At 38.1% G+C, this 72,089-nt stretch overlaps 1 pseudogene; it reads right to left on the bottom strand.

The window, feature by feature from the left end:
* Positions 1 to 22,214: 22,214 nt before the first annotated feature.
* Positions 22,215 to 65,150, bottom strand: LOC139127403 (large ribosomal subunit protein mL37-like; annotated as a pseudogene).
* Between the last annotated feature and the right edge of the window lie 6,939 nt (positions 65,151 to 72,089).

Below are 72,089 nucleotides of genomic sequence, written 5' to 3'. Positions count from 1 at the left end.
TATGTTGTAAAGATATTAATTGTAATAATTCCAATCATGTTGATTGTATCTTGAAGTTTTATGACAATATTATTGATAGTTTATATGTTGCTGGCACTAAAATTACACCATCCACCAAAAGTACGAATTCTAATATTCCAGGTGGAATGACAATGTGAGACAAATTCATTCTATTGCACGTGATTCGTTTAAGCTCTGGCGTGATTCTGGTAAACCCAGGACAGGTCCATTGTATGACCTTAAACGCCGCACGCATGCGCAGTTTAAGTATGCTCTGCGTCTGTGTCGCCGTAATGAGGAACAGATGAAAGCCGATGCTATGGCGAAAAATCTGTCTTCTAGCAATTATGACAAATTTTGGAAGTCTGTTAACAATACTAAAAATTTGAGTAGGCCAAATAATGTTAATGGATGTACAGGTGATGCAAATATTGTTGAAATGTGGCGTAACCATTATCATGATATTTATAATTCTGTAAACAATAATAGGGATCAGGAATTTGTTTTAGATGCTATGAACAGTTGTTCACTGCAAGACAATTTCACTGTATTACCAGGTGACATAAGTGATGCAATTAGTAAGCTACAGACTGGAAAAACGTCTGGTTCAGATTATCTTGCCGCTGAGCACTTTATATTTGCCAGTCAGAAAGTTTCTGTTTTGCTAAGTATGTGCTTAACAGCTATGCTTGTCCATGTAGTTTGCCCTAGACGACTTTCTAACACTATCCTTGTTCCAATTATCAAAGACAAAAATAGTGATATTACAGATAAAAACAATTATCGTCCTGTTGCACTTTCCACTATTGCTTCTAAAATAATTGAACTTGTTTTATTGCGTCACATTGATTCTTATCTGGGAACGACTGATAACCAATTTGGTTTTAAGTCAGGACATTCCACTGATATGTGCGTCTTTATTTTGAAGGAAATTATCAATTATTATAGACAACATGGTAGTAATGTATTTATTACATTTATGGACGCCTCTAAGGCTTTTGACAGAGTGAACCATTGGACGCTTTTCAAGAAATTAATTCAACGTAAAATTCCCATTTACCTTGTCAGATTTCTTGTCAAATGGTATCGAACTCAAATTATTATTATTCGTTGGGGTACATGTTTATCTGAGGGTTTTACTGTCACAAACGGTGTAAAGCAAGGTGGTATTTTATCACCAAAGCTCTTTAATATCTATATTGATAATTTGAGTGTTCTCTTATCAAACTTGAATACTGGCTGTAATATTGGTGGCATTTTTGTTAATCACTTAATGTACGCGGATGATATCTGCTTGATTAGTCCTTCTGTCAAAGGTACACAAAAGTTAATAGATCTCTGTACTCATTATAGTGATATTCACGACATCATTTTCAACAGTAAAAAGACTAACTGTATGTGCGTGTTTGCGAATCACAGTAAGATTCGGCGCATTCCATGTGTGTATCTGAACGGGGTTAAATTAACCTTTGTTGTTAAGAAAAAACATCTAGGGTTCGTGTTAACTGACCATTTCAGAGATGATGATGACATTGAGCGGCAGACGAGATATTTTTACGTAGTAGCGAATATGCTAATGAGAAAATTCCACATGTGTACTTTTCATGTTAAATGCATTCTATTTAAAGCGTATTGTTATCAGTTGTATGGGGGACCAATATGGAATAGCTATTATGCAAATGTCTTGAGGAAATTGAAAGTTGCTTACAATAATGCTGCACGACTGTTATTGGGTTATGAGAAACGGAGCTACAAGTAATGCTGCACGACTGTTATTGGGTATGAGAAAACGGAGCAGCGCGAGTCTAATGTTTGTATCTAACAGAATAATAAGCAACTTTGATGCTCTTCTGAGAAATCAGATAACAGCCTGAGACAAAGACTTTTGAAAAGTAGCAATGCAATTGTACGAAATGTATGTAATCATTGTATTTCAACTCAGAGATGGTAAAACACTGGAATAAGTTACTCTATGTTTAAATGTCTGTTTAAAAAGAAACCCATTAGATTATGTATGTAGATATAATCAATTTTTCTATCTTTTCAACCATAATTTAATTTTGTAACTGAATTTTCATACTATTGCCTTATTTGACTATTATATGGACGCTCAAGTCCGAAATAAAGATATAATTAATCAGAAAATTGAAAATATGTCAGTATACAGGCAGTTAATTTATTGGGGTTGCAGATTTTTTGGTTGGGAGGCCACAGTTTGTCAAGGTAAATTCAATACGATCGCATGTGCGATTGACAAATACCGGCTCGCCTCAAGGCTCGGTTATATCACCGTCATTATTTACCATATTTACATCTGATTGTACCCCCATACATGCGGACAGTAATGATGACGACAAGTCTTTGGCCTCATTACAGCAGATCAGGACACAATCTATAAGCAAGAAGTGGACAGATTGGTTACATGGTGTGATGATAATAAATTAAGCTTGGTTTTGAATGTAAAGAAAACAAAAGAAATGATAATTGATTTCAGGAAAAACAAAATCAGTCCACCTCCGTTAAAAATCAAAGGTGAGGAGGTTGGAAGGGTAAATAGTTATAGATATCTTGGGATCCTTCTTACAAACATGGTTTCTTGGGATGACCATGTGAATATGTTAAACCGTAAATGTCAGCAAAGATTGTATTTTCTGCGTAAGTTGCATAGATTTGGTGTATCCGGGAACATTTTGCATATGTTTTACAGATCAACGGTTGAGTCAATCATCTGTTATTGTATTTCTTGCTGGGGCGGTAGTATTTCCTCTTCTAATAAAGTTCAGATAAATCGTATCATCAAAGCTGCTAGGAATATTCTAGGCGTACAATTGTATAGTTTTGATGACTTGTATATGAAATCAGTGAAAAACAAATCTACAACTATATTGTCTGACAAAACGCATCAACTGAATAGTAATTTCACTAAAATGAGGTCTGGTACCAGATACTATTCAGTAAAGGTGCCGCACAAACAGGTTTAGAAATACTTTTGTACCCTCAGCAGTGAGAATTCTAAACCAATTTTCTAACAGGTGAAAAAAACAAAAAAACAAACTCATTAATGGCTACTGTTAGAATTATTTAAATTGTATTGTTGTTGATCGACAAGTGCTTTGTCTGTTATTTGGAACTGTGCTTTTTAATCTGTGTGATCTCTTTGTATTTTATATATTGTGGAATATTTCTTTTTAGACTGTGTACACCGCGACACATTTCAATTTTTTATATTGGATTAATAAAGGATATAATAATAATAAGTGGTCCTTCATTTGAAATTTAGTAAGAAGTTAGGGTGTTGGTTCAGTTCAAGTTCAGAAACATTATGGAGGTCAAATGTATGAACTGTGGAGAAGTCTTTGAGGAGAGAGCAAAAGGTTACAGACAAGTCTCCATTGGAAGGCATTCATAAAACAGAAAATGTGAAAGATGTAAAGGAAAATAAGGGCAACTCCACACATCAGCTCTACCAAGTTTGTTTAATATTACGATATGGTAAATAAAAGGATCATTGCATTTATTTTGTGTCACATGTGATGGAGAACATCATGATCTATAATGTAAAATTTCTCTGGGGAATTTAACATAATTTGCATGATGGATAATAGTTGGAGAAGTTTAGTGTCATTCAACAATTTATTATATTTATAAACTTATTACATATTTTATTCACAATATTTTGAAGTTAAAAGTAATTTGCTTTCTATTCATTCACTTTTTACCACGCGAAAATTCGCATAACGTAGCCGACAATGCTGAGACAGCAATACTAGTCAGCGCACGTGTTGTTTGTTGATATCTGAATGCAAATGAAGTAGGAACGGGAACTTGCGAGACTTGCATGACGTCATGGGTCAAGCAGCTTTAAATTCAAGATGGCGGTTATGCAAGGCGATCGTCGGTCTTGCTGCGAAAAATCCATTTGGAGGAGAGAAAAATGACAAATACCGAGTAATTATTGAGCGGGTAGGTTATATGAACACCGGACACGGTCCTTTTGGAAAAGTTATGTCAAATTTGTGCCTTTGAAAATTTCTGGCCAAGGCCGTATCCTGTGCGATATTTGCGTATTACACATCGTAGCCCTACCACTCCAATGACCAACCTACCCGAGTGGTAGAGGCTACGGATTCGCAGCAATGCCAACCTATGTCTCAACCCGATGTAATTCTCGATCGGAACACTTTCTATGCATATCAGAATTGATGTCACATTGTTTCCAAGGTGTACAGATGACGAAAATGTGCTTGAAAAATAAGATTTGTTGAAATACGAATGGTGAGCAGGCTGGCTTCTCTCCCGATAATTGATATGATGAACCGTTGAAAACATGGCGCCTTCTGATTGCGCATGCGCATAAGGTCAACTCTCACAGTTGACCCGGAAATCGAAGCCAGTACAAGGTCATTTGCTCTGAAAGAGCAAGAGGTGGAGGCTGAAAGGTGGTGGGAGATCAGTCCATGCGCGAACTCTTCATGAAAATGCAAGAAAATACGTCGCTCAGGTGAAGAAATTACTTAAAGCAGTACTGGTAATTTAAAGTTGACTCGTGTTATGCATGTGTACTGAAATGCCATTGCCAAAATAACACTGTAACGTAGTCTTATCTGTTACGTGGCAATGATAACAATGTCAATACAATTATTTGTAAGTTGACCGAGAGATAGGGCCGTGGCTGCTGATTTTCACACGATTCAGAAGTGACTTAATGATACTCAGAAAGTTTTATACGAGGATAGTTTTGATTTTATTTTTTACAATTAAAAGCAGCTGGGATATCAAACAGGTTCGTTTGATTGTTTGTTGGATATGAAGCCGAGGAAATAAAGTTGCAGCATGGTTGCAGTTAACAAATAGCTCACTTGCATATTTATGAAGTAATCGTCACATAACTAAAAAAAAACAACTTATGAATTAGATCAGGGTCCGGCCCGTGGTTAGATGCTACTGTATTGACCAATCTGAAGAAAGTATCAATGAAAACATTGATTTTTTTTATTCTTTTTCTCGAGTACGTTAAGGCGAGGCTCGAGAAATTTCTTATGAATATGCAAATTTGCACTAATAAATATTCATTTACCTGAGCGCACGCGCTCAGCTTGATTCAACCGGGTTGCGGACATGTATGGTGTGCGAGTACTCGCGAGTGTAGCATCGAGGCTTCAGCTCATGTGGGCAAAAGACCCAAACGGGAGATTTGGAACGGCTATTTATGTCAGCCAACTTCACCGTTTCGGTCTTTGGCATATCAAGAGCATATCGAAATGAACGCATTTTGACGAAGGATATTGTGGCTACGCCATCATGGTTGCCGCCCGGGCGGTTGCCGCCATCAGCACATGTTGATCCCTGATGTGGCCCACCACTTGTTTTCGCCATCATTCATCAAGGACAGAGAGGAGTGTTTTGCAACTACTGGTTGTCACTACTCACGATATGTACAAAAAAACGTCAGAAACAAAAGCGAGGTTGAGTATTTTATCGATCTCCAGAACTGCTCTCGCACCGACGCGATCGCTGAATGCGTAAGGTGCTGAAATGGACGCGACCACCTCGTTACTAGGATACAGTCAGCTGTCTCTACCCATAAAGCATTGTATGTGGTCCCTGGATGGGCTTCCCCAGGGGCCTGCATAGGGATTCCCCGGCCGGCTAGAGTCCCAAATTACGACAAGAAAATTGCCAAAATCCAGCCGCTAAACTTGTTATATTTTTTAAATCGCTGATTTGAATATTATATTGACATGTTTGTCATTATCATGCTGGCAATTCTTTATCCCAGAAAGCAAGTGCAGGCACAGTTTGACCCCAATTACGCTCGTACTGGAGGTCGTCCGTCAAGGGTCAGCTGATATTTTGTGGCGAGTCATTAATACGGGGGCGAAATTTCTTACAGTATAGGTCGCACTAGTGATGGAAAGTGAGGTCAACGCGGACAGTGTGGTTATTTACAGGATATGGGGGAGTCGACCGGCTGGATTCTGTGCTCGAACAGACCATACCATCCTCGAACCAAAAATACCGTTATTTAGTGAAATAAAGTATTATTTCCGGGATTTTATCAACATAATACTATTTTGCGGAGTCGTTTTTTATAAAATACATATACAAGTTTGACTAATACGGAAGGATGTGCCGATTTAGCCAGTAAAACCGAAACGCACCGTCGATAGAGGGCGCCCTTGCGGGAGCCGTGCCTTAACATACTCGAGTTATTGTGATTCACTTTAAAGTCACTTTTTCAAAAAATAATTACTGGATAATCTTTACATTTTTAACTTTACCACAAAATTGTAGTTTGATCCCTGTGATATTTTGCATTTGTGTTTCACGAGTTAAACAGGAGTGCCTTAGGATGAAATGAAAATTAATTCACTAATTTCTTCTCTCTATTGTTGTACAGTATATATTCAAATGTAAGGTAAAATGTCTTGTCTTTTACTCATGCCTTCTCGCATGGAACCTGCAGTTTGCCAATCATAGAATTGGAAGAGATTGGATTGTTGGACATAGTATACAGCAAGAAACAATACATTAGATTAAATGTAGACAAGATGGTGATTTTTGAATTAGAAGTAGATGAGTCTTTGTTTGCCTAAGTGAATTTTGTAGATGAAACTCCCTTAGATTGGATGGTAGATCAGTGTAGATCAAGCGTAGACGAAGTTAGTGTGAAATGTAGACATAGTCATGTCTGGTGTGGACAATATCTGTAGACAAAGCTTCATGTAGACTAACTGCTGTGGCTGTTCATCTACAAAACCCTGATGTAGATCTACATAAAGTCTACTGCAGACGGTCCGTAGATCTACTCTCATCTACTGTGGACATGGGTTTTCCGTAAGGGTGATCTTCTTCAAGGGGAATATGTAGGAAACCTTCACGTACGTCAATGAGTGAAAAACACTTCGCATTACACAATTTGTGCAGTTGCTCATTAGGGTTGGCATTTGGTTAGCCCTGCGTACAGGTCTGTGTGTTCCCGGCGTTACACGGCCTCCACCACAGCCCTGCAACGGTCCATAGAGATAACTGGCGAGATTCAAAATGGCGGTCTCTGTGGGTAAACAACTTGTCGAGTACGTCATGTTTCAGAAAACGGGCGGTTTTGGACTTTAGGAGAAGTTAATCGCATCTTTTCTGGAGTCGATTAGGAGGTAAAGGTAGGCAGGGAAAGGATAGAGCAGAATTATGGCCAAAAGACCGTGTTTTCGTTGCGGTCCAGATCTGGACCGCAGGGTCGCCAGTCATCTCCATAGACCGTTGCAGGGCTGTGGTGGAGGCCGTGTAACGCCGGGAACACACAGACCTGTACGCAGGGCTAGCATTTGGTATATTGGTCTTAGGAAAGCTTGTTAACAGTTTGACTTGGGTCTATACACACCTGAATTTCCTTGGCGTTTCACGTATCAGCACGTTAGAGCAACAGTGTGTTTGTTTCGATTGCTTTATTCAGCCAACATCAACCACGCGGGTAAACCGCCATTACAGCTATAAGTAAGCTCAAAGCATGTTGGGAAAATCCAGAAGTAAACAATGTTCAATAGAGGGCGCTAGACCGCCAACAGTTGTACTGTGAAGGCTATGTGACCGCACTGGCTATTATACTAAAGCAGCCGAAAGAAATTGTTAGCATGGACCATAAAATATTATTTTTGTTTTGCGAATCTAACAGATTAGTTGACGAGTGCATGCGTTTGCTACAAAGTGCAGCTATCCTCTCTGCAATAACAGTGTGGCGTGACACTTTCAAAATTTAATAACGCTGCATTTGATCGATGATTTTCATTGAAATAATTGACTTAATTGCATAAGGAAATCATGCAAACACTGGTCCTTTATGCCGGCACCAGCTAATTTGTGGTTCACATTGCAGATCCTTATACCATAAGCTCAAAGAATTGAGTAAACAGTGTTGTCACACGTCTCTTGGACAACAACGAGATTATCCATACCAACTGAGATATGTTTAATCTATACCGAGTCACTCTAAAGAACTGAACTTTAAAATGGGTGATGCAAGTGTATACAAACCGTTACCATTTACAAGACGTTACACTAGTGCACATGAAAGCCAATGTTGCTACGTTCCCTGTTCATAACTTATTAACAATTTGCCAGTATTAGTCATTTCACCATTCATTGCATTGAAAATACTTACGTACGAAGGCTGACAGAACTTGGTGGAGAATCATTTAAATTCATACAAGCTGTTCAGCCTTTTCTGATGAAGTGTACCGACTAACTAGACACAACTCCTGATCAACGTGTCGCATGATCCGTTTGCAAAAATAAGCCACATTGATATCGATTCATAGTGATAAGATCTGTTTACAACTTCAAGCTTCTCTGCCAGAACAGTATCTGCTTTATATTCACTGAATCAATCATGCAAACTGTAGCCTGTACTAGTTGTGAATAAATACAAATAACTTACGGACAGGAAACAATGGACTTTTTTGAGTTCAATGACACTATTCAAAAGCAGAGTTCATTTCCGCAGCTACTAGACACAAATCAGCAGGTGTTTTAAACCTCGGAGGATGGTTCATGTAATATAGCCTTGGTAGAGAAACCTGAGCTGAGACAGTGTGACACACGAAATACTTCAACGTCTCGCCCTTTACATGACCTTTTGCATAAACAAAGTCCATACTTGACGACAGATCTATTACCAGTGATTCATAATCGTTTCGTGCGAAACTGACAAATTCTATGTTATTTAAGAGTATTTTGATTACGTTTTCCAAAAAGGTGTCAAATATTTTCGACATGTGTAGCGTTATTTCGGTAACTTGACATATCACCTTGTCGGACAACCTCTGGAGGACCATACGCATACTATACAGGAGAGAAAATCCAGAAACCTCCCGCCATAAGCTGAAGTTATGAAATGTTCTACAACTTTCAAACAAGGTGGCGTCCAGCACAGAGTGACGCTATCTCTTTGTATTTCACGGCATCCGCTTGCTTTGTTCTTTTTACAATCCCACGTCCTGCATCATACAATACCATCCCAGGTTAAACTTTGAATTTGAATCTGATCAAGGTTTAGACAATATTCCTAAGTTTTTAATCAAGCCACAACATCGTTTACCTTAAATACTATAGACCGGCAACAGATACTTTAAATGCACGCCAGTCAAAAATGAAAACTCATAAGATTTACCTGTTCCTTAATTTCAGTTATCTGATCGCCGGCAGTTGAAATGCTATGAGTAATGTCCACATTTGTATGTTCAATAAGGACTTAGATTAAACTGGACGTCTGATCTTTAAACTTATACAAACGCAGTGAACGAAAACCCTTCAACTGATAGATCTGTATCACAAGCGTGTAAACAAACGCTAGGTGTTCAGTAGTGTAACCTTGAAAACGTTTGTGAGGTCATAGGTTTACACAAAATTTAAAGTTTACGTTGAAAATCGGTTATTTAATTCAAGTGCGTGTGTCATTTTCTACACAAATTTTAGTATGTATACCATGATTATCGAGCCATATTCATAAACCTTGAAGGCTAAAATGGGAATTGAGATAATTTTTACCGACGGGACATCACACTTTATTGAGTATGCATGTCAACCATTCGTCCGATTGTTCGACGATTAACGATTGGCACTAGTCCCCTCATGAGAATCACTACAGCTTCCTAACTATTATGTAATGCTTAATAAGTCCATATCCAACAGCTTTGCCCTTTGAAGGCCTTGCTAAAGGAGTAAGATTGCTATAAGGACACTTTGTGATGTCCACAAAAGTACTGGACCTGTTGTAGATTGATTTTCTGGAAAATTTACAATGTAGACAGATTTAAACATCATTCAGGGAATTAGTCGAAATAATGAAAGTAAGGCCGTTTAATACGCTGTAGATTTGGTCTCGTACTAGCGAGGTAACATTGGAAAATACATCATATAAAATATTCACATTGCCTTCCCAAGCATACGCTGTAGGGTTGAAACCTCAAATGTTGCTTAGCATGGAGACAGTACTGTCCATAATTGTAGGCCAGTGATTATCAGTGTGTCAAAGTTGACGGTGTCAGGTATGTGGTTTCAGTTTTCTCATTCATTTGGTTCCAATTTAACAATCTGATAAAACTTGTTTACTTAATAGAAGAGTTGCACGTCGAAATCTCATTTTACAATTATTCATAGGTGTCATTCAGGTCGTTGGGAACGGTCCGAAAAAGAGAACTCGCCCCTTGACAGGTTAATCGGTGAGCGTTTCAACGTTTGTTTAAAGCCGTGTAAGATTCTGCAACTGAAGTGTACAGAACGTAATCTTAGAGGCAATCTCAAAAAAGATGCCCGGCCATGTTTTATGGCAGCAAATTACATGGTCTGCATAAAATATATGTGACCTCATGACAATATGTCAGTTCATTTTTCCAAACTGGATAATCTAGTAGTATTTATGACCTTAATATTGTATCCTATTCAACTAAAACACTCTGAATGCAACACATGTAGGCTATGACATCAAATAAGGAATCAGAAGCCTACCATAAGCGCTAGTGATATTGCCAACCATAGAGTCGTAATGTAAGGGAAGAATACATATCAATACTCAATAATCGTGCAAATATAAATAAATCGTAAGTTTACAATCTTGAAAAAAATAAATGGAGGGGTCAGGCGCACCGGTGGTGTTCAGAATATACCTGCGTTCTGTAACATAAGTGTTGATCGGTCGGTTGGCTCATTTGTCCACCACCACAGTGAAAAAGAATGTTTATGGGTGCATGCTTTTCAAAATTACTATAGAGGGCTTTGACCTATCACAGTGCTCTGAATAAATATAGCTTTAAACAAAATGTCGCTGTACCAAAACATTCAATAATGTGTAGTGTAAGAAGTGTTCCGTACAAACATAGCATCGTAGTATTCAAGCTTGGCTAACTTCATGAATCATGTCAATTGATATGTTTACTCAACATCATTCAGGGGTTGATTAATGGCTTTGGTGAGTGAACGTCGCAATCGGTACAGTATGCATTTTTGAATCGCATCCGCGCTAGGTTTCTCTCTATTTTCGTCATTTTTTTATATCTTACCCAGAATATTTTAAATGTTCTCGATATACTATGTTATTCATAGAGTAGACCTCGTCAATGACAGAGTAGCGTATTGATCAATATCGCATTGGCGTTTAAGACGCTTGTATTTGTTCTCACGAACGACAACTGCACCGGAAACTGCAATACAGCAATCAGTTATTTAATTGTATTATCGAAGACTTTCAGTATTTTTTATGCGTCTGTAGTGGTAAATGGAATTTTATTCAATGAATAAAATTTCAGAAGACAAATTTTAGATTTGTTAACTTTGCAAGGTAATTGTCTCAAGCCGCTGGCTATTAATGAATGCTTGCATAGTTGCTATATTTTCTCATTTATTGTATAGGAAAAGTTTCATGTAAGTGATGGTAGGTCTTGGCGGAGAATCCGTTTTAAGTGAAAGAGTCAAACCTTTGCTGCAACTTTCCCCAATGAAAGTTTTCAACCTTTCTGTTATGAAATCAAGAATAATGATCATTGTCACCAATTGTCACCGTGTAAAGTTTGGTACTAGGGGAAATTTAGCGATATTTGAATTTAAAATGGCGGCAACAGCTGTGTTATCTCTATGAGGAAAATGAACTTATGATTTTAGATAAACTAAGATGGTAAAAATTCCTTACTCCGAGAGCCCTATAATGGTTTCAACGAGTGCTGGATCAGAAAAGAAGAAATATGAGAGTCAGATACATGCACATCGATTGTGATGTTGCCTTACAACTGACGGCATATTATGCAGCCATGATCAGCGCCGGGGCGTGCTCTATTTTGGTCCCATTTTTATCACTCATGATCATTTTGCGACGATTACTCTTCCTGTTTCCCCTTTTTAACCGAACGATTAAACATAGAACGATATTCCCTTCTCACACTGAACTTCGTTGGTTCGCTACCCACTGCGGCTATCATGCAAATTGTAGTCCGTTCATGTTGAAATACAAATAAATACAGGAGGATTGGGCTTACAGTGATTTGGAAGTTTTGACACTTTATGAAAAGATAAATTCATTTTCGCAGCCACGTATGGGCAAATATTTCTGGTGTTGTAATCTTCGGATTTTTTGCTCATGGAATGCAGCATGAGAACTGATGATCAGACTTTGTGACACACGGTCATCCTTTAACGTCTCGCTCTTCACATTACCCTATTCACAAAGACATTCTCTAAATTCCAATCAAACTATCACCAGCAGTTCATTATTTAACAAGCTAACAGACAAATTCTATTTTTATTTTGATAACGTTTTCCATAATGTTGCTAATGATTTTCGACATGTGTGGCGTGATATCGGCAACGTGAGAGTTTTACATTCAGTTGGACAACGACTGAAGGAAAATCACCCATGCTATAGTGGTGAAAAATCCAGAAACTACCTCTCGAGTGGGCACATAGTCCATGTAGCCGACAATGAGATGCTAATGATATGCGTAGTGTAACTCCTCGACTAACTTTCAGCTGGTTGCTCACTTTCTACTATTTTTATAGTATTTTATACAAAGGCAAGACTTATTCTACCTGCAACTTAAAACTGATAGTGACTTTGTAGCCATTCTTTACTATTTTTCATAGTATTTGGTAGCCGGTATCAGACAGTTCGTGTTCGTGTCGGCTACATAATAGTGGCTAAAGTCATGACGTGAACAATAGCATTCAAACAAGCTGGCGTCCACCGTCGCCTTCAGCTACTCTCTTTGTATTTCTGATAATCACGACTTCTGCTGGCTGTACTCTGTTCTCACAACCAAGTCTTGTTACACATTAATACCATACAGGTAATTATTTGAGTCGATAACTTTTCTATGACAGTTAAGAATATTTAATCAAGCCACTGTAACATCTATTTTTAAAAAAATTATGTGCCAGGTATGACTTCTTTCAATACGGCAGCATCACAAATGAGAAATCATAATATTTACCTGTTCCTTCACCTTCCACAAATGTGATTGATTGCTGTTGAATCGCTATGAGTATTGTCCACTCTTGTATCCTGAATAAGGACTTTTGATATCCAGTCACGACAAATCAAACTAGACGTCTGGTCTTGAAACGTATAAACGCAGTGAACGAAAACACTTCAATATGTAGATGTGTATCACAACTGTGTAAACAAACGCGAGGTGTTCAGCATTACAACGATGAAACATTTATGAGGTCATTGGTTCACAAAAAAACTAAAACTTTGTCCCTTTAATTCCAGTGATTTTAATACCTAAGACATGTGTGGTTTTCTGAACAAAGTTTAGTATTTATTCCATGATTATCGAGCTAGATTTTAAATGATTGTGGCCCGAATCGGCAGTGAGATAATTTTACTGGATACGACACCACACTTCATTAAGTATGCGCGTCAACCAGTTGTCCAATTTTCCGACGGTTAAGTTAATGATTAACGATTGGTATCAGTCGTTAATGGTAACGCTGACATGCGTCTTATAACTTTTTATAGCTGCTCAAGTTTCACATGACATGGCTAGATGCCTTTTAAAATGGCAGTGTCGAACTTCTATTATAACTTGCTTGCAGATAGACGAGTCCATGAAATGAGACATACTGAAGTTTAATTTATACAGTCTTTGACATCCGAAACCGAACGTGAAAACTCAGCTGCTATAGAAAGTGTATTACCTAGGTGTCAATATTACTCATACGGGGGGGGGGTATGTCTACAAATACGATTATACCTTAAAGTCACTTGGGAGGTAACATAGTGACTGAGGAGATCCATCAAAGAAAGCTGACAGGCATGTGCATGCAGTGCCGAATCATCGATTCATCCCCAATTTCGATTGTTTGAATCAACTTGGGTGCCTTGAAATATCTGTGTTACTCAGATGGTAACATTGACAACTCAACTATTATGGCCTAAACCTGGAGATCTACGAACTTAGAAGGTGGCATGAAGGATCAATAAACTCGTGGACCAACAACAGCCATATCTACGCTGACCTGAATGCAGATTTTAAACCTAAGGAGGTGTAACCACCAATCAGTGTGCAACACATTGGTTTGGCCAGGTGACTTTCGAGAAGAAAGTTTGCCTTCAAAATTTTCAAACAGGCATACAAGCATAAACTGGTCTTTGAAATCCGTCACGTCGGTTAACTGATTGATTAGTCATTGGCAAGCAGATTTATCTGAGTAAACTATCTTATTACGCATCCCTGGAGGACGGCATGGTCATACGTGCCAACTCAGCCATTCACCCTCTTTCAGGTTGATCTGTAAACAACATGAAGTCAACATGACGCTCACATTTATGACTAGTATGTACAATGCTTCAAAGGATTCAAATTCTCCCTCATAAAAATCACAGTGACTGTTTAATATTGTATCATTGTATACCCAGTAGACTTCGTGATGTCCACGCGTTTCGCCTGCTTATAATTCACGATTCTATAAATGTAATGACGATAATGTTGCAAGTTTTAAAATCGTTTCAGAGAATCAGTGGAATCCATATTATCAAGGTAATTCTGACGCAAAGCAAATTTGTAATAATCCAGGCAAAAGATAAAGAGTAAATTAAATATTATGTTTTTACACATTGCCTCCACAGTCAGAGCTCCTGTGTTTAAATTTCTAGTATTGCAGAGCACACACACAATACAGACCATACTTTTCTGCTAGTGATTCTCTGTGTGTCAAGTTGACGGTGCCTGGTGCGAGGCTCCCAAGTGCTCTATTCATTGGGATCTAGGCAACGAGATAAAACTTATTTACTTTATAGAAGCGCTGCACGTCGACATTTCATTTTATCATCATAATGTGGGTCATTCAGGTCACCAGGAACTGCCTAAAAGGACAACTCGCCCCTGGACATGTTATTAGGTAGGTTTTTGGTGAAATGCCAGGCAAGGTTCTACAACAAGATTACAAACGACAATCTCAAAGGCAATAAAAGCATGGCAGCTATGATATTTCTCGGCAGTAAACAATATGCTCTGATAAAAATTCTTTAATCTCATGCCAACATTTCAGTTCATGTTTCCAACTTAGATATATCTACCAGTATTTATGACATTGATCTTGTTCACTGTTTAGATGATACACTATACAACACATACTGGATCGGATATTCACATAAATCTGAAGCCCTCATGTGTCTTGTGACATTGGTATCTCCATGGTCGTCATGTAACTGTTCGACTACATTTACACTCAATAACGATGTTAAGGTAGAACGCGCCGCGGGGAAAGATATTCGGACTCAAACTTTTTCATTTCTTTTCTTACTACTTGTGGGGTTCATTTAAAGCGCTTGGTGTAATTTCACCGGCTCAGTTTCTTCGAAAATCGAAAATTTTATTTGTTATCCATAGAGTTAACATAGGGATAGCGTCAATTTTGAATTTCGGTAAATCTTAAGTAATTTGTTTCTCTGCTGAGTTCCAAACTTTGCACGGGGACCGCCTGTATTTATTCGTGATTTTGAAAGAGATAATTGAAATGTTCTTTAGAAAAAATTGAGCAAAGTTTATATATAGTCTTTATCACTTTCGAGGCGCATACTAAGTTAAATGAAATAAATGCAAGTGGCCGACATACCATGTGTGACCGAGTATCCCTCCGTTATGTTGCTTGAGCGGTGTTCGGCGTGTCGACACTCAGAAATTTACTGCCGTAAACCGATGTTTACTTTCCAAACTATAGCGGCACTTAGACCTTTCACAGAGCTGCTAATAAAAATATATTAAACACATCTGTAGCAGTTCTGAAACATGCAATAATTTTGCAATATGAGTGGTTCTATGCCAGCATAACATCATATAGTAGTTTAGCTTGACTGAACCTCTGCGGTGACTGAACGTTAGCGATCTGTCACCGCGCAAATTTGCATTATGTAAGCTATTCCTAATTTCGCTAGCTCTATTCATTTAGCATATTTTCAATTGTTTTTTGCACTTTACCGATAATATGTTACCAGTATTCCCGATATACTGTGGTAGTTTATAAATTAGTAATCATCAATGACATAGTCCCCGCTGGATCAAGTGTCAGTACGAATTTTTATCTCTGTTTAGGAATACTTAAATGGTCGCAATTTGGGATCCAAGGTTCTTCTGAAATTGACATTGCCTAGAAGCTAAGACCATGCTGAAATGAATGGCTGCCAAGAAGCTATATTGGAACACGCCATAATACAGCCATCACTATGTTTGTCATGTTCCTTGTCCTTACTCCGATTTTGAATGACGTCTGCTTTAAAGGATATGTCCACATAAAGGCTCTGGATATGACAAAATGAAATAAAAGGCCACCTGGTAGCCGAAATAGATTCAATACAAAATTGACACTAATATGAAAATCATATTACAATATCCTTGTGCCAAATTAGAAAGATCTTTGATTGGCCATGTCTCTGGACACGAAAACATCATAACAAAATTGATATCCTGCAGCCATATTGGATTGTGTTGCGACACCAATTGAAATGCACATTGTTTGTATACCAACTTTGAAACTGATCTGTCGAAGAATATCTGTTGAGTGGTTCTGGATGTAAAAACAAAATGAATAGACAAGTCCGTACTTGATCGGTCCATGACAAAAAATATATGTCTATGAATATAGTGTCCTTGTACCATGTTTAATGACATTAGGCAAAACCCTCCAAGTAATTCGTTTGACCATGCGAAAAAATACCAAGTGGCCATACGAGATTGTATAAACCAACATCCATAATATGTCACCATACAGTGTTCTTGTGAACTTAAATAAGATGTGTTTGTGCATAGCTGCATAATAAAACAGTCTGTAGAAATTAATAAAATAGTCGGGACCAAATCTCTACGTCCCTCAGAACTAAGTCCATGGGGACTGATAAAAAGTTTGATGGTTGTAAATCAAATACTAGCTTACCTTGATCGATATATTTCAATCAGCGGCATATATGCCCTGGATCAATAGCTCTACAACTCTTTCCTGGCTTTGAGTAGTTGGTATGATCACACAGTTTAATCACAACGTCTGTGCTTACTGTCTGCAACCTTTATCAGCAATACATGGCCACTGAGTTTGGGATAGAAGTTTTAAGTCATAAAAAATTTTCATTTAATGACTTCTGTTTTACATTTAGATTTCATTTTAACGAGATTTGCTTTCGATATGATACCATAAGATAATAAATATTACGGAATGAAAGTAGCGAAAAGGATCTGTTGGGTCTGGTGACCGCCAACCCCAAGTACCACAGAAAATAACATGCTTGTATCCTGACACTAACATGAACAGATATAGTACATTAATGGTCTTGAGTTTTTAAAGTAATTTAATAGACATTATACCAATCATATGAGTGACAGCTCCTTTTGGCCTAGACCAATGAACATAGGGCACAAGGACACCAACATCCATTAAATTACCTGTGTTATAATTTGAAATAACTTTTACAGCATAATTTTAACTGCCATTCAACAAAGCTGATAAAACAAACTGATAAATTCTGCAGTGAATCAAACACTGAATGAGATTGGCAGGAACTGGAGGACAAAAACTCGAGTGCAGAAACCAATTATGGCACAATCTACATAAACAGCCTTTGATATGTATTTGATGAACTTTTGAAGAAAAACATCGGACAATAAGGATGCAATACTAAGAACAAAAGAAATCAATCAAAAGAAATCAATGAACTCTTCAATTGCTGAAATATCAATGAGTTAGACAAATTTGTAACAATTTATGGTCCCACAGTGGTCCATAGCTAATAGAAACCTATCACAAGCCCTACTTAGAATACATACAGAATATCAATTGGTACTGAGATAAAAATGGGGTCTTATTTTCATAAATTCTGCATTGCCTTCTGATTAACAGTCCTCTTTTAATGTGGTTTATTTGTCATCACACCGAGAAAAATTGGGCCAACTGTTAAAGCAAACACTTATCGATCAAATTTATTTATAATATTTGGTTTCCATAATTATGCCCATTGTACAAGTAATTTATCTTATATCTGGAAAGAGTTTAGACTAATCTGCCATGGATATATTGTTAAATCTAAAATATGTTGCTTCAACAATAATGAATAAATTTTATTTCACTGCCTAACAAGTGTTTTTCCTAATCTACAGCATACGGCCATGAGGTGTTCTTAGTCATAATAATATTGTAAAAAATTTGTTATATATATATATATATATATATATATATATATATATATATATATATATATATATATATATATATATATATATATATATATATATAATATGACTATGAATATTGTTGATAAAAATTTGATATTTCTGTCATTATCGTATACTTACAAAAGTACCCAACTGCACGGCAATACTAAATGGTGATCAGTATTCATGACAAATTAATACAGTTGAAGTATAGATCCTGTCATTAACAAGCAACCCAGCAGCTGATAGAGCTCTGCTCTATTGCGTAGACAATAACTATTTGTAACACATGTGTGAGATAGAAGGCGGAAATCTTTGATTGCTCATTTCAGGATGACCTCATCAAAATTGCAAAATGGCTGCAACAATACCGTACACAATTAAATATTTCATCATATGTTGAACATATTACAATAAGATCATCCCTGAGAACATATTTATCAATATCACAGCTGTCTGACGAGTATTATTTGAGGAACAAATTCTTTGACTAAAATTGGCAAAATTGCCCAAAATACAAAATTCAAGATTTCATCATTATTTCATACATAACATTTGATCATACTAAATATTAAAGCTGTTAGACCAGCAGTTGAGACGTAGATTTCTGTCCAAAAATAGCAAAACCAGCCTAAAATACAATTTGTATATTTCATCACAAATTTAATGAATCTGATTAAGGTCATACACAGGGACCTGTACTCAATTATAAAGTCATTTGACAGGCCATTTTGAAGAAGCAGCTTTGAATGTAAAAGGTTGAGAGACGATTGCTGCCGATACACATCCACCTATACTATTAGATAAGCTCTGCACATTGCTGACAGCTAATGAAGTGAAAACCTACCTAATGACTGTTTACATTTGGTCCATGTCAAACCAATATCATGCAAGTGTGATGCCCTAATTTTGAATCTATAGAACCAAAATTATAGAAGTGAAATCCAATTCAGCTATGTCCCTGCTGATTATGACAGGGTTGAAAATGGCCAGAATTCTCAACAATACATTGTTTTGCGATGGCCAAGGCATTACGTGTTGCATGGCTGAGGCTGCAAAACAAGTTGGTTCTATGCTCAACATATGAACCTGCCCCTATTACATATAGATGGTAAAGAGTATCACTTAAGCTTATGCTATCACTTGCTCCACACATTGCACTGACATGTTCACCCAACAAGCTGACGATATAGATGAACAAGTCATTGACAATGACATAGTCCCCACTTGTAATAGGAGTATTAGTCTTGATGGGGCAGGGAAATGTGGTCATTAAGAAGTATCACTGGAGTGTATATGTTGAGATCTATGGGCACATAGGTCTATGTCGTTGTTCCCAATTTGAAACACATGAGGCATGTCTAAGTTATGGTTCTAAATCGGGAAAAAAGATCAGACATCTAGCTGTATTGGCCAGCCAAGAAATACATATGCGCATAATAAATGAGGTACAAGATGTGACATCTTAAGGTCTAATATCCTATCAAAATTGGAGGGTATAGAACTTGTGGTTACTGAGTTATGCATATATATGTATAATCAAGGTCAAAGGTCATCGAGGTCACGTGACATTTTGAAAAAAAAATGTATCGCTAATTAATCCCTATATGCCAAAAATCAGACCTCTAGCTCTATTCGCTTGCCCAGAATTAGATATGTGCATAATTAATGAGGTAAAGCGTGTGTTGTCATAAGGTCTCCCATCCTACTAAATATAAAGGACATAGCACTTGTGGTTACTTATTTATTGACATAAACGTATATTTTAGGTAAAAGGTCATCGAGGTCACATGACATTTTGTCAAAAAATTTCTATCCTATAGTTTCCCTAGATGCCATAGATATATAAATATATATATAATTAGATATGTGCATAATTAATGAGGTACAATATGTGGCGTCATAAGGTGTCCCATCATGAAATATATGACAGGTGTAGCACTTGTGGTTACTGAGTATGGACAAATATGTATATTTGAGGTCAAAGGTCACCGAAGTCACATGACATTTTGTCAAACAAATTGTATTGCTAAGTTATCCCTATATACCAAAAATCAGATCTCTAGCTCTATTGGCTCGTTCAAAATTAGATATGCACATAATTAATGAGGTACAATATGTGGTGTCATAAGGTGTCCCATCATACCATATATGAAGGTTGTAGCACTTGTGGTTACTGAGTTATGGACAAATATGTATATTTGAGGTCAAAAGTCACTGGGGTCACGTGACATTTTGTCAAAAAAATTGTATTGCTGAGTTATCCCTATATACCAAAACTCAGAACTCTGGCTCTATTTGCTCGCTCAAAATTAGATATGCACATAATTTGGCCGTGTTAGAGGACTTTTAGCTTACACCTCCATAGACTCCCATGTATAAGTCAGCTCTCTATAGAATCCCATGTATAAGGCCAAGTAAAATAAAAATTTAGTTTCTCATCGTATTCATATTGCAAAAGGATGCAGTGACACAGTTTTTAGTCCCCACGGATGAAGTCCAGGGGGCTTATAGATTGGGTCATGTCCCTCCGTTCAAGCAGATATATCAGATATTTTGACAAAATGTCATGTGACCTCGGTGACCTTTGACCTCAAATATACATATTTGTCCATAACGCAGTAACCACAAGTTCTACACCCTTCATATATGGTATCATGGGACATCTTATGACGCAACATATTGAACCTCATTTATTTGATCGCATTGTGAAACAAATCAATGTGAATCTGTATGGGGTAGGGTACTATCCTTGTGCAAAGTTTGATAGAAATTGACCTGGGCATCTCTGAGATATCTGCGTGAACGGACGGACGGACGGACGCACGTATGCATGCACGGACATGACCAAACCTGTAAGTCCTCCCGGATGGTGTCCCTGGGGACTAACTAGATGCAAAGTTTCCACAGTTGATATTCTCTACTGACACACCAAAGAATTCTTATTCCATGCCTCTTTTACCAAAAGATGCCCAAAGGGATTCAATGTTATCTTGCTTGTGATGCTACATGTCCTATCATCATTTGACTTAAAGTGACCCGGAACTAATTTTGTTTAGAACCTAACTAAAGTCATACCTAACAATGTACATACAAAATGTGAATGAAAACATCAAGTTTCAGAGAAGATTAATCGACAAAAACATGAAAAAATTGTGCAAAAATTCAAAGAACTGATTTTTGGACCAAAAATGAAAATATTGTCCAAACATAACAAATATGAAAGTTCACCACAATTTGAAGACACTCAATCAAGGTTGCCCTAAGGAACATGCTTACCAAGTTTCAAAAAAATCAGGCAAGAGGTTCAAGAGATTTTTGACAAAGAGGGAAAAATTTCACTACAATTTGAACAAATCTGAGTTTTACCTAAGATAATGTATACCAAGTTCAAAACTTTTAGAAAGGTGATTTCAGAGATGTTTTTCTTACCCAAACAGGAACTATTGCACGAGTTCAAATATGAAAACTTCATCAGAATTTTAAACAAATCTGACTAAAGTCACCTTAAATAAGCTAAATACCATGTTTCAACAAGATCTTGGACGTAGTTCAAGAACTTAGCAACTTGCAGGATTTTGCCATTTTTTACCTACTTTCCATGTTTTTGACATCTTCATTTGAACAAATCACATCTCCACATTCGGTGCACGGCCACCTGTACGCCAAATGCTAAGACAGTAGGTGCTGCGGTTTTTTTTCTTTTTCAATGTGAATGAACACATACACACATACATCCATACATACATGTACAGATAGACAATACATACATAACTGATCTACCATATAACCCATATTTAGTACATATACATATACCAAATGCGAGCTAAAACATGACCTAAGCATGGGAATACCTTTAAGGCAGGTGACATTGGCCACATCTGCCCTCCTGACATCTGGTATGTAGTCGCTTGTTTGGGCAAATTTAATTATATGATACAAATGATAGACACAACTAATCAGAACAACTCTCTGAGATTTGTGAGATTACACATACACGAAGAAAGGTCTTATGACGAAGTGAAGCTGTAACATACAAGATTAATGCTTTATTCAACATTTTGTGTGGCAACTGATACACTTCCAATGACTTTGTGTTGTCAAACTATGGTTTGAAAACATGTGTCCCTTTATTACATTAATGCGTCTAAAAAAATCAGAATTAAATGATCATATAAATATATGCTGTTCTTGAGAATTGGACTGCAAATAATTGTTGTATTAAATGTTCTCTGTAATGCAAAACAAAAGATCCACAGTTCTACACTGAAACCCCACATCAAGATAGTATGCCAGGAATTTCCTGAACACTTCTGGTCTCACACCAGCGATTCTCTTGTCTTTCCTTGTAATTGTCCAATAAAGCAATTTATTACTCTCCAACCACACCATGTTTTTGATTCCATCGTCATCTCTCAGTTTCAGAGTGTTCAGCTGGAACTGGCAAATGACCACCGCCGTCCATTGGTACCAACAGCATGTGTGACAATGGGAGTTTCCAAATCAACATCTTCATTCTGCAGAAAATGAAAAGAGTAAAGTGATCATTTGTTTTCAAATTGTATTGTACTTCTGGATGTAAGTTTTGAGTCTTTGGTGTCCAGCAAATACTCTGTTGTCTTTTCAACTCAATTTTCCTAAATATGTACTGCATCTATCAACGCCACTGAAGGTAACAATTTGATCAAAGGACAGTACTCTGTATTTGCACATTAGGCCAGAGAAAAAAAAATCTTGTTCATCGGATTTTTGGACCAAGTCCCAGGAGCGGCGAGCGAAATTTTTTTTTTTATTTTTTTCAGGCCGAAGGTAAACGCGGTTCTCTGGCATTTCTGCACAGATGCAGACGAGGCAAGATAACTGTTTCCCTTTTTACCAGAAATATCTCAGACAAGAAACACTGATACTGGTAACTGAATTCAATACTATATTTCCCAACAATAAACGATGTTAGTGTTTGCACAACATATTCTGAGTATTCTTGACCGCAGACATCCGGGAACTTGCGGTTTTTCACGTCATTTTTGTGTCACACTACCGTGAGAACAAAATATTGAAGAGTGGATTTTTCAACCTTTACACCAGTATTCAAAGTTTCAACATTATGTTAATGATAAACACTAAGTTCTGTCCCTTGTCACATAATTTCTGCATTGTTCACTGTCCATAGTCAAATCCCAATTCACCTCACTCGCGTGCGTGAGGTGAAAGTGACGTCACTCCGCGGTCAAGAATTTCAACATTCTCTCAGAATAAAACTGAAATGTAGAACAAATCACTGAAATCCAACAATTCAGTATTGTCCTTTAATATTGTCCTGGTGGGACCTAGCATCTGAGTTTTTTCATTTTACTTTGGCCCCATGTTTTGGCCACTTTACCACTATCTCTACACATTTTACACAATGGTCTAACAACACTTTACTGTGATCGGAGTGAAGTTATATACCGGTAGTCATCATTCAGATCGTACTTTAACATCGACGCAACATGTGTTTTGTCATTGCCGTAAATTGTTATACTTTCGATGCAATTTTCATTCAATCAGATGCACCGTCCACTGCTGTCACGATCTTGTTGAAAAAATTGCCAACGTAATATCAGGACAAACACTGAGTAGCGTCTTTTGAACTAACTGTTGGCCATCACGTCGAATGTTGGCGATCAAATTAATACTCATGATGTGACATGTACTAACCTTTACAAAACGAGGAAATGCGGAAGTAAGAATTTGCCGCGATCAAAAAAAAAAAAAAATTCCAAATATGCCAAAGTAGAAGCGGCGATTCCGATGAACAATTTATTTTTTCTTCCTGGCCTTACTAGTTTTTTCAGTGACATCAATACATCTAATCATATGCTGAAGGGCATAACAGATGATTATGGTGACTCATGGGATTGAAATAGAGAAGATGATTGTCATACATGACAACATTATCATAATGATTGTCTTGTGATTACGTTTCTTGGTGTTTCTTTTCCAAGAATATCCAAGGATCAGTGTTGTTATATCTGATAGTAGTTACGATGATTGTGGAAATAGATCATTGAAATTTCCCTTATTGAGACATACAGTACTGTCTACATGCAGCAAGCCTGAATGTTTGCATAACACATTTGGGTTTGGGTACAATCATGTGTATGTACAACAGCTTCAATATGGCAATATACAAAACTGTCACAATAAGTTATTTTTTTTAACCCTTTGAACCCGGCTCGGACAAAAATGTCCGATGACGTCATTGAGTACCAGGGGGGTCAGGGTGCAAAGGGTTAATCTTCTGATATTACATTCATGTACATAATATGTCTTACAATGAAAACAACCATTAGCTTAGAATTTTTATCATGAGAATTATTTGTAAACAGCAAAGTCAGATGGCAGCATAGAAACTGTAATTTTTGCTTTTCTAAGCTGAACAAGTGGTCAGATTGTTACATGAAATAACATTTATGTTCACTGACATGCTCTTACACACTTCATGTTCAGACTGAGAAACAATTGTTGCAGCCAAATTATTATAAGGCTAAGAGAAATTTCACTGACTGGCTTAAAAAGTATCTTTGTAATGCTGCAGAAAATTGTGGATCAGGTGAAAATTTCACATGCCAAATTTTATTTGCTACACAAAATATGTCAATGGAGAATTTTGAATAGGCATTCATGAATTTTCAGGTCTCAATACTGACTCTATGCGTAGCCAAATGCTTAGAGAATCTTCTAAGTGGCCTATGCAAACAGTAAATTGTTCTCATGGACTTTGATTCGTGTGAGGAAAGCAATGGCAGAAGGACTATGGTTAACTTTAAAAATAGCGTCAATGACACTGTAGCTCCCATCCTGGACTATTTAGTGTTTGTTCTCTGGTCAGATATTTGAACATGTGTGAAAGGATAAAGTGCATGAAGTGAAAATACTTAAATGAAATGTACTGGAGACAGTGAAATATGTTTAATGTAATTATTCAGAATATAAAATGGAAAAAATACAGAATTAGATATATCGAATACTGTGATACAACCATTAACTCAACAAGTCATTTACAATGACATAGTCCCCACTTGTAATAGGAGTATTAGTCTTGATGGGGCAGGAAAATGTGGTCATTAAGAAGTATCACTGGAGTGTACAGTTCAAAGCAGAACTAACGCACCATCCGGGCTCGCCTCGGGCTCGCCTCAGGCTCGCCTCGGGCACGCCTGAGGCGCGCCTGAGGCGCGTCTCAGACCACACAGGTTTGCCCTCAATAGCTCATTATCTCCAACTGGAAATTGTCATTATGTTGACATGCATAAATTACGCAGCGGTAACTGTCCCAGCCACAGTGTGGTTACACTGAGCACGAGTAAGACAAGTGGGCAGATCGTCCATGTAGCCGACACGAACACGAAGTGTGTGTTACGGACCTAACTTTTCAGACGTAAATTTCTGGACTGTAGACCGGCCAACAATTTGTTGCACTTGCAGTTCAAGCATATAAATCTACACACCTTCACATCAAGGAAAGCTTGTGACCCACTTTGTTGAAGGGTCAAATTTCTGTACAACTTTGTAGCAAACAACGTAAACTTAGCAAGTGTCTTGTGTACAGTGATCGCCATCGATCGTTTTACGATGCCACAAAAACGAATTGGTAATAATTGCCCTCCAATTTATTTAGCTTCGTTTGCCGTAAATTTCTCTGAGCAGACCATGATCACTGACTGTGGCCAGACTTCCTTTTCTTGTCTGGAGCGACAATATGAAGGCCAATTTGCTGTGTGGCTCACGTAAATTATTTGACAAATGTATGGCTCAAAGTCAAACAATGATTTGATCACAAATCTCGGAGAGTTACGAAGGCAACCTGTTGTAAACGATGATTCAGTGATTGTGAATCGGTGACCATATAGAGAATACGTTATTCTACATACACCGACTCAGTTAGTTTTTGTACAAGTAATGAAATACATCTATTTCAGTTCAACAGTAAAACATCGCGTTCTTCGACATGTTGACACCAGAAGCGACACGTTCTTTTTTGACGACCATTGGCATTGTGTTGAAGTAGTGCGGTATGACAGGCCACGCCGTATTCAGCGTGGTTGTGTTCAATTTTACATGACCCACCAGTTATATTCGAAATGGCAAGTTTGGCGATGGTGTAATTTTTCAAGTAAAGTAGAGCTTGTCAAAAGCTTTCGGGCACTTTCTTTCATTTCCTGATGCCCGCATCGTATCAGTGTGTCTCAACATGGATGTAAAAAATAGATACTATGGTCTCAATATCCTCGACATCGATAAAAAAACGAGTATCTCTTTAACCCTCTTTCATTTTCCAACCATCGTATCAATGTGTCTCATTTTCTATCCCCATCATTTCAAGCTCCTGGTTTATTTAGACAAAATAATGAGTCATAGACGTAGGAATATGACGCGAGGTCAACAGTTCGGAACTTGGAGTGACCGTTGGAACATGTTGCAGTGTGTTGTAGTTGTACATCAAGACTCCCGTGACCGGCTGCCATGGCTGTCTCCGTATCAAAGTTTTAATACCTCACATAAACATTCATTGATCGCTCCAAAATAACATATTAAATTAAGATTTGGTAAAAATCCTTTTAAAATTCCTCATCTTGAGTGTTTTTGACAGAGAAAACCTCAACCACAGATCACGATATTGATCGAGCTTTCATTCAGAGTGGCCGGTGCAGTCAACGCGATGCTCCCGGGCGGGCGGGCGACCCATTTGAATCGCCGTTTCAACTTCAAATCACTTTCAAACGATAAACGTAAGTCTTTATTTTCCCGCAAAATACCCTCAAAAAATACCGAAGTCTGTCATTTCTGTCACGTGGTGGCACATAACCTGTCACAAAAAACATCGTGTGTTGAGGAAAAAATGCTTACAGACAGGTCTGTCTCCCTTCCAGCGAACCAGACCTAATTAAGTATTCACGACAAAGTTGTTGACCCGGTTTCATCGAAAGGTCGCTCTAATCATATGCAAATTTCCGCTGCATGCTGCGGCTGTGCTATATACATAGATGATGTCATTATTTAGTCCTTACATGGACCTGAATTGGGTTCAAAGGGCAAAGAATGAATTATTTGTCAGTGATTCCTGAGCGACTTGTGTAGTTTACATTTAGGCACGGTCCGCAGAGGGACCGTGAGTTAGCCCAAATACGACATCGGATTGTGGAAAGTTTTTTAAAAGACGTCAATGCCGTTATCGGTGAAGTTTACAGTAGAGAAAGTCGCGAATCGTTGCAACAATATGTTAATTCAAGTCTTGAACACCGAACACTGTCCCCACCGTTTGAATATCCCTACGAAATATTGCCAAGTGATTAGCCGACGAGTATCGCAAAGTGCATCAGATCATTTAATACTTTAATACTTTAATACTTTATTGCTCAACAACACACTCAAGGAGTGCGGTAAGGCAAAAAATTACAAACTCAGCAAACACTGGATGAAGCTGCTGCTGGGGGAGGAACTAACGTACAAGAAATAAATTTGGCAAGAGGTAGTTTGTTTTCGTGAGTAAAGATATACATGAACTTTTCTCTATCATTCAAATCAAGAAAGCCAGGATTATACAAACTAGTGGATGAAAATAGACTATCTCGATAAGCTCTGTATTTTGGACATTCTATTACAAAGTGAAATTCATCCTCAACTAAAGACTTACAATGCTTGCAGAATCTTTCATTTGCAGGAACTTTTGGAATTGACCTTCTACCCAGTTCTATTTCTAGGTTGTGATCCGAAATTCTTAGTTTTGTCAGCCACCTCCTATAGGTAAAGATCTTATATCTAGCAAGTAACTTTCAAATTCAAATTTTGTCTTAAATAGTCTGTAAGTTTGGAGCTTATTCCTCTGCATTCCACACTTCCTTGTATCATTATGAATGTTTCTCAACCATGTTTGATCATAAGTTTCACATAAACTATCATATACATTATTAACTGTGGAATTGATATTGCAAACACAAGACCATATATCACTCCCACTGTAAGAGTTCAAAATGCTTTGTATATAATTAGACCAATCTGAATTCAACCTGGATGTATAAGCAGATCTCAGTAAGATGTCATCTGATAAAACTAATCTATGCCAGTATTTGAGCATGTGCTTTATCACCATAAAGTGAATTGGATATCTACCCAGCTCTCCAACAACACCATCAGACGGTGCATGTTTAGAGACTCCTAGGATAAATCTATAATAAGATATACTAACATCATTGAGAAAGTTACATTTGTCATTAATTTCATGTCCCCATATTTCACAGCCATATGTCATAATAGGAACAATTAAACTATCAAAGAGTGATAATGCAACTTTTACAGAAAGTGAACCATTTTGAAGGCCCTTACAAAGGCTGAAAGAGCTTTCATTGCCTTCAATTTAAGACTGCAAAAATTTCCTTTCAATTTACTATTTGGGATAATGACAAAACCAGGGTAACAGTACTCTTTCACTAAGTCAAGAGTCACTCCATTGTAAGTGAGTGTAACTCCTTTTACAAGATGATTACTTTTGTTAAACACAATAACTTTCGTCTTCTTTATATTAATAGACAATTTCCATTCACGACAAAAACTATGAAGTTTATCTAAGCAGCTTTGTAAGCCTGTTTCAGATTCTGAAATCAATAAAAGATCATCAGCATACATTAGACAATTGATAAGGAGTTTACCAAGTTTGATAGGACAGTCCTGACTGGAACCATATGTACTGGGAAGATCATTTATAAAAATATTAAACAAAGTTGGACTTAAGTTACACCCTTGCTTAACTCCTAAATTGGAGTCAAATTCTTCAGTAAAGCAGTTGTTACTTTTCACACAATACTTAATGTTGTCGTACATGGACTTAATTAAGCTATAAAAATTACCATTAATGCCATATTTCTGTAATTCCAAAGTAAACCTGTACGCCAAACCCTGTCAAATGCTTTCTGAAAATCTACAAAACAACAATAAAGGTACCTACGACTGGGACTACAGCTTGACTGAGAAAATTTCGCATAGACATGTTGATCGATAGCAGAACGCAAAACAAGAAGATTATCTGCAGTTCTCCTCTTTGCTCTGAAACCAGACTGAAATGGTGAAAGAATACCATTGCTATTAAGAAAGTTTATAAGCCTATTATTCAACACAGAGGTAAACAGTTTTGCAAGGCAACTATTTATAGAAATCCCTCTGTAATTTGATGGATCACATGTATCACCTGATTTGAACACAGGGACCAAATATGCTTTTTTCCAAGCATTAGGAAATGTTCCTGATCTGAGGATGACATTGAATAATGAACACAATGGAGTAAGTATGGAAGAACCACCATATTTTAGCATTTCATTCAAAATACCATCGACACCTGGGGATTTCCCTGATTTTAATTTACGCAAAGCCTTAAATATTTCTGATTCTCTTAATGTGGAATTAAGAATAAAATTCACATCATATTCATTGGCAGCTTCCATTTTTGTTAATTCAGATATGATACGTTTAGAAACATTATCAGTTTCTTCACAAGAAAAATCACCTAACTGCTTAAAGTGATAAAACCATTCAGCAGGAGAGATAGATGAATCAACTTTCTTACACACACGACTCCCTGAAATATCCTTCCACAATTTCCAGTAATCATTACGGTCTTCGGAATAAACCCTTTCTAATTTCCTTAATTGACTCTCTCTGAAGTTGACCGTTTATATTTTAACAATTTTTGTATTCTTTTTTTAGAGTGAAACATCTCCCTCTAATATGTGGATCATTTGGGTAGCGATTCAACAATTTACAGCAATCTTTAAGATCTTTACGAAGTGAAAACAAGACTTATCAAACCACAGGCTGAAAAACACGTTTTGATTTCTTCTTTTTCAATTTCGGCGTAACCTTACGTAAACAGCGATCTGAAACTTTGTGAATAATACCTTCAAATACTTTTACAATATTATCACAAGAATGGGAACTATGACACGCAATATTAAAATTTCTAAAGTCTTCTTGAATTGATGAACTTTGCAGAGTATTTAAGAAATCTTGTTTAGCATTATCATTCCACAAATATTTACTTGAACATGGTTTACATTCTACATCAACTGACTGCTTCACAATATTATTTATATTCATAGAAAAACCTATTGGACAATGATCAGAGAAATGTGTAAAAGCATATACTTTGAAATAATCTATACGGTTCACCAAATTCTTTGTAACAATACCATAATCTACTGTACTAAATCCATTTCCCTTGTAACAAGTTGGTTTTCCATAAAGATCCCCTGCAGTTCTACCATTTAAAATCTGTAAGCCGTTTTGAATGCAAAGATCAATAAGTTGTCTCCCAAAGGAATTGATATTACAACTACCATTATCCATTGAAATTCTATTGTGTACAGAGTCAGGAATATAATCATTGGTGTAGGACAGTGATTTATGTTATCATGTTGAATATAATCTTGCAAATTACCTGTCCTGGCATTAAAGTCTCCTACTAACATTATGTCTCCCAAACTAGAAAATTCAAGAATCTCAGAATGAAGAGTTTCAAAATAATCATTATTTACATGCATTACAGACCCTTGTGGAGGTAAATATACACAACACATAAAAACATCACTACTCAATGAGAAAAAATCCTTATCAAGTTTTACCCAGAGCAAGTCAGAAACTTTAGAATTTATCTTATGAATACCTGTCTTAAGGCACGACTTAAATACAACAACAGATCCCCCAGCAGCACGTTTACTACGTTTATGTTGTAAACTTCTATCAGATCGAAAATAACTATAACTATCTAATGCAAAAGTGTTTGACTTCGAAAGCCACGTTTCTTGAATACACATAATATCAAATTGGTTAACAATTGATAGAAAATCTTCATCATCACATTTTTTTGATAAACCACCTTGGATGTTCCAACTTCCAACACGTATGAAAGAACGCTTAAAATTTCTTCTTAAAGCAGCAGTACTCTGTCTCCGCGAAGTAAAACACATGGCAGTGTAAAAGCTGACTAACAGAACTGGATAAATTAAAGGAAAACTTGATGAACAGCTGACTACAAATAGAAATAGAAAAAGTAGCCAGAACAACAGGTGTGCTAAATTACGCACTACCTTGACAAATGTTAATAGATACTCAACTCTATTGAAGCACAGTGTAACATTGTAGCCATAGTGGCTGTATCCAGAACGTTCCAGGACATTAAAAACAAACAAACAACATGAAAAGAAACAAAGCACATCAACATATGCTGGTCACAATCTAAATCTGGTTTCGATCACCATGGTCATATCTACTAGTGTATACACCATTGCCATAATTATAGTATGGCCTTCTATTGTAGGGCCTATTTACTGGAAAGAATCACTACTATCCATCCGTCTAAATTTGACGGGGATCTATATGTATGAGAATGAGTGATCACACTGCTCCTCTTTGATCCTCTGACACCCCATTTAATATCACTCACCAATAAACTTGTGCCACGTGAATTTATATGAATTCCATCACTATGATACAGGTAACTATTGTTACCTAATCTATTATGATCTACAAAGACGCAGTGATTTATATCAGAACACGCATTCTTAACCCTCTCATTAATATACTGGATTTGATTATTTAGAATGGAGTATTCACCATGGAAAGGTAAGATACCCGACACAATAATCAACGCTTTAGGACAGACATATTTAACTTCATTACACAGTGAAATTATTCCATCAATTATTACATCATCACGTAAGTAACCAACATCATTCGACCCTATATGCAAGATTACAATCTCTGCATCAATATTATTGACATTTCTCAGACATGAATAAGCTTCATCAATATTTGAAGCTCTAAGCTTAACAGAACGCTTATTCTTATATAACAAACTCGTGTTAATGTACTTAGTAATCGAATCACCTAATACGAGGACATTACAGTTTGTACGACCGTCATCTCTAATGAATCGTGGACGATGTGGACCCGATATGCGAGACTGTGTCCGGCGATATGTAGAACTCGTCCTATTAACAGCTTCATCAACGCTGCCACGACGCGAAGGACTCTCTCTCGATTCATCTGAATGACTCAGGTACCGGTTAGCGTACGCGTTCGGAGTACCGGGAGCTGGAACGGTGGGCGAACGTTCAGTCGGTTGTAAGAATTTTGGTGGGCTCTGGTTTACCGCGGAAGACAACGGTAGAGGATCAGACCGGGGAGTATTCGTCAGGATTGGTTCTGGTGTTGTTGAATGAGATGTTTGCGGCTGGAGAGTGATATTACCAACTACACTGTGACGATGAAGATCTGCGGAGTGAGGTGCGACACTGGAGACAACACGCTCACGAGTTACAGCTACATCAGTCTCAATTGATGACGTCACAGCGGTCCCAGAGACTTTTTCTAAAGATCCGTGAACGAATTCAAGTTTGTCATCAATACGAGAGATAGTACTCACAATTCATTCATTGAAGACTCCGATGAATCGAACTTGTTATCAATGAAAGTAAACTTCTTCTCAAATAGGTTTTCATAGATGAAATCTGCCTCCTAAGATCCTTCACTTCAGCGACAACGCGATCTTTACACTGAGACTCTACAGCACTTTGAGTTACAGCTAACTTCCTTTGAAATTCTTCACACATTGATCCCAGTTCGACCCTCAAATTATCTACAGCGTCAAGTACGATATTGAATCGATCACTTAGTATTACGTAGTTATCTTGAAGTTTTTCGAAGGAGCGCAATAAGTTGTCGGATTTAGTGACAGTGTCATGCTCCCCGTATTTACAGTCTACAGCTACATTGACGAAATCATCACATTTCACACGCACTGGTGTCGTCGAAGATTCAGCCAAGTTATCTTGAACGATGGCGGGAGAACGATCAGAGAACACCTTCATAACACATGTCTCTGGCGAATCACGGCCACTATCTTCATCCAGTGAGACCGCAGAAAATGGAAAAGAGTCAGTTTTTAGAACGGAACTCTCAACTGAAATGTGCATGTCGACGTTCCCGCCTTGCGAAATTTGATAGCTTCTCAAAAAATTATTTGCTTCTTCACGACTGTTGAAACCTTTGAAACATGCACCGGAGAAACCATCCACATGCTTATGACAAGTATTCCACTTCTCGAAGACTCCTGTTTGTCTCCCAACAGCAACAGCGTAGAATTTTTTGCCAGACTTTTTCTTACTTGACCTCGTCAACTTCTTACGTCTCCTGCTGTCTCGTACTGGAGTGCTTACAGACGTAGACACGTGCTCGTCACTTGAAATGTCAAAGTCCCCGTAAACAAAATCCGTGTCAGTCTTTTACCTTTGCTACGCTCATGATTAATTCTGGCTAAGAAATAAAAGTAAGTCAAACAATAAAAAGAATAATGCCTGGAACAGCTCAGTATCCACACCACTACGGGGAGCTCAAAATTATACGTGCACACAGCAGGCAGCCATATTATAATATGCATTGCTGAGTTATTATCATTGTGCAGTTTGTTTAAAAAAACACAGTGGAGTGCGCAGTCAGAGACAAAACACCACCACTAGCAGAGGCTGTTCATTTTGCGTGAACGTCGCGATAGTAACTATTCAATAAAGGATTTACATGTACTTTCTATGAATAAAGTTACATTGCTTTTGCCCATGTGTAGTCTTGTTGCATTGCTGAGTAAATTTCATTGACCAGGGAACCTATCACGGTTGAAGCAACCCGCTTTGACAGACTTTCAAAATTGAAGAAAATGTGCCGGAGAGAAAACGGTAGGTACTGTTACAGACGCCCGTCATGTAGGCCTACTAGACGTTGTCATAATATAATGCCGTCATTTCCAATTTCTCACAAAAAACTTTTTAACTCTTATTTTAGTATACAGTTATCGTCGAGGTTAACAATGTGCGTCTCATTCTAGTTGTTGTATATGAACCTTTTCACAACTTTACATCCATCGCATGGTGTCATCTGACCTCGAGCAGTTACTTCGGCAATATTTCCGATCTAACCGACTGCAGTGTTTCCTCGAATGAAATTCAAAGTCACTAAATTTCTAATTTGCCAACTTGTGACGAAATTACGGTTGATGCATATTCTTAGATAGCTGCAGTACCGTACGTACGTAGCAAAACCAGATCTGGTTTTGCCGTTTTGCCGCCCGACCCAAATACCCAGGCAAAACCTCGAGCTACTGTACTGCAGCGAATTCTTAGAGTGACAGTGGGGAATTGCCAAAAACTTCCAGGCCTCGCTGTTCTTTTATCCAACATGTGTAACGAAATTCTGTACGGAGAATGCACACAAGGTTTCGGTTTTCCGACAGTTTCAGTGTATTAGCTCATATACAGTATGAATGGTTGTTGCGGCTGGCAGGGAATCAATGTCACAAATCACGTTGTTCAAACTGTCGGCCGGCCTAACCTGTAGTAGCTGCCAGCTGTCGTCGACGGCTTTTGGTTGTTAGTAATTCTACGTCCGGGCGAGCTCTCATTCAGGGACGTCCCAAAATCGATTTTCAACACATGCAAGGCCAGTGTTCCTGTATTTTTGTAAGAATATAGTAAATTGTAGATAAAGCCAGACCCTTTTTATTGCCTACAATGTCGCCTTGTACGTCGTGTACGAGTCTCGGCCTTGACATGGCACAAAACATATTTGCGCGCGTCATACAGATGATACCATTATTCATCTGGGGGCTAGATTTTTCTCGAGAAACCTACGACGAAAAAGACAGTCTAAATGAAAATATTTCAAGCATAAGATCAATTGCATAGAATGCTGAACTGCAGCAGCTTTTAATCGCTAATTAATGGCATAGTTTGTTTTTTGCATTCAACGCATCCAATCGAGCAAGTAAACTTGGTTTGACCTTTTATAGAAAGTTTGACAATGTTTTTTGGTTGGTCTCCGGCTCGTGTATCACCCCAATATGTAATAATTAACCCAATATGTAATACTAACCCAATATGTAATAACACTTAACCCAATATGTAATACTAACCCAATATGTAATAACACTTAACCCAATATGTAATACTAACCCAATATGTAATAACACTTAACCCAATATGTAATAAAACTAAACTTGGGATATAATACTAAGCAAAATAATACAAGAAATGCCTAACAACCATCAACGAGTCCCTGTGTAGCCAAAACACTTCAAAACTTTAGATAAAAGTGGAGACAATTATTGAGATCAATAAACTTGCAAAAAAGCTAAGAACGCCCAGGTACCCTAATCAAGCCGTCGTCGAGCATTTAAATTTTAATTTTAATTGTTCCTTAATTTTCATACAGCGGAAAATACCTGAAAACACACACATTTCTTATAATCATTTAGCAATACGGAAAGAAAAGTTTCACCATTATTGCTAGTTCCTGACCTTACAACAATCAGAAAATGACAGCAATGGTTCAAATTTTTCGCTTATTTGTTTACATGCAGAACGCTTATGGCTGTCAACATTCATAAAACCAAACACAATTTATGGTAAATATGAAAGCGACTACCGATATATTAATATGGTCTGTAATATCACAACATTATGGGCAAATAAACGGGAATATTATCCAGACATAAATGTTTCAACAGATTAATAAAGAGAAGAAACTATACATGATAGCTCTGAAAGGCTGAAGTGACCAACTTCTATTATAAGGCTTACTTTATGGGGTAGAAAGAAATATTCATTTATCTATTTTTGGTATTCTCTCAAAATATGTGCCCCCACACAATATTTTTTGGGTTAACTCAATATGTAATTAACGATCTATTTTGGATAAACTAAATATGTAATAAACCTTCCATGTAATTAAGTTCCCCAAGGAGAATGCATGGAAGATTTATTACATATTGGGTTAACCCAATATGTAATAAAGTCCACTAAGGAGATGCATGAAATTTTATTACATATTGGGTTAACCCAATATGTAATAAAGTACCACTAGAGAATGCATTGAATTTTATTACATATTGGGTTAACCCAATATGTAATAAAGTCCCCATTGAGAATGCATGGAAGGTTTATTACATATTGGGTTAACCCAATATGTAATAAAGTCCCCATTGAGAATGCATGGAAGGTTTATTACATATTGGGTTAACCCAATATGTAATAAAGTCCACTAAGGAGAATGCATTGAAATTTTATTACATATTGGGTTAACCCAATATGTAATAAAATCCCCATAGAGAATGCATTGAAATTTTATTACATATTGGGTTAACCCAATATGTAATAAAATCCCCATAGAGAATGCATGGAAGTTTTATTACATATTGGGTTAACCCAATATGTAATAAAGTCCCCATTGAGAATGCATGGAAGGTTTATTACATATTGGTTAACCCAATATGTAATAAAGTCCCCATTGAGAATGCATGGAAGTTTTATTACATATTGGGTTAACCCAATATGTAATAAAGTCCACTAAGGAGAATGCATTGAAATTTTATTACATATTGGGTTAACCCAATATGTAATAAAATCCCCATAGAGAATGCATGGAAATTTTATTACATATTGGGTTAACCCAATATGTAATAAAGTCCCCATAGAGAATGCATGGAAGTTTTATTACATATTGGGTTAACCCAATATGTAATAAAGTCCACTAAGGAGAATGCATTGGAATTTTATTACATATTGGGTTAACCCAATATGTAATAAAGTCCCCATAGAGAATGCATGGAAGTTTTATTACATATTGGGTTAACCCAATATGTAATAAAGTCCCCATTGAGAATTAAATGCATGGAAGGTTATTACATATTGGGTTGTGATAAAGTCCCCATAGAGAATGCATTGACGTTTATTACATATTGGGTTAACCCAATATGTAATAAAGTCCCCATAGAGAATGCATTGACGTTTTATACATATTGGGTTAACCCAATATGTAATAAAGTCCCAATAGAGAATGCATTGACGTTTTATTACATGTTGGGTTAACCCAATATGTAATAAAGTCCCCATAGAGGAATGCATTGACGTTTTATTACATATTGGGTTAACCCAATATGTAATAAAGTCCCCATAGAGAATGCATGGAATTTTATTACATTTATTACATTACGATTTCCTAATTACATTTCATGAAGAAAAAACTACATTGCATTAGACTTGAAGTGATCACCATGCATGATACAGATGACAAAGTGTTTACGTAAAACACCACAGACTCTGGCGGATGACTGGCTACTGGATTTTTTATCGATGGAATGAAACCGAGTTTACTTGGTTCACAATAAAGTTTTGAAGTTGAGGTAACTGTTGCAAATGTTACAGCTCTTCAAATGTTATATAAAAAATAAACTCAACAAATAAAATGGAAATATAAAAGCTGGCATTTATTATTGCCACTAGTATCTATGTTCATTGGTTATTCTATGTTCTGCAGAACGTTTCATTTTGTCGTATTGAACTCATTGTTTGCAGACACATTTTGGCTTTCGCATGCCAAAATTATTTTAGTCGTCTCAGGCGCGAAACAGCCAGACTTAAGCTTACCACAGTGTATCTTCAGTATATCAAATTCACGGTCTCTATCGATTCCATAGTACCTCATTAATTAATGTTATGTACTTTGAAAACATACTCCATTGATATGTCACAAGCACTTGAAGGTTGAGAATTTAATTTGAAGATTGTGAAGAAATGTCCCGAGGATTGGACGTTGAAGTGATTTTGTATGCGAATGTACGTATTTGGCTAAATGCTATTACGTATTGGGCTAGGATTATATATTGGTTAGAATTTTATTACCTATTCGTTTATATTACAAATTGGCATCGAATATTATACTTATTGGGTGAAATGTTCTTACATGGTTAGTATTACATATTGGGTAAAAAAAAACACAAAAAAATTTGAAAAATTATCAAATTTTAGAAATGCTGCAGGTTGTGAAGGGGCGTGATCATGGTTGCTATGCATATTTTAGTCTTATTTTGGTCAGTATTATATCCCAAATTCATTTTTTATTACATATAGGGTTAAGTGTTATTACATATTGGGTTAGTATTACATATTGGGTTAAGTGTTATTACATATTGGGTTAGTATTACATATTGGGTTAAGTGTTATTACATATTGGGTTAGTATTACATATTGGGTTAAGTGTTATTACATATTGGGTTAGTATTACATATTGGGTTAATTATTACATATTGGGGTGATACAGCTCGAAGCCAGTGACGTTTCCGGACTTCAGTTTCTGAGAGCCACATCAAATTGCCACGATCAGCGGACGCAAAATTATTATTTTCAAATAGCTATCACCAAAAATTTCGGGAAATGAGAAAACCTGGCGAGAAAAAAGGCATGGCAACAATGGTGTTGATAGCGTCCTACCTTTTCAAGCCATCAAGAACCAACAGCTCAGCTCGCCCGAATTCAATTCATGAATATGTTGGGCGAGGCAACGATAGTAAATTTTTTCTGCAAACGTAGAAAGACCTGCACTTTGCACTGAAAGGAATAGTTGGCAAGTCTTTTCCGAAACTGAAAAACATCGCTGAGGATATAGCCATCTCTCAGTCAGTGCGGCCGTGGCAAACTTTGGCGTTCATACCGACAATGGGACAGAGCATTTTCAAACGAAACAGGCATTGTGAATGAAAGGCGATGACTTAGTTTTTAAAGTAGAAGAAAATGCTCAAAACTTTGGTTGTGTTAGTTAATCAATCGAAATTATTTCTTGTTCCAATTGATAAAATCATAGACAGTCTCGATTCTACCATCAATTAATCGACAGACTAAATCGACAATGGAAGATGCATATAAAATTTACAACGCGATGTACGCGGTACGTACGTGTACATCTCAAACAACGGGCGAGTTGGTTTTGGCCCAGTGGGAATAGGGCGATCCGGCGAGTTGCTTCTGGGCGGGTTCAAGTTGGAAAAAGTGCAAGTTAGTCATTCGTGCAAAACGGTCATCAAAACTTCAGGAAAATAGGAAATCAATGAAATTTACTGAGCAATTCAACAAAGACTTGGTGATACACATAGCTAAAAGCAATGTAACTTATTCATAAAAAGTTAATCCTTTATTTGGGTTATCACCATCGGTCATGCAAAATGAATGGCCTATGCCCACACCCCGCGGTTTTGATAAACAAACTAAAAGATGATCATGGACAGAGCAGTACTGCTGTCCGCTGATCAATTGTCGATATATGGATATTCCCAGCGGTTTCCCATGTATATTGGGACTGTGATGTTCCTAGTTTTATTGCACCAGATGACATCGAATACACTAGTCTACACGGTCTAAGGCTTATTGACTCGGCGTAATTTTGTCATCGCCAGTGCAAGAGAGGGCCGGAGAGTAACAAAAACTTCATTCTCCAGTGAGCATTTTAGACAAGAAACTTTAGCAGTGCCTCCGTCATTTTGTACACGAAAAATTCAGACCTCCGTCCAGCTCCGCAGCTCCGAGTTATTCTCGACGGTCAAGTCTAAAATTTGCATTGTTGCTATGGAAACTGGCCGTTTTCCGAGAAAAGGGAGCATGATTCCTCGAAGGCAGACTTTCGCTGTTTCACAATTCGACATAGAGGAATGATTTGCAATATGTCACCTATGACCTTTAACATCATGTAGCTGCTAATCACAAGATTGATCAGTCGCGTGAAATTCATTAAGTTCTGATACTTCGGACTTCACTGAGTTTGACAGAAAAAGATGCCTGTTTTTTGTGGGTTTTTTTTTGCACCAGTTATTTCCACGTGGGAATCATTACGTTACTAGAAAAAGACGGAGGTTTTTTATGTTCGGCCCAAATTGCTATTCGGAGCAGGAAGAATTTTGAATGTGGGATATCGACTCACTTGTAAAATATTGACAGAAGCGGACTTACGTTTTTGGTTTTCGGTTGTAATAATTTGGCATGGGGACAGTTTTGAAAGTCAGACTTTCATCGGGTATGGACAGTTATGTTAAACAATACTGGTAAAAGACGTAACGCCATAGTTTTTGGCCGCAATACATGTGGGGCGGCAACAGTTCTGAGCTGGATAATTGTAAGATATCGCAACCATTTTCAAAACATTAACGACATGAGAAATCTGTGGTGACGTACTTGGACGTAATCTTTATGCAGTGTAATAACTTCCAAAGTTGGAGAACGGTTCATATTTAATACCACAGACTTCAGGAATAAGCATAACCGAGTTTGACTACGGGCCCTCTCTATCACGGGGTTTGAATTACATGTAAAATACCATCAGAAAAAGACGTTTTTTCCGTCTCCAGTTACTTAGGAGCGGGAACAATTTATTATGAATATCAGACTTTATCAGGTATCAACTCACATGCACAGAATACTATCAGAAACGAACCGGGAATTTTGAAAGCTTTTTGAGTTAAGTTTTTTTTTTTGGCCCCAATTTCATTCGGATCGGGAACAATTTTGAATGTTGGAATTTGTTGAGGGTATCGACCCACATGTAAAATGTTAACAGAAGCGGGCGTAATTTTTGGCTTTCTGTCGTAATATAAGTTGAAATGGGGAACAGTTTTGAATGTCTGACATCATCAGGTATGGATGGACAGACGTGAAACACACTGGCAAAAGACATAATTTTTGGCCGCAATATATGTGACTTTTGGAGTGGAAACAGTTCTGACAAATGTACAACATTTTAGAAATGGACGAATTATTTTGTTTCTTGGCCGTAATTTCTTCGAAACGGGGAGTAGAGAAGGACGTTGATTGGGTAGTGAAACACATACATATCATGTGAAACATCATCAGAAACAAGCATTAATATATGATTTTCGGCAGTTGTAAGTACAAAACGGGAGCATTTGTTAGTGAATACGTATCCTAAATAAAAGCAAGGCAAGAAGTTCATAACAGAAACATCTTTATTAATTACGAATCCTAGAAGTGTAAATAGTAAAATAACGTAGGGTGCAATAGCAGCCTGATATGCACCAGATGAATATAGATCCTATCAAGTGTAGCAATTTTCCTTCCAGATGGTTTTACATGTAGCAATAGTTTCTGAGAGTTGCAACATTGTATGTAAAGGTTAGCAAGATCTTTTGACGGGCCTATTGTTCAAGTACTGATTGTCAATATTTCTGCCCTTTGTCATGCACGTGAATAAATTTGCATACGAGTACAGCAGGTCTCCAAGGGGAAACCACTTCTCAGGCTCGCCTGAGGCACGCCCGAGGCGCGCCCAAGGCACGCCTCAGGCGAGTCCGAGGCGAGCCCGAGGCGAGCCTTTTGGTGCGTTAGTTCTGCTTTGAACTGTATATGTTGAGATCTATGGGCACATAGGTCTATGTCGTTGTTCCCATTTGAAACACATGAGGCATGTCTACGTTATGGTTCTAAATCGGGAAAAAAGATCAGACCTCTAGCAGTATTGGCCAGCCAAGAAATACATATGCGCATTATAAATGAGGTACAAGATGTGACATCTTAAGGTCTAATATCCTATCAAAATTGGAGGGTATAGAACTTGTGGTTACTGAGTTATGCATATATATGTATAATCAAGGTCAAAGGTCATCGAGGTCACGTGACATTTTGAAAAAAAAATGTATCGCTAATTAATCCCTATATGCCAAAAATCAGACCTCTAGCTCTATTCGCTTGCCCAGAATTAGATATGTGCATAATTAATGAGGTAAAGCGTGTGTTGTCATAAGGTCTCCCATCCTACTAAATATAAAGGACATAGAACTTGTGGTTACTTATTTATTGACATAAACATATATTTAGGTAAAAGGTCATCGAGGTTACATGACATTTGGTCAAAAAATTTCTCTCCTATAGTTATCCCTATATACGAAAAATCGGACATCCAGCTCTATTGGCTCGCTCAGAATGAGATGTGCGCATAATTATTGAGGTACAATATGTGGCGTCATAAGGTGTCCAATCATACCAAACATGAAGGGTGTAGCACTTGTGGTTACCGAATTATGGACAAATATGTATATTTGGGTCAAAGGTCACCAAGGTCACATGACATTTTGTCAAAAAAATTGTTTTGCTAAGTTATCCCTATATACCAAAAATCAGACCTCTAGCTCTATTGGCTCGCTCAAAATTAGATATGTGCATAATTAATGAGGTACAATATGTGGCGTCATAAGCTGTCCCATCATACCATACATGAAGGGTGTAGCACTTGTGGTTACTGAGTTATGGACAAATATGTATATTTGAGGTCAAAGGTCACCGAGGTCACGTGACATTTTGTCAAAAAAATTGTATTGCTAAGTTATCCCTATATACCAAAAATCAGACCTCTAGCTCTATTGGCTCGCTCAAAATTAGATATGTGCATAATTAATGAGGTACAATATGTGGCGTCATAAGGTGTCCCATAATACCATACATGAAGGCTGTAGCACTTGTGGTTACTGAGTTATGGACAAATATGTATATTTGAGGTCAAAGGTCACCGAGGTCACGTGACATTTTGTCAAAAAAATTGGTTTGCTAAGTTATCCCTATATACCAAAAATCAGACCTCTAGCTCTATTGGCTCGCTCAAAATTAGATATGCGCATAATTAATGAGGTACAATATGTGGCGTCATAAGGTGTCCCATCATACCATACATGAAGGCTGTAGCACTTGTGGTTACCGAATTATGGACAAATATGTATATTTGAGGTCAAAGGTCACCGAGGTCACGTGACATTTTGTCAAAAAAATTGTTTTGCTAAGTTATCCCTATATACCAAAAATCAGACCTCTAGCTCTATTGGCTCGCTCAAAATTAGATATGTGCATAATTAATGAGATACAATATGTGGCGTCATAAGGTGTTCCATCATACCATATATGAAGGGTGGTAGCACTTGTGGTTACTGAGTTATGGACAAATATGTATATTTGAGATCAAAGGTCATCAAGGTCACATGACATTTTGTCAAAATATCCGAGATATCTGCGTGAACGGATGGACTCACGGATGGACGAACAGACGGACATGACCCAATCTATAAGCTCACTGGACTTCATCCGTGGGGACTAAAAATTGTGTCACTGCATCCTTTTTGCAATATGAATACGATGAGAAACTAAATTTTTTTTTTTCGTGGCCTTATACATGGGAGTCTATGGAGATCTGCCTTATACATGGGAGTCTATGGACGTGTAAACTAAAAATATGCAAATTTCACCACGATTTGCCCAAATTTGGGAAAGGTCACTTCTATGCACTTCCATACCAAGTTTCAAATCAATCGGACTTGTGGTTTCAGAGCAGGAGATTTTTTGACCAAAAATGGGAGAAAATTACAAAAAAATTCATGAAAATAGCAAGTCCAAGATACTGACCCAAGATGTGCACAATCATTTCATGTCAGCCCAAAGTACTTACATGCTAATTTTTCATGTAATCTGCTCAGTGGTTATTGAGTTTTTTCAATTTTGACTGTTTTTACATTTTTTCACTTAATTTGCATATTTTTGGCAATGACAACTTCATTTGAACAAAATCTCATCTACAGCCCATCATCCATGTACACACCAAATATCAAGATGAAATGTACAGCGGTTTTGGAGTTTTTGATGTTGACGGACAGACATACAGACATACAGACATACAGACGTACAGACATACAGACATACAGACATACATACATACAGACATTTCCCTAGCCTATAAGAATAGCTTCCATTGCCATATATACATATGGCTATGGGAGCTAAAAAATGTTATACAATACTTCAAACTGGAAAAAGCTGTGAAAATTCTATTCTTTCACTCTTTACAGCCAAGTTACTTTGTCATGATTTAGTTTTAAACTTTCATTTGACTCATTAGCTTGTACGTGATTTTGCTGTTCATTTTGTAATGCCATTTTTATCTGCCCAATTTCATTTTTTCCATTTCCCTTATATCTTGGCATTTATTTTAAGTGTTGTCATTTTCCATGTTTTATTTTCTGTCGGACTTTCTTATTACTTTAGTCCTACTTGACTGTTTTTAATTTTATCTGTGCTGTATTCTATTTATTCAATGCATGAAAATCCATTTATGGATGCATTGATTTAAAAAGAAATGGAATGAAGTGAACTGACCACTTGTACACAACTCTTAGCTGGAAGTGTAGACATCAGCGATCTGGCCGAGTGTAGTGGTGGCCATCAGAGCATATAGAGACAGCACATTGAAGCAGATTGGTGCCCTTGCCATTCTGATCGTATTCTAAGAAGAACGCTGCAAATAAATACACTGTATCATGAACGTTCTCTGTTGTGTCATAATGGAATTTGTTTTTTCATGTTTCATCCAATCCCAGCCATTTAATTCTTACCTGGACACCGTATTGTAGCTTAGCTCTAGCTAAACAGTTGCCAAAGGCAAAGAGAATTAATTTGGCATCGAGATGCTCAGGTAGCCAGCCCTCAGTGTTCAGTACCAGTAGTAGATGTGCATGTGGGTAGGGGTATCCTTGGGCTAAACCTGAAAACATGTAAACAAGTCATTGTAAATGACACAGTCCCCAACTGTAATTTAGCTGATTTAGGTGATTCAAGTATGTGCAGATTTTGCCAACAGAGATTTGTATGCGCTCCAGTAATTCTACTGCCGTGTGTGACACTGCACTGTAGCAGTGCTGCAGACACGTGATAAATATGATCTGTACTGTATACCAGTAGTGGAACAGTACAATTAAATAGCGTGGCTACATTTCCTGTGTCCGAAAAATATGTGCATGGCCACTGTATAGCCATGTATACATACACGTACATGTATGAACCTTCCTATAGCAGGATTGTCAATGGAAAAACGGATCATGAATAGTAGCTGAAGAAAAGTATTTCATTTCATTTCATTTCAGTATTTGAACATGGAAAGACATGTCATGCAATTTTTGCTGACAACTTGATGAAAATACTGGAACATTAACATTTACAATCTACTAGTATTATGGACAGTTTGCAGGGAAAAAATAGAATTCAACTTTTGTTTTCTTTAATTTGCGATGTATAATATTATGTTGCACAATGTGATTGTAAAAGTTGTCACATTGCCATATGCTGTGCCAATAAAAAGAAACATACTGGTACTGTGAAAACTTGTGCTCCAACCATAAATAAATTATTATAAACCCATCTCTAGTGATCCAAATGTATTGTAATCCCCCACTTTTCTGGATGTAAGATAATACTATATAATTTACCTGTCGTCACATGATCATCTCTGTAGTGATGGAGTGGTGCCAAGTCAATGGTGTGCGCGATGGGGTACAATGACTCCAACTGATGCGATGCCGTCTCCTGGACTTCTTCATCTATTGCCAGTGGCAACAGAGGTAGCTTCGATGTGATGAGAGAACCTACCCTTCCTCCAATCTGTATGCGATCTTTGCCTGTTTGCAACACATGAAAGACCAGGGAATATGAAGTTTGATTTTATGAAAGATCTGTTATCTTGAACTTTCTATGCATTTCCTAATGTTTTGGTTCATTTTTTTCTCTAAGAGAGAGTCGACTAAGAAAGTATAATTTCCATAAAAATTGAAAGTCTTGGAAACATGCTAAATGTCACTTATGGCATGTTTAGAATATTTGAGATGATACGATCAATGAAATTTCTCCAAAGAATCTTACCTCTGCGATATGGTGCTGCTAGTGTGTAGTCATTGACAATGGCTCTCTGGAGAAGGCTGGGATACTGTGGCGTAAGTCGACCACACAGATTCAGGAAACACATTAGCTGAGTATAGCTGTAATGTGAATATAAATACAACTTATTATAAAAAGAGAGATTCTTCCTACATAGGAACAAAAGTAAAGTATAGAATAGTTCAGTAATGTACAACATTGGAAAATATTTTTCTCAATTCACAAAGTTTACATTGTTACCCTTAGGCTGGAAAGAGACGGAACAGATTGAAAAGCACAAGCTTGGGCACAAAAGATCTACTCAGAAACAGCCCAAAATTATAGTTACACTGTGGCTTCATAATTAAACACTGGAAACTCTTACCTAAATCTCTCTGGTGGAGCCCATCTCTTTCTCCGTCTCCATGGTTTTCTGAGAACAGTTTCATCAAAGAGTCGTGATTTCTCTATTGACCTGAACACTTCGTCTTCCTGGTGTGGTATCTCCACTGTGTCTGCCAAATGTTGTAACCTTGATGGCATCTGAAAAAATAATAAATAATATACATTTACAGCTGGGTTCAAGATTGACAGATAATGGACAAATCGTCAAGACAAGGTGATTGTTGTAAGTTTCCCGATATTCTTTCATCATTGAAGACTGCAACATCAGTGTTGTCAATGAAGGACACATTCATAAACAGATCACTAGCATACACCTGTAAAGCAAGTTTTTTGACAAGGCAATTTAGAACTTCTCGTTTTTAACAGTATACTCGATAGCTCTTTCCAAAAGACAGATAAGTCTCTTTACATGGCCTACAGTGAATGAATCATTGAAAACTTCAGAGCCTATATTTTGTGGAAGAGTTTGAAGAAAGTGATTCATTCTAGATGGTCTAAAGAAAATGTTCTGAAGGGCAAATCCATGAGATTTTGAAACCTAGAATCCTACAGCTTTAAGGTTTGGAAAATCTGATGATTTTAATTAACCAGTCCACTTCTCAAAGTAGGAGGGCCATCGTTTTTAAGGACGAATAATCCTCTGGGATATTTTACGGACAATTATTTTAGCAGTATTTTTCTCATCTAATATTAACGTTTTTGGAATCATATTTATCCTGTGAAGTTAATGAGTTTGTCTTGTGACATTGAAAGTACAATTTTCCTCACAGAGTCAATGCAGTGTGCAACTGCCATTTTCAAGATCAACATAGTTTTTGATCATAAACATTGCACAGTGACCCCTAGTTTCCATTCTTGATTATGAAAGGGGCGTAGGGTTTCTGTCAGAAAAGCAATTGTTTAAAGCAATTGTTTAAAGGGCGGTGGTCATCACACTGCGCGTGCACAAATTTTTTGTTGATAAACATAAACTTTTGTAAACATAAGCCTTCTCAACTTCAATAGGAGTGAGATGGGAGCAGTCCCCCACTTTGTCAACGTCTTTGTAAGATTCAAGATCATGCGACAGTAAAATATTAAGATCGGAAACGAACTTCAGTGGTGTAATTCTATTTATAAGTATTATAAGTGAAGGGCTACGAACATCGAGACAATACACTATCAATACACTATTATATCGCTGAGTATATATTACTGCACTAAGTTACGGTGAACAAATGGGATTTAATCACGCACGGTCACGTTGGTTGTACACAATGCTATGTAAAGTACAGCAATAAAACATCGGTAAAATGATCAACTTGTATATATATTTAGGCCAGCAACAAGCAGAATGCCTCACACAAAAATTACACACAATGATTGGCAAGCAAGAGCAGGAGACAGGAGTTACTGTTGCATCGATAATAAAGAATGGTCAACATGTTGACGTACACGGATACAAGAGAATCCGGTCCCACAATATACGGCCCCGCGGCAGACTTGACTCATGACCCACTGTTGATCACAGTTGCTAACTTCTTCTACTAGCAATGCGTGGCAAGAAATAGTCAAATAACAGGAAAAAATAGATAAAACCAGCGGGTTTTGACGGCAATTGGCACGAAAATTGCAAGGCTACGCATAGGGACGTGTTGAGAGATCCTGTGAGTACAATGGTCATGACAGTGATCGAAGGGACCAGTGTAGGCCTACCGCTGCTACGCAAACTTTACCTCCTGAGTGTTGGGAGGGTCTGAGTCCTCATTCAAATGAGATAACACCACAAAAAGACCAATCACAGGTCCTTCGCTTGACTTGATAACTGTACTCAGAATAATTGGTTGCACCACACCATGGAGGCAAACTTTGTAGTGGAGTCGTATTCTCCACAGCCGAACAGGGAGCGCCATATACCCGATCTCTCGACATCGACGTTCACACAGACCATGGAACACATTCTCCTTGCAGCTGCTGCAGGGGGCATTGCTCTGCGAGCTACGTACAGTAGATTTCTGTCACTTGCTTAATTGTTGACTGGACTCCTGTTGGGCCTTTGGAAATAAAGCTCTCGTCTTTGCCAGCGATGTCGTGGACTAGAGCCCGGTCATTTGATAGTGTGTTGGCGTATTACTGTAACACATGTATGGGTGAGTGTTCTCAAGTACACTCGAGCGATAACAGTAGCCGATCCCAATTCAAGAAAATCATGATCAAATGTGATCTAAATACAGCGTGTATTCAGCAGATATTTAACTCAGATTAATTGACCTGTTATTGTGTGTTAGCTTTGGTAAGTGAGAATACTTGGGACAGACCGGCCGCCAATTTAACAAGTGGTAATATGCAACCATTGTAGTCAATCCGTAACTTAGTGTGGCGGCCTTCGATATGTTTACAGGGGGGGGGGGGGCCCTCATGAGCATACGCAGCGTGATGACCGCTGCCCTTTAATCAGAATCTGGTTCTCAGGACCACAACAAACAAGTCATTACAGATAATACAGTCCCTGCTTGATTTTGGAGGTTGAATTACGGTGATTGAACTACATGCTTCGTAGCTTCAGTACAGGGAAGAGGAGCGAATTTGTTAAATGTTGGGAAATCACATGATAGTTGTCTGTTGTGGGGGGGGCATGTTTGTGTACTTGGGAGAGTAAAGTTATGGCTGTTGGTGTTTTCCATGGCAAGATCAATAGTTGCATTTATAAACTGGATCGCATCGCACCATTAATTGACATGCACACTACAATACAATGTCTGTGTGCCAAGTTTGAAAGAAATCAGGATAGTTGTGTTATGGTTCAAAAACATGAAGAAATCACAACAAACTGGCTGCCTGGGGGCCATTTTGGATCGCATTGCAAAATAAATTGACATGCATATATATGCCATAGTACAGTACTTAATATGTGTACCAACACTGAGTGAAATTAGTTTAGGGATAGTTGAGTTATGGTTCAAAACTATAAAAAATCGCAACAAAATGGCCGCCTGGGGGCCATATTGGATCGTATCAGAAGATAAATTGACGTGCATACATATGCCATGATTGTACTTTACCTGTGTACCAACATTGAATGAAACTGGTTTCCAAGATAATCGACTTATGGTTCAAATGCATGAAAAATTTGCAACAAAATGGCCGTCTGGCAGCCATATTGGATCGTATCTTAAAATAATTGACATGCATTTGTATGCCACAGTACTTTATCCTTGCACACATTTTGAAAAAGTCGGCACAGGGGTGACAGAGAAACCGCAGCTGACAGATGGACGGACGGACAGATGGACGGGATAAAGGACTAATAAAGGACTTGTAAAGTCTGTAATGTCCTTTTTTAATGACAATCTCTAACCCACCAGTGTCTGATGTTATTCCTACCTCTTCTGCCATCATTTTAGACTTGGATAGATACAATGCTTGCTTGACACCCTCCAGTAGTCTGGTTCTCTGCTGGAAGAAGTAACATGCCTCTTCTTTGTACAAGACATGCTCCTCTATCGGCTTTTTCACCTTCTTCCTAAAATCATGGACCTCCACTGGCTCATGTTTTTGCTCAACTCCTATAATCCTGAAGGGAAAATTCATACTCAGGTGTGACAGTTTGAATGATATCGGGACCTACATTTGTAAACTGGCAGCTCTGTTGTAGGATACGTTCACAATCTGTCAGTCAATTTATTATGAAGCTTGCCTTTCGTAAGAGATTTACCCCTTCTGCACTTTCCATCAATGTTAGTGTGCTTCAATGAATGTAATGAATACATTCGTGCATGTACACAACAAAAGAAATGACAGTACCCTGTATGACCACTGATGGCACTGTTTTCAAGGCCATTAAGCTTCATAGAGCCAGTGCCCCCTTCACAGCACAGCTGTTTCAGTTGAGGTCTCTAAAATTTGATCAGAGAATTTTTTCAAGAGAATACATATTTACTACATGAAATTCACTTCACAATGTTGCATACTTACCTTGCATTGAGAACTGAAACACTTGGATTGCGTTTCCTCCGTGTTTTAATTTCTTCTAGTTTTGCAGGTTTATAGTGACGTAGCTGTATCCTGCGGATTTCTGGTATCCTCAACAGCATTCCAAGTCTGTGACAGCTTTCTATTTTTTACCTTTTCTTTGTAAATCTTTGGTCCTGCAACAATGATAAACACTACCATATTTCTAGAGGGTATCTATACACAGTAAATGTTACATTGAACACACAGTACTCTCACATTATTCATGTAAAGTGTAAAACAGTAAATCACTTCTGTAGTGTAAATAGCATGCAATGGTAATAAAGTTCACTATCCGCATGGTGTAAAGAGTGCCATGCTTGTTAAATTTTCAAATACACAGCAAAAACATGTCCACTCCTGTAACAGACAGTGTGTTTCCCGTCAAAAATTTGAGTCACACGTCTGTGTCTGCCAACACAGCACAGGGCTGTAGAGTGCTGATACAGTACAGGTACAGTAAGTATACAGTGCTGCAAAGACATTACTGTGTACACAGGCCTGTGACAAGGCTGGACTTTCACTCTTGTATCAGCATCTGTTTGGCTTGGCTTGACATGGCTTGACACAGTTCAATGTACAATAAAATATGCCACTTAACACCGGTGTATGAATGTCTTCACACAGTTTCACAAACACCTACTTGCTGGCAAAAGTCAAAACTTCATTTTCTAAAATTTCCACAACCTTTTAAATTCTCAGACCCTTGAGCAAGCCCTGAACTTCAGGGAAGGTAAAGCTCTATCTGCAGAGCTACACAGACTTCACCGGGGTAATTGACACAGGAAGCACCCACATGGCTGTACAGCTACATTTGGTGTAACTGAACTGCCAGTTTTGTGTGAATATATACAAGACAATGTAAACTCCAGGAGGTCTTCATGCCAGCTAAAAAATTTTTTGAAAAATTGTGAAGATACTTGATAGCTTCTTTAAAAATACTATCTGTAGTTATATTTTAGGATTCTAAACACCATACTGCATTGACGAAATGGGCACCTGAAATACACTTGACCTGTGTCTAAGTATTAACGATTGCTCATCTGAAGATGTTTGTGTGATGAGTGAATATAGACATACCCAAAGGATACGTCATGGTAGGAAGAACCACCGTCACTCCACAAAAATAGAACAGACCCTGGATTTTCTATTCATCAGCAGTGGGGATGACGAGGAATAAGACAATTAGGAAAATATCTGATGCAAAGGCAAATTAGCAGCCAAAATAAGACTGGACTATGAATTGAGTCAATGTGGTTTAGTTTTAATATGCAAATTTAATCGTGCAAAAGAGGCTATACCTAGACAAGGTGTTGCTTACAGACTTTTAAGGTTCCAAGACAAGAAATGTGACCTTTTTAATCTAACAATCCTCTAACGGTTAATAAACTCAGAACACCAGTAAAGTATACATTTTCTGAAAGCCTACATATATGGGAACATTTTGGTAACCACAGTGTCACCATTGTTTACATAACTATCACGTGACAAGATAATTAGCATAACCTTTCAAAAGTCGGTTTTCCCTATGTTTTGTCTCAGTACTTCAAAATATCTGACTCAAACTTGCTGGAATGCAAGCTGTCACAATGCCCTTTCAAAGTGTGTCTCAGATTTTTTATATCTTGCTTAGTTTTTTTGGAGCACAATTTTAAAGACAAGTCATCGTTGATGACACAGTCCCCACTTGTTAATGGGTATTTTGATTACAGGTCCTCAGAGAGGATAGAGTCCTCTTCATTAGGTCTGTGATAAAAATACTTTGAAAGAATTCGCTTGATACATGTCTGAGTTATGGTTCAGGTCATGAAAAAATCGTAACAAAATGGTTGCACAGTGGCCATATTGGATCGCATCACAAAACAAATTGATGTGCATAGCTATGACATTGGTCGATGTCCTTGTACCAACTTTGAATAAAATCGGTTGAAACATGCGGATATGCCTGAGAAATGGCTCTGTACATGAAAAAATTGTAATAAAATGGCCGCCTGGCGGCCATATTGGATCGTATCACAAAACAGATTGACGTGCATATGTATGACATAGGTCAATGTCCTTGTACCAACTTTGAATAAAATCGGTTGAGATATGCCTGACTTATGGCTCTGTACATGAAAAAATTGTAATAAAATGGCCGCACAGCGGCCATTTTGGATCGTATCACAAAACAAATTGACGTGCACAGCTATGACATTTGTCAATACCCTTGTACCAACCTTGAATAAAATCGGTGGAAACGTGCCTGAGTAATGGCTCTGTACATGAGAAAATTGTAATAAAATGGCCGCCTGGCGGCCATATTGGATCGTATCACAAAACAAATTGACGTGCATATCTATGACATTGGTCAATGTCCTTGTACCAACTTTGAATAAAATCGGTTGAAACATGCCTGAGTAATGGCTCTGTACATGAAAAAATCGTAATAAAATGGCCGCCTGGCGGCCATATTGGATCGTATCACAAAACAAATTGACGTGCATATCTATGACATTGGTCGATGTCCTTGTACCAACTTTGAATAAAATCGGTTGGAACATGCCTGAGAAATGGCTCTGTACATGAAAAAATCATAATAAAATGGCCGCCTGGCGGCCATATTGGATCGTATCACAAAACAAATTGACGTGCATCTGTATGACATATGAAGTAATCCTTGTACCAAGTTTGAATGAAATCGCTCCAGGCAACTCTGAGATATCTGCGTGAACGGACGGACGGATGCACGCACGCACGCACGGACGCACGCACGCACGCACGGACATGACCAAACCTATAAGTCCCCCCGGACGGTGTCCGTGGGGACTAAAAATCAACTATGGTAAAATTCACTGCTCTGGAAGTTTTTCTGGCATAAAAACTGTTTAAGGAGGTTTAAAAAAATTCTGAGACACACTTTTGAAGGCCTGTTGGATAGCTTGCACTCACATGAATTTCAGCCACATATCTCAAGCATTGAAACAAAACATAGGGAAAACCGATTTTTGAAAGGTTATGTAATTACCTGTCATGTGATAGTTATGTAAACAATGGTGACACTATGGTAACCAAATGTTCCCCTATATCTAGGCTTTCTGAAATATACAATTTACAGGGGTTTTGAGCTTATTAAACACTAGAGAATTGTTAGTTTAAAATGGTTAATTTCTTGTCTTGGAACCTTAAATTTGTCAACAATGGGGTACAATGAAGATTGATGCCATATTTGTTTTTAAATTTGTTAATACTCATGAGTAATCACACAAACAGAAGTTGTTCAAGTCATACAGTACAGTCATGTGGATGATAAAGTTGAACTTGGCAATGAATTAATCTGAAAATGAGGAATTTCTTACAGCTAAAATAGCGAGAAACATCATATTTTTGTATTTGAGTGGTTAACATATGATAGCTTAGTGGGCTTAACCAGTGCCACAGAGGTACTTGTTACCCTTTCCTCTCCCCTATGTGACCGAATAGAGTTACCTGATGCAGTGAAATTAAGCAAAATGTGTTTCTACAAAAGCAGAAGTGAAGAACACTTGAACGTCTCTTTTGATCATTGTGCCATCATGTATAACACATCTGTCTTCAATATGAAACAATGGTTTGTCTCTATGATATATATGCAGTAGTTTACACAACATTGCTTAGCAACATAGGTCACAGAAAGGACAAGACTCTCGGTATTCATAATCCCTTGTCTATTCTATATTTTTGGTGTTTCTTCTACAGTCTAACCATGGACTGATTGCCATAAACACAATCTGTCTCACTAGATCAAACTTGAGGTCGAGTAACAGTTAGATGCGAACATTTTTTTGTCAGTAGTCCTGTGGGCTTCATTTGCTTACTTTTCTGGCAAAAGATCACAACAAATGGCAGGTTTATCAAAAGGTGGCTATTTTGATCGTATGCATATTAGAGGAAGATTTTCCTTCATTCATACATGAATTTGTCCCCACTACCCTCACAGGCTGGGAGTATCATCTTAGCATATATCTGAATACTTAGAGGTTATTACCCAATATCGCCTGTTCCTGTGTCGTATCAGCATGAGTGTCATTTGTGCTGCGTCAGACACGAGACGAAGTCGAGTGTCTGACGCAGACACGAGACGAAGTCGAGTGTCTGATGCAGCACAAATGACACTCATGCTGATACGACACAAGGAACAGGCGATATTGGGTAATAACCGATTTATCATATACCCATGCCCATAATTTTAGGGAATTTTTACTAATAGAACGAAAAATCTTTAATTTTGAGGCTTTACTTTATTACGCCTTGCGCATAAATATCAGAATGTTTATGTGAACAGCCTACATTCATAAAGTATACGACGAAGATGTCACCATCACGCGCAACATAGCTGCAAGTCGTCCATATCTCAATGAAACCCAAGAAGAAAGACACCGGGATACAAAACTCGTCATACAGAAGGAACATTTTAAGGTGCAATATGCTAGTACAACTGTATCCGATCAAAACTGCTCAGCTTTAAATCTATCCTGATTTCGATCTCGTACGGCACGGAGCTCGCGCGGAGAGGGGACGCAATTTTGTTAGTTTACCTTTAGAGTTGCCATGTCAACAGTCGTTGCGCGCGCGACATCGCTGTCACGCCACGCGTCACTACCTGTTCGGTGGAGACCGTGCACAGTGCAGGCGCCATGCGAACGGCAGAATGTTTGCTAGAACTTGACAAAAAAAAATACCACGGGAAAACATTTCAAGACTCAACATGATATTTCCGTATTTTGCAACCAGAAATACCCGTGTTCCTCGCAGCCCTTCAAGTTTTTACGTCGGCGACATCGCTTCGCAGGCGGGGAGCGGCAGCCATTTTGTTGTTTACGTTGTTTACCAACAAACTGCTAATGTAGTTCGGGAAAACTCTAAAACTGATGACGTTCATCGTGCATATCTCAACGTTTACCGTGAAATATCACGGCTGATATTTTACGGTGAACGTCACTAGGATGTAGCAATATGGGCATGGGTATATGATAATAGTATTTAAAAAGTGCCTGCTCTACCTAGCCATGGTATCTCACAAGGGTGGACACTTGGCAAGATGGTAGCCTTGCATATGATGCTGTATGTTCACGGCATTATACAGCCTTCCATCACAGCTCCCTGCTGACTGCCATAGACAAAACCAGCGGAATGCATACAAAAAATTTCGTTTCTAACTACTTTTGGCTGAAATAAACTCAATTCCGATCTATGCCTATCCGAATAACTCAACCGCTCGCAGAGTCCTGCAGAAAATATTTGCTCTTGTGACAACCCAAACCATTAGCTCGCCATGAGATACGTCCATGCACAGAGGGACTGTGGTTCATACAAGATACACATGTTGGCTGCCCAGTGGGCCCTTGACTGAGCTTCGCTGGAAAACTTACGGTTTGGGACGTCACAACCGCAAATTTGTTTGCAGTTTGCGAGAGGTTTAGTTATTCAGGTGGGCATAGATCAGAATTGAGTTCATTTCAGCCGAAAGTAGTTAGAAAAGTAGTTTTTTGTGAGGGGGTACAAATTGAGAATATTGTCTATGACAGTCAGCAGAGCTGTAGTGGAAGGTCGTACGTAACGCCGTAGAGCAACGTGGAGCAACAATTTTGCAGCTACTAGATGGTCAGAGTATGTACGTAATTTGGGTTCTTTTATTGTCGCCAAGAAATTGCCTTGTAAAGTTCCATGGTCCACAATTTCCTTGGGGATTTTGTGTGTTGGGAAATGGTAAAAGCACACACCACTGTCATGGAAAGCTGTGGGCTACAAAACTGTAGCAAGCAGGAGTCCATGGCCCACCGGCGCTTGGATTTGGAGAGTACAGTAGGCTGATTTTGCCTGGAGGGCTGTGTGTTACCGGTTATATGCACAGGCACAGAAATCAGTCCCCTGGGATGGGCGAGGGTGGGGAGGGATGGTTTTTTGTGCAACGGTTTACTTTATTTGATTTTATTAATTTTGACTGTGGTATTTCAAATTAAGATTTCAACTCCAAACCGTCTGACTGCTTTCTTTATTACTACAAGTCCATATCTCCTCTCAAACCTGTGTATACACCACTGTAATTGCTCCGAAAACATTGCCAACTTGCTAATCCGCTGTTCGTATCAGCGGATTAATTGATTGAGTCAACACCACAGCCGTCCCACACGTAGTAAAATTTATTTTACTATTTACAATAACTTGTCGGTAATATACCGGTATACAGCAGTCAGGCGGTGTGGAGTCGAAATCTTTATTTGAAATACCACAGTCAAAATTAATAGCGAGCGCAGCGAGAGCGGCCGAAGGCTGCTCGCGAAGCAAGCATTAAGACTAACCCATGTACACAAAATATGGAATGGAATCTCTATATACCTACGAGTTTGAAAAGAGAGCACTTCCATGGAGGTGGCCATTTTGAATACTTTTACATGGATTGCGTGAAATTAAAGTTATCATCTACCACAAATCCTACTCTACAATGTGTATTTCCGACAAAAGAATCTCTCTGTTTCAAAGAAAGTGTGAAATTTGGTTCAAAATGACTATTTTCCATCACTTTTGAAAGCCCGATTCGGTCATCACAGTGCGCCGCCATTTTGAAACAAGCCAACTCTTGTGAGAATGAACGGTCAACTCACGCGAGAATTAAAAATCGTGTGCTGAGAGCTACTGACGGGAATATGAAGTACGTGTTTTACATTAGACTGCCTCTGTTCCCACCCCTGTTACAATAAACTGATCGGAATCATATAATTTACCAGTTTTAAATAATTTTCGTTAGTGAACTTGGCGTTTCCGAGTTAAATTGCTATAATAATATATAAATGTTATTCTAGAAAAGACAACAATTCAACCAAAATATGCATCATGCATCAAACACAGAAATTAGCATGCTATTCTTGACCGCGGACATCCGGGAACTTGCGGTTTTTTACTTCACTTTTGCGTCACACTGCTGTGAGAACAAAATATTGAAGTGTGGATTTTTCAACCTTTACACCAGTATTCAAAGTTTCAACATTATGTCAATGATAAACACTAAGTTCTGTCCTTTATCACATAATTTTTGCATTGTTCACTGTCCTGTATAGTCAAATCCCAATTCACCTCACTCGCGTGCGTGAGGTGAAAGTGACGTCACTCCACGGTCAAGAATTGCCTGAAAACATCAATGACGATATAGTATCATATACTATATACATTTGAAAGAGCTTCGAGCGGGTCAATCTTCCTTGCAACGCTCCCTTGACAGTAAAGTTGATAGGCTGAGAAATGATATGGTTTCATTATTCCAAGTCAAGATGAACGAATTGAAGGATGAATTTACAATGGAAATTGCTCGATTGGAACGTAAAATTGAACTCGTCGAACAAAACCTACGTTTGCCAGGTGGTCAAAATTCCATGCAAACCGTCAACCCAACGGATAACCCCGACATCACAGTTATTGCCTCGGGTGTACAGTATAGTGATCATGAAAACTTGGCTGATAAAGTAAATGCCATCCTACGAGAGCTGGGTGAAAATATAGCCACAGAAGTGAATCTCGTACAAGCTATACGACTTCAAAGTCGCCGTCAAGATGTACCTGGTTTGGTGAAGTTTGCTTTAGAAAACAGTGACCAGAAAAAGAAAGTACTCCAAGCAAAACAGCGCTTGAAAAATAATCAGAGATTTCATCGTGTATATTTGCGTTCAAGCAAATCACATACGGACAGGTTGATTGAACTAAATGCACGTTTTCTCCTGGGCGAACTTCCCAATGGTAAGGATTATCGTGTTACAGCCGGAGGGAGAATCGTAAAAAAGATTTCCGATGGACAAGAAGGAGACGCCAACGGCTCGAGACGTGACTAGGATACACAGCCCAATGGACTTCGTATGGCACATCTCAATGTAGGGGGATGGACTATCTGGAATAAGCAGTGTTCTCCACAAGGGGTTTCTGACGGGCGGTGCGCCCGGCTTCTTTTTGTCGCCGCCCACCTTTAATCTCGCCCGCCCGCCTTTAATCTCGCCCGCCCACCTTTGTTTTCTGTCGCCAAAACTGTTTTCACAGTCAGTTGTCCGAACAACATCTGAAAGCCTATTGAATAAAAATGACAGCAACTGACAACGTCGTGTAATAAAGAGGGACCGTTCACACATCTGTCGGTTTGTTTTGCGACTGCATGCAATCCTCAAATTCAATGTTCTCCCCAGCCCCCGACGGCCCCGATCCTTTATTTTTTTTCGCCCGATCCTGTTTCATATCCGCCGGCGCCGATACTCTTTAGTAAATGTGGTTGAAGACCTATGTTTCTCAGCGGCGATTTTGTCACGCTCTTATTTCAGCAAGCTTTTCAAGTGTGAAACGGCCGTAGTGCCGATGAACACTGGCTAAGACTTCAATTCAAAAAGCTTGAAATGTGTTAAGCTGCCGACCGTACCGTACAGACACCGTCCATTTCAAACAACGGACACGGTACACTCGAAGGCTCGGTGTTGCATTTTTGCCAGCGGACACTCAGTCAAAGCATCTATGCTATTGTCAACTGCCATTGCCGCCAATGTCTCGTACTTGTAAGGATCCGAAGGTCAGGAAAAGTGATTTCGATCAGATCTGGCTAAAATCGTACGATTGGTTGAGACAAATATCAGATGCAAAAAAGTATGGTACTTCGCGTGCTCAGGTCGTTGCGTATCCGAGCCAAGTTAGCCATTTTGAGATCCGTGTACGTCCACATGACGTTGAAGCCATGTGTGTCATTTCCTGTCACGCATTCGTAACTTGCATGGATTCATTCGATCGACTTTGAGAAGCAGTTGCGTTTGATCAAGTTTCAAAATCCGTGACCGTTTTAAAATATCAAAGCACAATGAAATGAAGTGAAAAGAAACTGCACGAGCTAAAATCATCATTCGTGTGATCATCCGAATACAGCATCTATGTACCGTACATACGGTTCTGTAGGCCTACTGTATAGTTCAAAGGTCGCGTGTGATCGAGATCTAGTGCGCCAGCGTGCTCCACACAAACATGCATGGCAGCCTACGCCGCGCAGTTGTCGAAGTTTTGTACGTTTGCCGAACTAAGAGTCGATGAAATTTCAAATCTTTCTCTTGGAAATACTTGGTATCATTTTTTTTCGGGCCTCCCTTTATTATGAATTGAGTTTTAAAGTCAACGTATGTTTCTCTGCAGGCATGCTCCGCTGACTCCGCATTGTAACTTAGTGCATTATTCAGTCCCGTGTCAACTTGTCATGGACGTAAAAAAAAGACGTTCATGGCTTTACCAATCCGGCTACAGACAAACAGAGGGTCACATGAAAACGTGCCATCATTTGCCACCGATTATTTCGAACACTGATTACTTCTCATGTAGGCCTACTTTTGAATTTTCATGTTGGTATTGTGCAATATATTTACTAAATTGTGTATTGTTTGTATTAGTTCAATGTGTTTTTTTTCACTTTTGATGTTTATTATTTATTTAAAGTAAATAGACTGGATTTAAATGTAAAATAAATTGTATAGCTTGCCATTAATCACTGCTGATGGAGAAAAATATTGAGAATATCAGAAGTATATCTCATCACTGGAGTGCCTTGTGAATAGCCCTGGTGATATGTAAATTATATGCAAATATTATGCAAATACTATGCTAATTAGCCGCCCGCCTTTAATTTCATTTGTGGAGAACACTGAATAAGGAACTTAGAACAGAAATATTACGGAGCGCCAAAGCCGATATAATTACCGTAAACGAAACTCATCTATCAGGTGACGAAACTATTAATATTGATGATTATCATTGGATCGGTTTCAACAGACAACTCGTACACTCCAATGCTCGTAGACAGTTTGGCGGAGTTGGTATATTTATAAAAAGAACACTATATAATGATTATTTCGTAGCAATTATTGATAGAGATTATGATGGTGTTTTAGGTGTTCGCTTCACAAATAAGATCTCTGGGTATTCATTTATTGTTTTTGCGTGTTATCTTCCACCAGAAAATTCACCATGGGGCAGAAACGCGAGTATTTCTTCGGGCACCTGTTGAGTCAGATGTACGTCTATGATAATGAGGTGGATTGCATTTTTATTTGTGGGGACTTAAACTCCCGTCTTGGACATTTGAATGACAATATATACGATGTTGATGAAATTCCGAACAGGCACTCTATTGACCCAATCATTAACCAACATGGGCGTGATTTCCACGAGTTTTTATTAGAAGCAAAGCTGTGTACCCTGAATGGCAGATGTAATGTCGAAAGTGATAATTTCACTTCTGTGTCAAGTAGGGGAGCAGCAGTTGTAGATTATATTTGCATACCACATGACCAATTTAAATACTGTGCTAATTTTGCTGTTTCCAAAATGCAAGTGTTAGTGGATGACTTGGGCTTATATAACTTGTTGGGTGACAGGTGTAAACTTCCAGATCATTCCTTGCTCTCATTTGATTTCTGTGATCATCCGTGCTTACTCAATACACATACTAATGCAAATTTTACTGATCATGGTTCTGGTGATGCCCACAGGAGGTTAAAGTATCGATTAGATCAAATCCCGTCGAATTTTTTGTCGTCAGAGATAGCGAAGAATGCTATTTCAGAAATTGTCACGAAGATTGAGCAGTGTAGAGAAACACAGCTTGAAATTGACAACATTTACCGAAATCTGTGTGACTCCATTATTTGTGAAATGAATACTGTGATACCAAACTATGATTGTTCTAAAAAGGTTCGTAAACGATTTCGTCATCAGAAGCCTTACTGGAACGCTGAACTCTCTGCCCTGTGGAATGATATGAAAATTCAACAACCTGTCGTCAAACCAGAAATTGGTATATTTATTGACAAACCCAGTAAATATTCGAAATACGGCAAAATACATAGAAAAGGCTTTTCTGAAAAGAAAAGATGTCTTATATAGAAACAGCTAAATATTATCTTTTTTTTTTCACAGAAAACAATGTATTTGTTATTGTGCACCGTCTTTCTTTGTACTGTATATTTTTTGATTCTAGGTGACATATAAGCCCATTGGGCTGGGAGGGAAAACCTCATGTCACTATAATAAACTAAACTACTACTACTACTACATATACCCTACGCTGCGCTCGCTCTCAGGTCAGACCTGTTACATATTAAAATCAAATAAAGTAAACCGTTGCACAAAAAATCCCTCCCACCCCTCTCCCACCCCAAGGGACTGATTTCTGTGCCCTGTGCTATATGCTGGACGCCAGAGGCCCATACCATGGAGGTAGTAGAGAAGGAGTCACAACTAGGAGGAGATCAAAGGGACCATGTGTTTTGCCGCTGTTGCCTTACTAACTACTCCATTAGCACCAAGGGACTTGCGAACGCGTTTTCTCGGATTTAGAAACAAGATTAAGTTCGTTCGGGGTCGTTCGGGTGTTTCGGCCGTCCTCGGCAGTTGACAGATCTTCAAACATGGCGTCACGTGTCCAAGCGTCGCGTCGGGAAGTTCGAGTCGTTCCACTGATTTTGATGTACACGATGTTAAAGAGGTCGAGGAACAGATAATTGAGGAAGGGAGCTTTTGTATCTGCAAATGCGCGGAGACTGAGTTGATGATAGCTTGCGATTACACAAAAATGCCATACATCGTAGAGCAGCATTGTTAACACGCCAACTTTTTTCCAAATCCAGTTCTTGGTTCTTGCCGTGTTTTATCATGTTGTACTGGCATTAATGATAAGGTTAAATAAGAAAGCATAGCTTTTAACTGCTACGTCCATGACTTTAATGAATGGTCGCGATATAAAAACAACACGTACGATGCATTGAAACAAAGCGTCGCCTATGGCGTCGCTGGCGTCGCGTCATAAACACCCGGGAAACGCTACAAGTTTAACCCACGCTCACGGCAGTGCTGCAGTCCGCTGCACCATACTCAGTACATGATTGAAAAGTTCGTGATCAGAACTTTCATTCTAACAAGGAGAGGTCCCAGCGATCGAATGTAAAGTATATAAAAAACGACGTTAAAATTACCAAGATTTTGAGAATGAAAAACTTAAATTCCTTGTAACTTCACTTGTCGTGGACGGAACGTGTCGGTTCTTACACTATCATGATGCACTTGACCCAAGCTACGCAAATACAGTCTTTGCGCAGGCGTTATGACACTGTGGAGAAACTGAGTCGCATTGGCAAACCCAGGTTAATTTCACTCGGTTCGGTTGCGAAGGTACCGTCGGCAACGCACATGGCGGGAAGGGGTGTTAAACAATGGACATAAAGGGATTAAACCAATGGTGCACAATAGTAATAAACGTAATTATCTCAGTTGTGACTCCTTCTCTACTACCTCCATGCCATACATAGTGACACACTGCCCTGTCATGCCGATATACCGGTAGTAGCGTACAGATACCATTCGGTCCAGCCTAGCTGCAAAATTGTAGCTCTACGGTGAGGCGGTCGGTGAGTTTTGGTTTTTGCGACCTCGCTCACCAGTAGAGCTACAATGCCGAAGGCCCTGAAGCATACAAAATAAGCACGCTGCACATGGCACGGCATTTTGATGTAAAATCCCATATATTTACTGCATTTGGTCATACTGATTTATCACTACTGAAGATTAAACACTATACTACACTAACCTTGTCGTGTATGGGGTTTGGTATTTGTTCAAATACGTCGATCGCGTTCCAAAAACATTTCTTGGAGCCGCCATTACCAACTTCCGGTAATGGCGGCCCCCAGAAACACGCTCAATGTTTATGGAACGCGATCGACGTGTCTGTGCTAATACCAAACCCATAAACGACAAGGTTAGTGTAGTATAGTGTTTAGTCTTCAGTAGTGATAAATCGGTACGACCAAATGCAGTAAATATGTTGGATTTTACATGAAAATGCCGCGCCATGTGTGGCGCGCTTATTTTGTATGCTACAGGGCCTTCGGCATTGTAGCTCTACTGGTGAGCGATGTCGCAAAAAGCAAACTCACCGACCGCCTCACCGTAGTGCTACAATTTTGCAGCTAGGTCCAGCCCTGCGTACCATGCGGTGTGTTCCCAGCGTTGTACGGCCCCACCAGGCCATGCAGCGCCGGGAACACACAGCATCGCAGGGATCACTTTGGGGCGCGATAACGCGGATATTTACGCTAAAAAATCAGAAAAATCGCATTCAGAAAAATCAATTGGGCAAAAAGTCGCGCCGATAATTCAAATGGCGCGTACGTGATACCTTTACGCGATCTAAATTCATCGGTAACATTTGACAGGTTTGCAGTACAGAACCACTCATTGTGTCGCCGTAGAGAGCGCTATAATTACGCTAGAAAAAAGCTGTGTCAGAGTTACCCTTTTCAACAGCGTTTGTGATTGGTTACCAACAGGAAGTTTTGCGTTCATTGACAAATCATTGGAGTCGATACAGCAAGTGTTCATTGCTGCTGTACAGTGTGTTGTCGTCCCTCAAAATGGTGTCCAGTACGAGTGGTAGTGCGAAGAAAAAACGCAAATGCACTATTCTGGACTACTGTACTTCCGTTACTCCCGCACTAGAGCGTATGGATTCGATCGCCTCCGATTACAACTTAACTCAGTGTGACAGTTTTCGGACAGGGTAGTGAATTTCGCCCAAAGCCGTTTCATAAATGACTAGCCCTGCGTACGATGCTGTGTGTTCCGCTACAGCTATTAGATCGCCCCGCTCACCACACATGTGGTGAGCGGGGCGATTAGCTGTAGCGGAACACACAGCATCGTACGCAGGGCTAATAAATGACGAGCACAACGAAATCTTATTACCATACCCTTCGAAACTTTATTGTGTTTATCCTCAAACTGTTAACACCGACAGAAGTGGCAAATTAGGGGGTCAAAGTTGCCAAATATTTGCCCCCATGTTGAGTGCGTGTAATCGGACTGCTATCGCAGTAATCTGACGTCGTATTTTGAATGTGATAAGGGGCTAAATATTGATATTTTGAAACTTCGAACCCCGATTTTCAATTTCCATGTGTTTAGAAAACTACACGGAAATATTTCGTGATAATTAGTTACGTTTAATCCACGGATGACGCAACTATATTTCAACGTGTATAGCGTTCTAGATATCGGACACGGGCTGTCCCTGTGTGTTGCGTTCTACACCTCGTATTTATTAGTAAAGTAAAGTAAGCCTTTATTGAAATCGTATCCCAGTTGGGATCTTGATCATAAAGTACAATAAAGGTTTTGCAAAAACAACAATGAAAGAGTATATATAATATATATATAAATATAAATATCTATACATGAGGTCAACATATTAAAGGTTCATAAATAGTTTACTTTGTCTTTTCATTTTGTCTCGTATTGTACGGTGTGGCTAACTTCACCAAGTTTGTAGCGCCCGAAATAGCTTTTACCAAAAAAAAAAAAATCCAAAACGGGACGGCAGCGTCACCTGACTTAATATGCTGTAGCATGACTTGTAAAACGCTATCAAGACGGAGCGAAGTGAGTATAACGAACAGCATGTCATTAAATGTCTGAAAACTGAGGTCGTCCGAACACTGTCTCACTGAGTGTATTGTTATGCAAATTAACCAATATGCAGAAAATCAGGGAAAGTTGGGTCCGGTTCCCACAGACTTTGAAATTCTCGCACTGTTTTTTTTCATGTGCGATTTATCTCATGCCGTTCTTGAGCTAGGGTAATCCCTGCATCGTACGCAGGGCTACATTTGCCTAGCTGTGCGTCCATGACAGCTAAACTAGACTGCGCCTTTACATCTAATCAACGAGGCCTGGGCTTCTCTTATTTTACAAAAGCAAATTGAAGTCATAATCATCTCAGGAATTTCGTTGAAAATCTAAAACCTGGGCAGAGGATAGTCGATTAAAAGTTACGTTACCTCACATGTTTGCAGGTACAGGCACTTGACACGTCGCTTCGCGAAGCGACGTGTCAAGTATTTGTGTTTGCAAGTACCAAACTGGCGAGGAGTTGCTCACATGGGCGCAGACATTTTGAAAGAATGACCCCTGACCCAAGGCCCGAACAGAAGATGGCGCCCTCATAGGATGCTCATGAGGCAGGCCTGACCTGTATGAGGGCTCAGCGATAAGTTTCACATTCTGAATCGAATCTCATTAGCAAAAGTAATTGATAAAAAGAAACAAAAAAAGACAAAAATAAAAAAGACAAAAATCCAATAACTTCAGCGCCATCGAAACTTATCCAAGAACAAAAAATTTAAACTTGACTTTAATAATACAAAGACCACACTTTTAGCTAATACAGAAGTTGCTATCTGAATATAACTGCCCAGGCGTTGCTTTTCTAATCCTTATATGTCAGCAAAACTTTACTGTAATGCACTAGACAAACCCAAAAGTTAATCCCGTTTGATACAATATCGAACACCCAATCCTTTTACATAGTTGATCCGTGAGTATGAAACCACAGGAAGCGATCGAGGTGCCAAATCCTTAGAATAATGAGTTTCCTCTTCAACTTTAATCCATGCACAGTGAAGTAAGTGATATCGGGTACACCTAGTAATTTAAGCCTTCTACCGAGAGTACAATTTATATTTTAGTACGGAAAATAATTACATCTCTGTTTTTTGTTTTTTGTTTTTTGGTTTGTTGGTTTGGGGGTTTTTTTTGGTTTTTTTTAAGACACCCAATTCTTCTAAGAAGCTCTAAACGAACGGGTCACATCCTAGGTGCGCGGATAAAATACTACAACGCTACCTCAAAGCTGCATAAACTTTGAACTTATAAGATATTAATCGCTTTAGGGAAAGAGAGACTGTACCAAGTCACAGTGTAAAACATGTTCAACCGTACTTTAAATATCGACTTTAGTGTGCTAGACCGCGCCGCGCCCGGCGAAGTTTTTGTTGCGATTTCTTGTGATCAAAACTACAGCCTCTTACAGGTAAATTTTTCTGACGTTTGAGGAAAAATACATCCGGCAACATGATATGCACATAATCAAAGTCGGTTTGTCCACTTTCTTCAGAACTACTGCAGTTTCAGATTTCCAGAAAAATTACACTGTTCAACTTAGCAAAAGATGGTAATGATACCGCTATGGCGTTTTCATAATTGTTTTAGTTTTCTTTACTATTCCTGTAATCGTGATTGAATTTCAATAAATGTATAAATCCTACAATTATGCCATTAATTGTACTGTGAATTCATATAAAAACCTGAAGATCTTTTCAGTACAAAACGTTTTTGTTGTAAACATAAATAAATCTTGGCGCAAGAGGTCGCAATTTATTGTCCCTTGCGTTACTCAAATGTCGGCCGGCTATCAGGAACTTTAGGTTGATATTTCAATCTTCCAGTCAGCACTGATACAATATGTAAAAGCCAGTATTAAAATGTATCCCTTCGGTGATGCGTTACCGACAAACTCAAATTTTGAGACAAAAAGGGTGCGGGGGGGGGGGCACCTGGAGGCAGACAGGCTTAGTACGCACTTTCGGGCAAAGCGACATTTCCCGCGATTTCTCGTACAAAACATTGAAAGAGCATACGGAAGTTACTGGTGGCAAATAAATATCGATTGAAGAGATTATTGTGATTAGATTTACAAATGCCAGGACAAAAACACTCTAGCAGGAATATATCAGTAATGCCCAATACCGATAGAATCGTTTTGTAATTTTTTGCATAACTTACTGAACAGCAATCGCAGATAATTAACACGCGCCCACGTCAGGCGAAACTCTCCGCCGTGCTTCAAACAAGTCCGTAAGTATGTGAAATTCCGACAAGGAACTTATGATTTAAACTTCTCCAATACAATAAAACGCTAAACATTTTTCTTTGTTTACTTGTTTGGTTTTGTTTGTTTGTTTGTTTGTTTGTTTGTTTGTTTGTTTAGATTGCTGGACTACTGACAGATACCAGAGCACGATATAAAGTGAAACACAGCTACACCCCTTGCCTCAGACACGCAATGAATTTCGTTAGATATGCTCACGTTTATTGTCAGCCTACACATTTGAAGTATAGGATAAATCACCGTTCTTTGTTTGTCAATCGTTAGTGTTTCAGTACTTTTGTTGATACTTTGTGTACAGGTTTTATGTATACTTCGCCTGTTTGGGACCGATTTGGTGACGGACTGTTGCATGCGGCGAAGAGGAGTGCGCCCTCTCACGACAGCTTTGAAACTTTTTAAGTATGAGCTGGTACGTGTGTTTCTATTTCCCACTGGCTCGCGCAGACATACTCACCGACATGTGAAAAACCTATGAGGTAAAAATTTAAAACACATAATAGACTCTTCTAATGTTCTTGGATAACCTTTATTGTTTGTTTTAACTTTACGTTTAAGCCGAACGAAAAAAAATTGTATTTCCGATAACCCGGCGACCTTCACTATTTTTTACCTGCCGACCCTAAACATTTTAGAGCTACGTAAACACGAAATCAAAAAAGAAAGAAAGAAAACCCATAAAATCACGCGTTCGTTACTTGGCATTTGATTTTTGCATGACGAGGATGTCTTTTATGTTTTTCTTTTCCTTCTATATGTATGATATGTTTTTCTGGAAATGTTGTGGCCAGTGTTTGGCAGCTCTGAAACCCTGAAAAATGCATATTTAAAAGTAAACATATTTTGGGAAAAAATCCTGACGACCTACCAACCCTATTTTTGAAAACCATGTTATCAGAACAGCTAGTACAATCTATTTTTTGGCTTTTTACGCTATGCACATACGTAGCTATTATTTCAATTGCCCACAGTCCCGTGGATTGCGTTAGTATTAAATATTTGAGAATGTTTCTCTTCTTCGCTGTGTCAATACCGTTGTTCTGGACGGGGAAATGAGCAGTTCTGTGTACGCATGCGCAGGACTCTGCCAGTGTGAAGAATCCACAGAGACGGCAATACAATTCAAAGAGTTTATTACTCATACGATTCAAAAGAACTTGTACCCATATGCAAAAACTCGCCAAAACACTGTAAGAATTTTAACATCTGAGATATAATTTCCGCACAATTTTTAATTGATACAAAGCTAAAACTTTTTCTGTGCATAGATTTCAAAATAAACAGTGTGAAAAACAAACCAGTAGATTACTCAAAATATTAAAGAAAAAAATAACATGCAATGAGATAGTTTGTGTTCAGTAAGTCACCTATACAATAGATATAAATTTCTCACTAAAGATCCTTAATCTCACTGTAAAATATAAAGTTCTAAATCACATCATAGAATGCGATATTAGCGAATCTTAGTAAAAAATCCAGTCTTCATACCAGCTTAAAATGAAATAGGCAACTGCATCAACTGCCCCTAATTTGTAGACAATTCAATAAAGATGGTGTTTGCTTCAAATATAACATCTAATTTTGCCAATCGTGCAAACCTAAAAATGTTTGAAAATGCTGTTCAAATCGGAAGTGTTTTAGATATTTGTTACATCATCAGAAACACTATAAAGCTACGATCAAAGAAGAACCGCCAGTCTAAACACATGGAACCAATGAAAGTCACCCATTAAGTCAACAACGAACGAAGCAGGAAGGGTATACACTGTTATGCTGGTGCGTTCGTTGTTATCTTTGTCAAAGTTAATCCGGTGATAATCTGGTGACAGCGTCCACAGATTAATGACTTATCCTCGCTTGCTTTAGCGCATTAGGCAATCAAACGCATCAGATTGATATTAGACGCAACACAGTGATAAAAAACATTGCGTAAGATTGCCAAAAGACAAATACATGAAGGAGAAAAAGAAAATCCAGTGCTAGGATTGGACCAAGACACTCCTACTCCGCTCCAACCCTGGAGACGGACATTTCAACTGCCCCTATGTTGTAAGTATAGGAAGAGGGTGTAATTTTGGAGAGAGTTGCATCGGGTCGAATAACGATAGTGTCACTGTAGTATTTCTTATGACATCTACATTACGTTCTAAACAACAACAACAACAACAACAACAACAACAAAAACAACAAGAACAACAAAACAATAGTTATATTCGTTGAATTTTAGTGTCAACAACAACAACAAGGATAAAAACAACAACAACTCAACACCAGATTTCTTTGTTCCCTGTGCTCTAAATTGAAAAAACAGAAAAGTAGTGTACATACACAGACACCATGGAGTAAATGTGTTACTAAACAGCAATCGCAGACTTCAAACAAGTCTAAGAGCGCCAAATTCCGCCAAGGAACTATTATTTAAACTTCTCCGGAATACAATAAAACGCTTAAGTAGTTTTTTTGTTGTTTTTTGGTTTTGTTTTTGTTTTTTGTTTTTTTGGTTAGTCGGTTAGTTTGTTTGTATGGTTAGATTTTTTAGATTGCTTGACTGCTGACCTCAGGTATGTTAATGCATGGGCATAGGCTTACATACATGTAAAATCAGTTTAAACATACTTTTTAATCAGACCTGGTCAGAAAATTGTGAAAATTGCCACAAATATGTTTCGCATTTGATTAAGTTGAAATTTATCATAATATATTACCTAAGTCGGGTCACGTGACCATAATCTGTTATTTTCCCGCCAAAATTGTATATTGTAAATAACTGAATATTCCAACCGCTAAACATCAAAATATTTAAAATATTATGACCAATTAATGTAAAATGGGATGGGAACTTGTGTTAGAACTAGTGGCAGATGCAAAATTATTGAATTTTGAATATTATTTCTTCACAAAAAACAACAAATACAATATTTTTGACGTTTTACATGAATATTTTGAATATCAGAAAGAATTATAGATAGAGTTTCATGAGTGCCATGTATTTTTGAAAGAATATGATAGATGTTCTTTCCAAAAATGCAAAGAAAATCAAGAAAATTTAACGGTTTACGGTTGGAATATTAAAATTAATAAAGACGTAAATTTTGGCGGGAAAATATCAGATTTGGTCACGTGACTCAACTCGTCAAGATTTAGGCAGACATTTTTTTTGAAGAATTTAATAACTCCAATAATTAGGCCAAATATCAATCAAATCTGGTGGTTTTTAAAGATAATTGATCATTTTCTTACTTTTGGGCTTGATGGGTACAAACACCCATGCATTAACTTACTTGAGACATACACTAGTGCAAGATATAAAGTGAAATAGAGCTTTAATGCCTTTCACTGACAACTTGAAGCGATGAATTTTGGTCAAGCATGCGCATGTTTACTGTCAGCGCTGAATCTAACTGTTATGCCTTATCTCGTCGGTCTAGGGAGTTTACTCACTGCTGAGAGGTAAGGTGAGATCTTGGACAGAGTAGAGACTCACAAAGTTGTTGGATGTCAATTCGATGGTGGTTTATTGCTGAAGTGTAAAGTTGACACATCGAGATGCCCAGCTGAAGATAGTGGGTGATCATCCCTTTTTAAAAGATGTTGTAGCATCATTAGTAGATTAAATTTGGTTAAGACTCCAATCACTAATAAGATAGTATTTCTTGATTGGTTAGAATAATTTAAATATTCTTCCCTTCAAGAAATACATGACTAAACTTTCACTTATTGGGCATCGATCATATTAAATTTTACATAATCTACATATGTAACATCATGGTTCTACAATATTTCCCTTACGTAACCGTCCCAGGGTCCTGTCTGGGATTAATTTGGGTGTTAATGACAAAAAATCACTCTACTTCCTTGACAATTAGATGTCACCATTATAAGTTTCTATCTTCATCCTTGATAATTAGGTATCAATGACGAAAATACATTGAATGTCCCTGTCAACGGAGTTTTACCCAAGATGAAGGAAAATTTGTAATGTTCATTAACTCTTACATGACTCAGTGAAATTCGTACCGATCATGAACCCTTACACAGACTTGAAAAAGTTCAGTTGTGTCGTTCATTAACCTTTATACAGATTCCGAAATTACAAAACAATATCAAAAACCAAAAGAAAATTTAGTCTGTAAGAAAACTTCGTTCTCTGTTTTTCAATCGGAAGTAAATCTGTATTTCTGTTGATACTTTCTGTACTGGTTTTTCTGTTGGCGAGAGTATGACGGACGTCATGCAGTGAATATGAGTGCGCCCTCTATTTCGACAACTTTGAAGCCTTTGTCTATAGCCCAGTACGTGTGTTTCTCTCAACCACTGGCTCCCATAGACATACTCGCGGACATGTAAAAAGCCAATTAGGTAAAAATTTAAACACACTAGACTCTCTTGATGTTCTTGGATAACCTCTATTCTTTTTTTAAGTAACGTTTACATGCTCTGCACATTGTTGTGGTCCATCGTCACTTAAAACATTTCGCGTGTCGATGGTGACGCTTGCACTTCCTTCGGCATACCGGACAACTTCTGTGGTTTACTTGGAATTACATAATATATTTCTCTTTTGATTTCACTCTACCGTTCCGTGTTCTGTGCTATAGATTTATGGACCTATAGACTCAGTGTCTATACCGTATGGGCAGGTACATCTAACATGGCTATTATTTCCATTGATGTTTAGTTTTTGGATAAGAATCTTTGGCTTCTTTGGCTTCTTGTTGGTGTCTGTACTTCTGTACGGGGAAATTAGCAATGCTCGTGTACGCAGTATAATGCTGGTGTAAAAAAATCACAGAGACATAGATACAATTCAAGCAGTTTATTACTCATAGTGATGATTTCACAGCAGCTGTACATGTTCCAAAAGTATCCCTTCAAGTTGAAGAAAACTTATAAGAGCTTAATGCTGTAATACTATTTTTGCAAAATTATGATCATGACAAAACTCAAAGTTCTCTATGCATAGATTTCGAAATGTAAAGGGTGTGAAAAAAGTAGATGACTCACATTCTTAAGAAATAAAATTAAATGACATATTGGGATAGCTTATGTTCATTAAGTCACTAATACAATGAATATAAATTTCTCATTAATCAACAATACCAAGTTCTAAATCACACTCTACTGTGCAATATTCACACATCTTAGTTAAAACAAGCTATAAAAATTGATAAAAAGCAATAA

Source organism: Ptychodera flava, unplaced genomic scaffold, assembly GCF_041260155.1.
Source record: "Ptychodera flava strain L36383 unplaced genomic scaffold, AS_Pfla_20210202 Scaffold_31__1_contigs__length_3010019_pilon, whole genome shotgun sequence".
Classification (NCBI taxonomy): Eukaryota; Metazoa; Hemichordata; class Enteropneusta; family Ptychoderidae; genus Ptychodera; species Ptychodera flava.
This window is presented reverse-complemented; position numbering and strand designations above follow the sequence as displayed.